Genomic DNA, 69,582 nt, shown 5'->3' with positions numbered 1-69,582 from the left:
ATCTTTATTAATGAAAAAAACATTATTTTAGTTTCTACAAAATTAATGTTTGAAACAAAATTATATGAGGAGCCTATTGCTAAAAGCAGAAGTTATTTAGCCAAGCAAAAGTTTTTTCTTCATGATTGGACAAAAAAAAAGAAATTGTCACATAATGTTTTAACTAGACTAGTCACACAAGCCGCGCGATACCGTGGATTAATTTTTTTTTATAAAAAATACAAAAAAAAACTAAAATCTAAAAGTGTTGGGTCTTTCTGTAAGGCTATATCCAAGAATCTTGGGTTTGGTTATAATATCTGACCCAAAAGTAATATTTATAATAATAATATTAAACTTGCATGACCTAGTAGATCTAGGTCTAGCTTTAATATTAGACCCAATAGGCTTGGATGTGGATATGGTTGCAAGGTCATGTTATAAAAGTATGATAATTAAATAAATTAATTAAAAAGAAAAAAACTAATGAAAAAAAGAAAAAAAATCTGAATTAATTAGGTTAACCCGTCAAACCTTGGATTCGTGTCGTGAAAGTTTGATAACTAAATAGAAAAAAAAATTAACGGGTTAACCCAGAATTAACCAGGTTAACCCGTTAAACCAGGGATTCGCGTCATGAGGAAAAAGAAAAAAATTTAATTAAAAATAATAAAAAAAACAAACAAAAGACATAAGCCTGTTACTAATGAGGAAAAAAAATCTGAATCAACTGAGTTAACCCGTCAAATCAGGTTAACCCATCAAACCTGGGATTCACGTCATGAAAGTTTGATAACTAAATAGAAAAAAAAATGATGGGTCAAACGAAAAAAAAATTAACAAACTAAACTAAACGAAAAAAATGATTAAAAAGGAAAAAAAAACAAAAAAAAATCAGGTTAGCTCGTTAAACCAGGTTAACCCGTCAAACCCGAGATTCATGTCATAAAAGTATGATAACTAAATAATTATTTTTTTCACATTAACAAACTAAATTAAACAAAAAAAACATTCATTAAAAGAAATAGAAAAAAAGTGAACATTAACAATTTAAACTAAACGGAAAAAATTAATTAAAAAAAAACAAACAAAAGACATAAGCATATTACCAATAAGGAAAAAGAAAAAAAATCTGAATCAACTGAGTTAAACTCGTCAAATCAGGTTAACCCGTCAAACCTGGGATTCGCGTCATGAAAGTTTAATAACTAAATAGAAAAAAATCAATGGGTCAAACGAAAAAAATTGATTAAAAAGAAAAACACAAAAAAAAATTTAGGTTAACTCGTCAAACCCGAGATCCATGTAATAAAAATATAATAACTAAATAAAAAAAATCACATTAACAAACTAACTAAATTAAAAAAAAAATCATTAAAGGAAAAAAAACACAAAGAAAAAAGCAAAAAAAAAACCCATAGGCGAAAAAAAAAAAGGAAAACAAAAACGAAAAAAGAAAAAGAAAAAGTCAAGTGTTTCATTGTGCACTGTGTGCACAATGATACATTATATGTAAAAAACAGAAGAAACAAAAGTAAAAAAAAAAAAACATGCTGCTACAGTGAAAAACCCACGCGTTTTAGAGCATTCTATAATAAGTGGCTTGTATCAAGCTACATAAAACTTCTTGGTAGATGGTGAATCAATCTTAAAATCTTTTTATCTGACTTCTTGTTTAGCTTAGGTTTAAATTAAACTATGTAAAAATTGTTCTAACGTGACTCAGTCAACTTGGCATTTTCAAAAGCAATTTGAATGATCGAAAAAAAACTTGGTTTTGTTTTTAAAAAAATTCAAGATGATATATTTTTTAAAATATTAATACAACGACACATTGGATCGAGTCGAGTTTCGCAACTTAATCCACCATATTCATAATTTGAGTTATGGATTCCACCAAGCTTAATATTTTTTTAATTATTTTTATTTAATTATATAACAACAAAAAGTCGCTCATAAAATCGAAACATGACTTCATGCTAGGATGTTTGGTTAAGATTCCAACAACTTCTTAGGAAGCAAGCTAAAACAATGAAACTAATTCTCATCTTGACACAAAAAATGACAAATTACATTGCTAAAAAGTGATCGTTTGTCAACTCTCTCTTTCATTGTAATCTAGCAACTCTCTCTCCTCCCTTAATCTCATAAACTAAAATGCGAGCAAAATAATGTTTTTAACCAAATTGTTTAATTTACAAACTAAAATGACTAAAAAGAAATTTGACAAAATCCCAAAGGCAAAGGGTGATGACACAATATCTTTTTTTAAAAAGGCATAATATTTCTTTGTTTCAGTTTTGGTACTCTCCTTTTCAATTTTTCTCAAACAATTAAACTCAACTTTTTTTTATAAAATTAAGCATTAACTCAATGATGGAATATTTTATTTGAGATTGAGACAATTTGATAAGAAATATATCAAAATGAACTATAAATCATGAATTACAATCAACAAAGCAATGAGAGAATCAAATTGAAAACAAAAAAGTTTAATGACTAAAGGCAAAAAAAAGGACTATAATTGACACCATATTTTTCTTAAAAACAAAAGGTTTGCCATTATTTATTTGTTTTAATTTCAGTCCCTCCTTTTCAATTTCTTTCAACCAATAAATTCAATTTGTTTTTTGTTAAATCGAATACCAACTAGATACTAGGATGTTTTTCTAAGACTGTGATAACCATAGAAAAGATAAATTAAAACAAATTATTAATCTCAAGTCCCAATAAACACAATATGAAAGGACGAGATTAAAAAAGAATTTTAAATGAATGAAGTGAAAGAAGGACAAAAAAAATTAAAACATTTTGCCTTATAAATCACAATAAAAACATTGATGGCTTTCAAAAAAAAATTTTAATGATGTTGGATTTTTTCCTTTAACCGAAAGATTTCTCATCATGGTTCTCATACCTAATCTAATGATTGACATAAAAAAAAGATTTGAGTCATTGCAACATCGAGTCAAACCATAAATCATCAAGTCAAGTATTTTTATTCAAATAAAATCTTATTTTTCATAAAAAAAAAATTATTGTGCTGACAGGGACAGGTTTAATCGGGTCAACCGGGTTTCACCTAGTCAATGTCTTTTATAATTCAATTTAAAACTAGATCCAAGCTAATATTTGAGTCTTATGTTTTTTGGATCAATTCACCAACGGTTAGGTTTAACAATTTTGATTCTCATACTAAAAGAAATGTTATTGCCCTTTGTTATATTTGTAGCTGTTACTTTTGTTGTAGTCAAGACTTTAAGGATTGTATAATTAAAATGAATAGATTAGACTTCAATCAAAACTAATAAAATATTGTTGCAACACAAAAATCAACAAATATACTTGTATCATTTTCTAGCATTATCTTTCTTACAAGTAATAATAAAAAAAAAGAAGCATATGTGCGCTATTATTTATGAGCTTAAGTTTTTATTATTTATTATTTTAAAATAAACTAGTTTAATATGAATGTGCTACGTTACATGCAAGATTTACAATTAATTTTTAATGTAAAAAAGAAATGCCGGTATTATGGATGTGTTTTCTAATATCATAAAAAATATTATGTGACAAATGAAATAATGATGCATGCACTTAATATAATACTTTTTTTAAAATAAAAAATCATGAAAAGAGTTGTGAAAGCCAATAAAGACTAAAGTTGAAAGTTGACATCCTTACTAAGATGCAAAAGAAAGTTGTACTTATGAATATTTTGTAAGGTGGGCTACAAAGAATCCACTAATTAACTTAAAAACTAAAACGTGTAGAGTGAACATTGTGCAACCAATACTATTCATCTTCTTTAAAAAATTGTGGATGTCACTATTAATTTTTTGACAATTTTTTTATTACTCAAAATTTTAGTTTTGGTGATTTGATCTTAATTTAAGGCCAATTGTTTTTTTATTTCTTAGTCAATGGTGGAATTAGAAGAATATGGATTGAAATGAAAAAGATGTCAAACATGGGTGGCGTGCCAGAAATTTCAGAAAATATACACTTTGGTCATCAAACTTTAAAAATAATGTAAATTATATGATTTCAGCTACCCAATTGTTTTTCAAATTTAATTTTGATACAAAAATTTATTTTTGTTATTTTTTAGTCCTTAGTTGACAAAGGAGAGAGAGGTTGGCGGATTCCAACCTTAGAGAGAGAAAAATATCATTGACATTGATTTAGGACACCAAAACGATTGATGTTTATGTTGAATGGTTCTATTTGATGAGAGGACTTCATATTAAGTATTTTTTTTTACCTTGAAAGTTTGTGAAAAACATATCTAAGCTTGGTTTGATTTTTTATTTCGAGTTAATTTTGGCTTTTGGGATGGTTTTTTGAGGCAATTGATAAGTTTATCGTGGTTCCTGTCATAACCTAATTTTTAACCTTTTTATTTTAATTATTTTGCTTACTAAAAAAATTAAAAAAAAATGAATGATGAAAAAACAAGTAAAAATAAAATAAATGAAAAATGAATTAAAATTTGGGTTAAGAACAACATGATTGGAAGTTTAAAGATTTAATTAAACTCTTGACTAGTTTAATTAATTAAATCAAGGGCTTAATTGGAGAATTGATAAGTCTTGAGACTTAATTGAGTTTGGAATTAATTTAATTAATCAAATCAAGGGTTTAATTGGAGAATTGATAAGTTTTAGACTTGATTGGACTTGGATGTAGTTAAATTAATGAAATCAGGGACTCAATTAAAGAAATAACAAAGTTTGGGGTTAATTGGGGGCAAAATGACAACAGATTAAAGTCCAAGGATTAGTTTGTAAAAAGCGCCGAAATACAGGGGTCCAATTACAATTTATCAAGGGGCTTGATTACACGATTTCAGAACTTCAGTGACTAGATTGCAAATGGCCATTCCCATCACACAAATGGCGCCATTTCTAGAAATCAGCCATCGCCTTCTTCATCTCCTTCCACAAGAACGGTTTCTGCAGTAATGGCTTTGAAGCCGTTTCAATTCTAAAGATGCTTGGCATTCTCTGGCTATAAAGCCAGAGAAGATAAGAGAGAGCAGAAAGGGGGGGAAGACGAAAACAAAACCAGGGGAATCGAGAGAGAGAAGACTGGAGAGACAAAAAAAACAGTGAGGCGCATTAGCCAACCAACACAGGAGCGCCAACCTCGTCTCCGGTTGCGCCACCCCCTTCCCCCTCCGAATAGACATAATACAAAGACGAGAAGAGAGCCACGAGCAGACTTTCGTTCCTCTGTTTCTTCTCAAAGAAACAGAGGAGGCTAAAGAAAAAGAGCCACGAGGGACGGAAAAAAAAGCTCACGAACGGCAGGGAACAAGAAACATAGAGACGAAAAAAATAGTGGAGAGGAAAAAGAAAACAGAGGGAGAACTGAAAAAAAAACCAGGAGACAGAGACGAACGGCAGAAAACGAAGACAGAGGACAAACCAGAATAGCAAACTGTTTTCCTTGTTTCTTCTCGGAGAACAGGGACGAAGGAAAATAAACAGGGGAATAGATAGGGAGTAGACAGAGAGAGACCAGAGAACAAAGCAGAGGGAGGAACAAAAGGGAACAAACAAGGAGCGACACAAAGAGGAGAATCAGCCCCAAATTTGTCTTCATCCCTTCATCTCAAAACCGAAGGTGACATAACGCAAACAGAGGAGGGTCTGATAAACAAGGGAAACGAAACAAAAAGGAAAGACAAGCAGAAGGAGCAAGAGGAAACTTGAAAGCAGGAGCGTCGCCCTCATCAATCTCGCGTAAAGTTTTTGCAAAAGAACCAAATAAGTCTTTTACTCTTTTTCCCTGCTTTTCGTTTTAATTCACTGTCTGCCGTTTACTTTGAATTTATCTGCTCATGCACGCGTGATTTGGTTCACGCGTGCGTCATTCGTATTTTATTTTATTTAGCTAGAAAAAATAAAAAAAATATATGCATGCGTAAAAATAAATTTATTTTATTTGTTTATTCACTGACGCCAAAGTCAGGAATAAAAATATTGATCCAAATTTATTTTATAGCTACGTAATATTTACCAACGCCAGAGTTGGAATTATTCGTAGTTGAATATTCACTGGCGCCAGAGTCAGGAATATTGTAAGTGAACCATCAGAGCATAAACCAATAAATATTTAGCAATTTAAGACAAAATCAACAATGCAGTCTACCTCAGGCAGAACGTTTAAGGGGTGATAATATCTTCCTTTTTACATAACCAATCCCGTACAATAGAATCTCTGTTGACCAGTTAAGGTTCCTAGTGACCATAATACTAGGTGGCGACTCCTTAAACAAGACATTTTCCCCTAAAAGAACAAGATGCTAGAAATCTGTTCTTTTTCCACAATCTATAATATTTTTAGGGCCGCCGCGATGTCGGGTGCGACAGGATGGCGACTCTTAAAAAATGTGAAAAAGTGACATCCAAGATAAAGTGAGTATGCCATAGAAAAGCAATAAAAAAGAAGAAGCGGCAAATCAAAGAAGAGGGGCAAAATAAAATATGAATGACGTCAAGAGTCAAACTGTTGAGAGTGATCCTCAGTCTTTGAAACCCTGAAACACTTTTTGAGCCTTATGAATCCTTTTCTTTCATAGCCAAACCACAACCTACGTTACATGCCTGTAGAAGTCCTTTCTAATCAAGCAAGCAAGCAACCTGGAATAATAAACAATGCTCTTAAAATGCAAAGAATACCTTTTCATAAGATTCATGACATCAAGAATAAACTACTCATTATTATTCATGCTGATAAAAATGAATGTTAAAAAAGAGACAAGTTGTTTTTCTCAAACAAAACCTCGAGTTTTTTCTCGAGCCCTTCACTTTGAAAACCTATAAAGGTCACCTCATGATATATTTTCACTGAAGACCTCATTACCCAAACACGAGCAAATAATCTCTCTTCCAAGAAAGAAAATAACCAAGGAGTTGGAAGATTTCAAAAGCAAATTGTTTTAGGCTCACATCGAAACAATTTTTGTTTTCAAAATGCAAGATCAAGATTTGAAGCTTTATTCTCGACCCATATCCTTCACCAAACTAAAAAGGAGAGAAATGAGAGAAAAGCCTCTTAAAACCATTATTTGTCTAAGTAGCTGACAGAGCACATTTGGGGGCAATGACCAATACAAGGGGGCAACATTGTGTTTAGAAGAAAAAATTCTAGAAAAAAAGATGGTAATTTCCTTCAACCAGACAAGGGGGCATTTTGGTTTACAAAAGACAGCTTGATCCTTTCAACAAGTGACACCGAATGTTTCTAGCAGCGAAACAGGGAGTAATGAGTGGTCCTCTCAAATTATTTGACGAGTCAAAAAATCTTTAGCAAGCAAGTGGGTCACGATGGGCACCACAAAGGTTGAGTTGTGTAAACGAATCTGGAAATATACTTACATGGGCCAACTCGAGTGGGCTAGAAGCCAAACGACAAAGATGACCCAAATCAGAGGTAGCAAGTCCTTATCAATCAAGCAACAAGAAGACTAAGAAGAAATGAGGGCCTATATTTCAAATCAGGTAAAGATGAATACATATCATCTAAACTTTGAGATGTTGGACACTGAGTTTTGCAAATTTCATAAGAGAAAATTCTGGCGGAATCCATCAAGTGGAAGGCCGACTTGAAATGACTAAAGATTGAAATTGCTTTTGAAAAATTTTCAACCTGGGCAAGCTGCCCATGAGAATTAGGCCACCTGAAAAATCTCTGTGTTTTTCCACCTTCTTTGAGTGCACCTTCAAGCCTTCGATCATCATTTTTAGGGCGCTTTCGAGCCCTTATCTCCTTTCAAGTGAGCCTTTCAGCCCTTGACCATCCAAGGTAATACGTTTCCTAACCCTACCTCTCTTTTGAGTGCGCCTTCGAGCCCTCACCTCTTTTGAATGCGCCTTTGAGCCCTCGCTTCCTGTCGAGCGCGACTTTGAGCCCTCACTTCATTTCAAGCGTGCCTTTGAGCCCTCGCTTCCTTTCGAAAGCGCCTTCGAGCCCTCGACCATGCTTTTGAGTGCGCTTTCGAGCCCTCATTTTCCTTTCTCTTTTTACTTGGGTAGGTCACCCATCACTATGAGACCCTTTCTTTTTTTATTATTATTTGGGTAGGTCACCCATTACAATGAGACCCTTTTCTTTGTATTTGTAAAAAAAAATAAAAAAAACAATTTCCTCGTCTTATTCTTCATAAGGCAGGTCGTCTGGAACAATTAGACCACTTACGAAACCCTTTTTGCGTTTTACTCTTCCTATCGGGCAGGTCGTCTGGAACAATTAGACCATTCGCGAAACCCTTTTCGCGTTTCTTCTTCCTATCGGGCAGGTCGCTTGGAACAATTAGACCACTAGCGAAACCCTTTTCGCGTTTTATTCTTTATCGGGCAGGTCGCCTGGAACAATTAGACCACTCGCGAAACCCTTTTCGCATTTTATTCTTTATCGGGCAGGTCGCCTGGAACAATCAGACCACTCGCGAAACCCTTTTCGCGTTTTAATCTTCCTATTGGGCAGGTCGCCTGGAACAATTAGACCACTTGCGAAACCCTTTTCGTGTTTTATTCTTCATCGGGCAGGTCGCCTGGAACAATTAGACCACTCGCGAAATTCTTCGCGTTCTTTTATCATTGGACAGATTGCCCAAAACAATTTGATCAATTTAAAAAAAAACAACAAAAAAATGAAACAAAAAAAAAGTGGGTCGTTTCTTGATTTCTACATCTCTCTGTAAAGGTCGTGTGTTAATCTACTGTATTTTAAGTTTTCAAGACTAAAAAAAAACCAAAAGTTCTTTATTTTTTATAAAGGGTTTTGGGAAAAAAATGGGTTGAAACACAAGTTTTGAGGACAAACAACTTAAGCCCTGATTTTATTGTAACCACAGTGGTCATGATGTGGGCAAATCAGACGACATGTTGTCTGATATTTTTTTCAAAAAAATTTAAGGTGTGTAACTTGTCTTCCATCCCAGCTGCAACTAGAAAAATATAAGGACCTAGTCGCATGGGCCTGCTACGTGAGGCCCACGTGTGGGCTTTGACGAAATGGGCCAGACGGGCTGCTCTGACTTGTCAGGTCCAACAATGTCTGGCCGTTGCTTTTTCTTTTTTTCTCCTATTTTTTTTTAAATTAATGTGTTTTTTCTATATGGTTTCTTTCTCTATTTTTTTTATATTTAGATTAATACCTCTTCTCTCTTTCACTTTGTTTAGAGAGTCTCTTTTAAATGATTTTTTTTTATTATGTATTTAGTATTAAAGAGATTTTCTTATTCATCTATATTTTTTTTATCTTTTATGTAGATGAACTTTATTTTTCAAAATAAAAAAAATTATTTTCAGATAATATTTCTAATATATACAACCTTACTTAATGTTTTTTCTCTCTTTTATTTTATTCAATCAATTTAATTTATGTCTCTAATTCTATTATCGTTTGCTTGAATGGAAAAAATTATTTTAATATACAAATTTACCAAACACAATTAGGTAAATGTCCCGGTTTTTGAGAATAAATATTTTGATCTACATTTGTTTCTTAATTTTTCCATTAGTTATCATTTATGGCTTTTTTTTCATTTATTAACACACATAGTACTCGATTTATTTAATTACATGTATGCATAAATTTTTTATTTTCACTTAAAAAATTTTTAACTATAAAAATGTGTTAAAAAAACCCGTGTATATAATTTTTTTATTTGAAAAAAAATATCTAATTAGCGGCAAAGCCCGGGTCAAGTATCTAGTTAACACTAAAATATGTGTAATAAACAATGGAATGAAGTAAAGATCATTTTCGAATAAAACTTTTATCTATTTCTGCGACAACTAAAATAAATATTTAAAAGAGTTCTAAGGATTAAAATTCTATAGAAAAAAAACATTTATCTAGTCAAAATCCTCATTTACTTTTATGTACTTTTGTTTTGGCAAAACATGATTTTTTTATTAACAACATGATATTTAGATCCCAAAACCCAAAGTCCAAACTTATTTTAACAAAAAAACCCTAAAAACATTATAAGAATCATAATAGCCTCAAAACAATATTTAATCAGTTTGAAATCCAAAAAACAAATAAAAAGACTTAACAAACCCCAATGTATATTTTTTAACATGAGTAAAGGACAAAGCTATCTTTATTGAACTTTCCGAAGACAAACCCATCAACACTAAGATCAACTTTTTTAAGGCTAAAATGTAGAGGATCAAAATCTATCTCTCTTCTCCTTCAACATTTAGGGACAAAATGTGAGAGAAATGAAGTTTTAAGATCAAAATATAAAATTCTAAAATTATAGGGACTAAAATGTGAAAAACAAATCAGGATGCAATTGAGCTTTTACTAAATGTCAAAGACTAAATTTATTTTTTCTCAGTAGTCAGGGAAATAACATGAGAAGAATACAATCTTATAACCAAAACATGAATTACATGGACCTCTTGATTACGTGATCAAGCAACCCCCAACAGAGTAGATAATAACCCAGAAAGCTAAAAATCAGGCTTGATAGAATCCTGACCAAGAGGTAACCACGTACCTCAGAACCAAAGGTATATAGAACCCTAACTAAATGGTGACCCTATACCTAAGAATAAAATGTATTGAAAAAAGACTTAGATTGAGAGATCACCTTGTATCTAAGAATTATAAGTATGCGAATAACATCATGAAATCTATTAATCTTCAGTAAGTCAAATATTTATCCATTTAAAGACAAATTATTTTGCAATAAAGAAACAAAAGAAAAACTCATGTTTATTTTTCAACTTGCTGCTAAAATTTACAGCAAAAAAAAACATATTATAGTCTCCTTTAACTAACCATAATGAGCTTAAAGTAGTAATCAACTAACATAAGTTCAATAATGAAATAAACCCCTAAATAATATCTAATGGGTCAGAACAAACAAAAATTAAAAGAAATTATTCAACATTAAATAAATAAATAAAATAAGATAATATAAACAAAGTCTTCATGCTAAAATTCCTCCATGTAGCCCGAATCTCCAATTTCTGCACATTCTTAGCAGATTTCAGTTTTGACTTCAAACATGTTGTTCTCTCTTGTCTAGATAAATTACTTGGCCTACCATATATGGTTGGAAAACTTGAGATTTCTTGTTTCTAGACCAATTTGAATCATAGCAAACCTTCACTTGTAGCTCTAGATACATTCCAAACAATACACAAAGATCTAACATGGATGAATTGACAAGATTCATCTAGTGACTTTGACCTTCTTGGTAATATGAACTCGAACTCCATTTGACTTGCAAAATCTACCAAAATACTCCATATGTCTAGTATCTTCCTATAAAATTTTAAGCTTGATCCAGTGTATGGTTTGAAAGATATGCTCAATCTCGCAAAACTGGTTAGCAAACATTTTAAGGCCAAATTCAAACCTGACTTGGTTCGTATCATGCTTATATTTTTTTAAAATATTTAACCTTAAATATGTATAATTAAAAACATATTTTAAGATCAACAAATCAGTACGAAGTCGAAGAATAACATCATCATCAAAACCAAAAAGAACCTTGTTAGCAAAAAAGGTTCCCTTGGTATACAAGCTCTTACTTTAAGTCATATTTTCCTTCTTCAATTTCAATTGCTCCTTACATATTTTCTCAAGTGTCAAAGATATAAGAGTTATAGGTTTTCCATTCATCGCAAAGGAATACTTATTTGTCACTCCATCATGCATAGCTCTTATATTATACCGTCATGGTCAACCAAGTAACAAATAACTAGCTTGTATAGGGTAAATCCTTGATCATAAATAATTGTAGTCGTTCGCAATAATGGCCTGGAACAAACTTTTCATCACAATAATAGCATAACCCTTTCTTTTGACATTCTTGTGCCTTTTGATTGGTGATTTGGTGGAAGGTTGCTGGTTGAGTATTGGAACTTTGGTTTATACATTGGGTTAGTAAAGGCCTAGCACACCAGTTATTAGGTTGGATAAGGCCTTTGTTGTCACAAAAACTAGTTCGGAATAAAGTTGCTAGTTTGGTCTCCTTTATAGCTGGTTGTGTTCCTCGATTAGTTAAGCCATTTCTATTGTATCTGTCAAGGTTTTAGGTTGTTTAATTTTTATGTCTATGTGAATGTCATGTCAGAGTCTTGCAATAAAACAACCACTTAGGAACTTTTCGAGCAAGTCGTCAACTCGGTGGGAAAGCCTTTCAAAAGCTTCTTTATAAAGTGCATAATTATGGTTTATTTAAGGTGAGTCAGAGCTTTTTAAAGGTCCTTATAGTCGGTTGGACCAAATTAAAGTTCTACATCCTTGGTGAACTCATCCCATGTGAGTGGTCTATGGAATTTCGTCAACCACTTATGCCATTACAGGGCGATGCCTTCTAAATGGAAGAAGGCCAGCTGGATTTGTTATTCTGGTGCAATATTTTTGAATTCAAAGTATTGTTCTGCCTTGTAAATCCATCTAGTTGAGTCTTCTCCGTTAAATTTTGGGAAGGAAAACTTGAGGTGTCGATAAGAATGGTCATTCATAGTGTTAGAACGAGAAGTATGTGGGTGTGCAGATTCATCACGTGCAAATGGGTTGGTTTTGAAAGGGCTATTATTTTGGCTACGAGAGGCTTGAAGAGCTTGAAGCTCGGTTAACACCACTTGTAAGGCTATGTTCACCGAGTCGAAACTGATCTCATATCGTGCCAAGATTTCATTAACATTGTTATGGAATTCTGCATTCATTTTGCCGCGAGTGTCCATGGTCGTTACTTGGCTTTGATGTCACTGATATGAAGAATTTAGAATAAGAAAGAAATAAGAGAATGGATGGGTTGTTTAAGAAATATATGTTAGCTTTTGTTGAACTCCTTTAGGCTATGAGCGTGTTTGGCAGTGTGGTTGCGGGTGTTTTTCAAATAACTTTTCGTGCCAAATGCATGTTAACGATGTTTTTTTATTTTTTAAAAATCATTTTTGATATCAGCACATCAAAACGATCCAAAACGTACAAACCATATTAAATTTAAGCAAAAAAAAAATTTCAAATTTTTTGGGAACGCAGCCGCAGCCGCGTTCCCAAACAGGCTCTATATATAGCTATACAACTAGTAGGGAACTAACAACAATGATAAAGAATAACAAATGCTGAAAAACAGGACAAAGAATAGCATCCACGTAACAAACTTAACAAACAATGCCTAAACAAACAAATTACACCAAATCTTCCATTTTGCCACTACACTTCGTGGTCTCGTGCCACTACACTTTGTGCTTTGGTGGCATGGTTTAGTGTATGTGAAGTGAAACATATCATCTTGGCTCCTAAAACAGAACAAACTTTACCTTCTAGAATTGATTACTTAGGAAAGAAAGCTAAAGCTTTGAGCAAATTATAATGATAAGATCAACAATCGTTAGTCCTAGAAAGTGGCTAGTTTGGTTTAGTTTCTTTTAGAATTTAATTTTTTAAGGCGTTTTGTATTTTCACCAGTTTGGGAGAGTATGGAGTTCAGGATTTTAATAAAGGCTTGAAATAAGAGAGATTGTGTAATGGTGTTTAAAAAAAATGGAAAAATATTATCCTTTGTGGTGGAAACTATATAATCTTACCTAGGCTCCTACAAACTTTTTTTTCGTTGCAGCTCCCTTTTAGCACCTAGAAATATTCTTGGTTAGAATAGAGACTGATGCTTATAGCTAGAGTAGGGTTATTGCATACAGATGGAGCCGGGCTGTTATTTACGGTCGTTTCTGTAATAACCCATTTTTTGGTTATTCCTCAAATTCATCTTCTTTCTGTCAAAATAAAAAATAAAATAAAATAAAACGAACTAATATTTTTGCAAAAGCTACAATTTTAGACAAAATTGAGAGCTTAATTGTACCTTATTTTACCAAAAAATAGAGGAATAATGCAAAATCAAGGTGAAGTTACATAATTATTGGACTAATTTACATAAAAATTAAACCTAAAGACATAATAAAATTTTAATTGGCTAATTTGATTCAATCATGGGTCAAATTAAAGTTTTATTATGTTTAAGAATTAATTTGAGTCCAATTGAAGGATTTAATTAGGTGTAAGGACTTAATTGTACTCTAAATGAGTCAAATTATTTTTTTAAGGGTTTAATTGGTGAAACATTAAGTTTGAGAGGCTAATTTAGGCTTAATTGAGAGGATTGAAATTTTAAGAGACCAAATTTCATTTTTACAAAATCAATTGATTAAAATCAGGGGTAAAATTGCAAGAAAATCAAAGCTTTGGGGTCAATTAAGGGCTAAATTGTAAAAATTCATAGCCAATGATCATTTTGCAAAAAACACTAACCTCTAGGGACCCAGTCGGTTGAAATTAGGGGTGAAATTGAAGAAATTTAAAAGTTTAATGGTCAATTGGGGGCTAACTTGAAGAAATCTGAGATCAAAGACCAAAACAAAAAAGGAGTTGAAATTCAGGGCTTAAATTGAACTTTATCAAGGGTACAACTACATAAAATTAAAGTTTGAAGCCAACTAAGAGTGTAACTAAGAATAAATCACAAATCAAATGGCTAAAATGAAATTTACCAAACTGGCATCGTTTTGGACTTGATGGTTCGTCTTCTCCTCCAGAAAAGCTGCTAGAGTGACCAACTTCCCAAGGCATTTAACGCTTCGTTTCTTCACCAAATTGGATAAAACTTATAGAAAAATAGTTGCATGGCATCTGACTACACCTTAGTATGGTTAGTTCTAGCAGACTGACACCACAGAGACAGTGACAGTGCTCTAATGTGTCCAACTTGACTAGCCCCTCTTTTACAACAAACTTTGTAGCCTATAATGTCTACTTTCAACCGATAATTGGGATCTTTCCCGGTCAAACCAAGGACCAAGATTTGACACTAGTGGAGACCAAATGTCTCTTTTCCAACTCTATAAATAGATGTGTATTTCATGGTCTGATTGCTCCCTGTTTTTTTTTTCTCTACCATTATCATTCTCTCCCTCCCTCCCTCCCTCCATGCCCTCGCTATGATGACCTCAACGCTAGTCTCTCCACCTACAACTTCGCCAAGAGCCACCCACTTGACCTCCAACCAGCCACCTCATGTTGGAAGCAGTCACCACATGTTTCCCCTCTCCTATGTAGTTTTTCATTTCCTCCCCCCACAGCGGACACCAGCCACCATTTCCTCCATCGAAGCCTCCTAAGCCACTAATCGAACATCCTTACCATTGTCATGGCCTTCAAGCTAGGTAACCTTCTCCCCTTTTCTTCTCCTTCTTCTTCCTCCCCCTATATGGTCGATGTCTGCTTGCAGAACGTGAATTTGTACTGCATGCAGGGGGGAATAATTAACCCCCCTGAGGCTGGGCTGGGCTGGACTTGTTGCAGCCCAGCCCAACAAAAACAAAGAAAAGAAGAGTTCAAACCTATTGGGTTGCTAGTTGGCCTAACTTGGCTAGATTCAGCTCAGTTGACTAGGTTGGGTCCAGCCATTATATTTAATAATAATATGATATAATATTATTATAAAAAAATTCCAAAAAAAAATTCAAAAGTCTTTTAAAAAAATTTGTTATTTTCTCGCATGTTTTTTCTACCAATTTTATATAATATTGGTTTATATTTTTACATTGTAAGATACAGATCTAGTATTAAAATATTCAATTTTCTCCGAAACATTTCTTAAAAAAATTAAAAATTAAAAAAAATCTCAAAACTTTTAAATTAATTTCTTCTTTTCAAAAATAAAAAAATATTTTATTTTCATGCATATGGCTAGATCCTAAAAAATTTTCAAGCATATTTTCAAAAGCAAAAGCAAAAAAATTGCATCTTTCTCATGTCTTAAAAAGGCAAAAAGAAATGGATATTGTAATAAGATTATGATTATTCATTAGGATTTGGTCAAAACATCAAAAACTATTTACCAATCATTTTGTTCATTTTTATATTAGGGTTCAGATGTAGACTTTAATATTTGAGGGTTAAAACTACACAATAGAGTACACCTTCAGGTACTAAAGACACAAATTGAAAATAAACGCGAAACTAAAATTTGGACTTTAAAATGATTAGGACTTCAGCTAATAAGGTAGAGACTTTCTCATGAAAGGAGATTTATCTTAGATCTTAGAAAAAGATTAACAAATAGGAACTTGACTTGGAAAAACAATCAAACAAGAATGCAACTTACCTTAGGTAGGGTGCATCGGGGGTGATGCATTTTCCCTTGTACAACCAATTCCTTACTAAGACTCTCGCAGACCATAGGTTTTCTAGTAACTGTAATACTAGGTGGTGACTCCTAAACCTTTATCATAATTTTATAATTAAACTCAAACTCTTTCCTTTCTCAACAAGACACACCTCATCAGGAGGCGTCATCATATATAAAAACGTGTTAGTCCCAACGTTGCCCCCCGCAATAGTTTTAATGGAAAAAAATAAAGAAGTAAGACTGCTAAGACTTGGAACTTCTGCCACTAAAAAAACTGTACTGATTTGTTATGAGGATGAACTAAACTACTCCAAACTACTTCTCTTGACTTGGATTGGGTTTTTTGTTACTTTCGACTGGAACAAGGAAGATAAGGCTACTTAGTTGCTATGAGGCTATCGGCATGGAGAAGACTACTATTATTCCTGACCATACACAGATTGTGTCACTGCTTGTAGCTTAAACAAGATTGTTTCTATAAAGAAAAGGTAGTTTGTGTTGGTGTGGTGTTAGGTTCAACTCTCTATTTTTTTTTTCTTCCCCTCAGGCCCCCATCCTTTTAAACTAACTGGGTTGTTATTTATAAGAGAGTAAGAGATGGGTCAGCTTTTTTCTTGGTTTAAGTCCTCATTTTCCCAACCGATTGATTAATCCTGACCTTTCATGACAAACCAAAAAAACCTTATACTCTTGAACCAGACTGTCAAATGTTGATTGAGTTAGGGGTTTTGGACCAGCATTGCAACGGCTTCTAGGGTGACCACTCGACAAGAACCATTCTGGAGGCATAATACAATGTCAGGTCAACCAGATAAGCATGCCTTTTATCTTACCTAAGATGTGAGAGGTGCATTAAATGGTTTTGTAAAAAGGTCTCTTTCTAGCTCATTCATAGGGAAAATAAAGAAAAAAATGAACAATGGTGCCAAACAACACCATTTGTTCCTTTTAATTCATTCTTTTCTTTGTTTTCAATGTAATCTCTAATCTTTTGATTTTGTAAAATTCGAAATGATTTCTTTCAATTAATTCCCTGATTATGTCAATTTTGACCCTCAATTTTTGATGTTTTTTTATGATATGGTCCTTGGTCTTGGATATTTTTAATTTCATCATTAATTTCCCCTTCAAACTTTTGATTCTTTTCAATTAAGCACCTGATTGCACCAATTAGGCTATCCAGAGTTTCAATTAGGTCCCTGATCATTTATTTATTTTAAATTGACCCGAATTAGGCCTTCAAACTTAATGTTTCTTTAATTGAATACTTGATTGAGTCAACAAAACCCATTAGAAGTTTAATTCTTTCAATTTTGGTCAAATTAACTTTCAAACTTAAATTTTTCTTCAATTAAGTCCTTAATTAAGTCAGGTAAACTCATTAAAAGTTTAATGAAATCCTTAAATTTAATTAATTCTTTAAATTTTGATCAAGTTTGGATTTCAACCTCAATTTTCTTTCCATTAGGTCTTTTTTTCTTTAGCCCATCTTGTCAAAATATCTCTAATCTAAGTATATTTTTTGGCATTTTGATATGTTGCACCTCAAATACTTACCTTCTTGTGTCCTGAAATTTATTTTTTTGGATTTTAAATTTTTGATTTTTTTTCTGGATTTTTGAATAAGAAGGAAAATATATATTTCTTATAAAATAATTTTTGGGAACCCAAAATTAGGTTATGACACTAGCTAAGATAAGTTGCATTGCTACTTAACTTTTATTCTTAATGGGTTTGTCATGCCTAATATATTAGTGGTCTATCTACATTTGTAAGAATAGATGTATTGTAAAACCCTTAGTATAAGGTTGATGGTTGGGCTTTAACCTATCCATTCTAAAGTCCTGATCATTTTTTTCATCCTTAGTTGTTATCAATATGATAACCGGTGAAGGTTTATTCACTTTAATAATAATTAGTAACACATCTAAAATCAGTTACTCTTGATCGAGACCTATAACTATTGGTGGTCTTTTCAAGTAACTAAGATGGGCCTACATAGAGCTCAATTGGCCCAACCCTAAACCTAGATAGGTTGTCGATAAACATTTATTTACGCAACCACGATCAATGGGCAACGATTGAGGAATGTTCATTTATCCTATAGTACTAGATTCACTTGTATTTAGTTGAATGGGAATTTATACAACAGTCCTAAACATCCAAATAGCTATTATATATTCATCTGCTTGAAAAGAAATTTAGTGATATTGAATGTCCTTTTTAGACTACAAGTTTGATAATGACCTTTATGGGTTTATTTATTCTTGGGTGTGTTGTTATATTAACAATCATATTTATTATTCAATTTTAGAGTGTTGCCCACCAATACTTACACAAACCAATTAGTAAAGACTCATCTATGTATAACCATTGTTAGTGAACAATTTCTTGTTACACTTAATCGATACATAAGAGTAACAACCTTTCAGGGTTTATTTATATTAGGAATCGCTAATGAGCATTTGACTTATGTATCTTAAAAGAAGAACTTGATTTTTAAAAATCAAATATAGAATGAAGTTACTGCTCTCAATCAACATCCAAAGTAATGACTTGTTATAAGATCATTTACCTTGAATATTGAAGGTGAATAACATATCAAAATTGAAAAATTCTATTGGAGATTAAGTAAACACAATTTAGGAAAGGAAGTATTTTTAAAAACATTGAAATGTTGGCATTTTCTAAGCAAGGTCTTTTAATATAGGCCGAAACCCTTGATGGATTTTGTAACCAAAGTACAAAACCCATATGATATAAACATACATGCATGAATGGAGAAAAAACTTTCATATGTTATTTGAACTAAATGGCAATGCGAATGTGCTTCTTTTACCAAAAAAAAAAAAACACTATATCATTTAAGATGACAATGAAATGGCAATGAACACATAAAATAACAATATGCAAATGTCAAGCTCCCCTGCTCCCTCTCATCACTATCCCTCCTCTAGTGGTCATACCGATGGCTCCGCTGGTAGGTCTAGGGCCATCCCTTCTTCTCTGGGCAAAGCTACACTAAGTCGGGTTGGTCCAATGGGTTTTTCTCCAAGTACATCGCATTCCCCTTCTCTTGTTCACTTCCCTGACTTAGCATCCTCTGCTGCATGTCATATTCAGGGTAGTGACATTAGTGAACCAGTTGATAAATGGAAGTTTTGCTTGGTCGGCTATGTGGCCAGGAAATTTCCTGGGTATTTTGCATTGTTATCATTTATTAACCGCACTTGGTAGCATAAAGCAAATCTCTTAATGCATGATTCGGGTTGGTTGATCTTCGAATTCTCTTCCGAATCAGAAATGCTAGATGTTTTTGGGGCAGGTCCATATGTTGTATTTGGTAGGCCTTTTATTCTGCAAATCATACTTGAATTTTTTAATTTTCAATTTACTGAGCTTACTACTATGCCCATATGGGTGCGCTTCCCTAATCTACCATTATGCTGCTGGAATCATATCTGCTTATCCAAAATTACAAGCATGATTGGTAAACCGATTCACTGTGATGGCCCCACTGCTCAAATGTCCCGGGTTTCTTATGCTCGGGTCCTCATTGAAATAGACCTCCTTTCTGATTTACCATCCACTGTCCAAGTGATATTACCCAATGGTAACACTTTGGTGCATCAACTGGTATATGAATCTCTGCCTCATTTCTGTAAGCAGTGCAAGTTTATTGGTCACTCCACTCTCACTTGCAACAAAGGCTACCTCCCTCGAAATAGAAAGTGGTCCCATGGCACTTCAACTTGTTCAGCCAGCTCTAGTCCCTCTGCAAAGACTGCTGCTATTGAGAAGTAGGATCAATATTGTACAGGGCCTTCTGTTCATCCTCAAGAGGACCCTATGTTCTCAGAAGCTGCTGCAACTGGTCTTATAAGTGCCCAACCTCCTGGTCGTAAGCGACCCAAGGCTGCTGATCTAGAACCCTCTAATGCTAACAAGATGGGCACTATACCTTCTAAGAGGCAGTATCTCACTCAAAGTAAAGCAGCTGTCATCCCTCGTATGGGCCCGCAATCCACAACCTCTGTTGTAGTCTTTCAGTCGCTACATAGCTCTGATGACTCTGCCTCCACCCTATGACTCTGCCTCCACCCTTTGATGTTCTTTTGCTGGTTATATGTTGCTTGCTTCTATGTTCCTGCTTTTCAGGATTGTAGGGATTTTCTTATCTCTTATGCAGATTTATCTCTGTTTGGTTCTACTCTTAGCGGTTGCTAGGTATTTCCCCTGCTTGGTTTGAGGATCGTGTGCTAGGCTAACTGCTAGTTGGTTTGCCTGGATTGGATGCCTCTTGACGGTTGAGGCCTCTTGGTAGACATATTGCCTGCTCTGCCGTTTTGCTGAGGGTGCCTGTCCCCCTTGCTATTTGGATGGTTCGGCTGGTATGCTAGATTGACTTATGTTATTTGTCCAAGGGAGCATGTTCTCTTGTTATGTTTTCAATGTGCTTGTTTGAGGAGGTTGTTCCTCTGCATATGACTTTTATGTTGTATTTATGTTCTGTAAGCTCCTCTTGCTTTGGTTCTCTAGGGAGAATGTTCCCTCCTGATTCCTGCACATTGCTATTAGCTTGTGTAGTGTTGGTTCTATTCTCTTGTTGGGAGCCTGTTCCTACTTGCTTGTTTGTACAACTGTTTTTGGCTTGCTAATTTACCAGCTTGTCTAACTTTTTGATCTATATATTTTTTACATTTGATTAAAAAAAAAAATATGCAACTTGAAGGATTCAACTGAAATGCGTAAAGACAAAAAAAAACAGATTTGAAAACATATTGAATACATTTCCAATGCATATTTATCCGTTAAACATATCATGTTAGAAAACTAATCATATAAGAAATTCAAGTTTTCACACACAAACATAATCAATCAAGTGTACACGCACAAACACAATCAATCCAAAAATCTTCATCACAACACACATAAAAATACACAATAAACCAAAATAATTATTTAAAAGATGTTGTGGGTTCAAAATGGACCTCCCAGATTAGCTAGAGTTAGGTTGAGTGGCTAGAATAGTGCTGGAAATATTGGCAATGGCAACTAGAATTACATCATGTCATTCAAATTAATAACAGAGAGAGGTGGTGCTTTGACTACCCTACAAACTGCATCACCTCCTATGCTTTCTATTAGTGGTAGTGGTGTCGATCATCGATGTTCAACGATAAAGATTTGATCATTTAAATTTCAACCTTTTTTTATCCCTCTACTATACTTATTTCTGGATAGTTTTGGTTGCAACGTGTCTTTGGGTTTAATAGTAGAGATGGGAGGCACGTCGACAACCCTACAGGTTGCGCCACCACTTGGTGTTGACAATGTAGGTAAGTAACGAATGAAAAGAGATCAGATGATTTGAAGTTCTGGTGTTCTACTATCTTTTTATATCCTTCACTGTTGTTTTGTTTTTATTTTTTCTCTCTCAGTTTCTCATTTATTTATGGCCGCTATAGGTTGTCCTGTTGTTAGGGATGCCATAAAAAAGCTTGTGGTGGGCAGTGAAAGGTATGGGTGGTTAGCTCGAGTTGGTGAGGAAGAGAAATAAGAGAGATATAAGTTAGGTTTTTGTGAGAGAGAAAATGAAGAATTTCCCTTCCTTTTCTTCTCTCTAATTTGTTTTTATGGAGGATAGGGGTTTTTTAGCTTGGAATTTTCTTCTTTTCATGATTAGGGTTCTCCTTTTTCCCCCTTCCTCTCATAATATTCACCCTTCTAATTATAGTCTAACTTTTTTTGTAATTTTCTATTCAATTACTTGACCCCCAAGTAACTCAATTTCACTTTTGTCTTTCATTTCTATTGTTTTGCATTTTAACCTTTTATCCATTTTGCTTTTTATTTTGATTTTTGATTTTCTCATTTTTTTGATATTTTGATTTTTCAAAAATAATGTTAACATCAATTCGATAAGAAATCAAGAATTATGAAATGTATGCATTAATGGATGAAATACATCGAAAGCATATTTTTGGATTTTTTTCCTTTTCAATTTTTTTTATTGAGGTTTAAAATTATAAAATAGGCACAAAGGCATCGGAAAAATATTTTTTTGAATTATGATTTTTTGAAAAAGACATCAAAAAGAAAAACATAGTTGAAAATTATAAAATAGATGTGAGAATGGCTGAAATATATCGAAAACACAATTTTTTGAATTTGCTTATTTTTTGAATTTTTAAAAATATTTTGAAAAGATGAGTCAAATTTAGGTTATAACACACTTAAACAAAAGACATGATCATACCATAGAAAATAGAAAAACTCATGTATAAACTAAACAAACATATAATCATTGATTTAAAAGAATAGTTCATAAGGATAACATGCATTAAACTAAAAAGATTCATATAAAACATGAATATATACAACTATATATAAGTTAAAAATTTTAATATAACAATAAAACTAGTTTTCACAAGGAATTAAACAAAACAAAAACTCAAATAAATAAACCTCACTATTGTTGACCATAAAATATTATGATTTATTAAACTAATGAGCAAGGATTGTTTAGTTTATCATTATGAAGGCATGCTAAATAAAAGTTGTCCAATAAAATACTAGAGTTCATACATGTTTAAAAATTTAAGCATGCAATAAAATAATTAATGGCAAATATGTTTTAAACACAAATATTATAAAAGCATTCTAGCATGAAAACTAAGCATGTATCCAAACTTACAATTGATATCAAATCAAAGACCTACCCTGGATACTAATCAAACAATATATCTTTGTTTAGATTAAAACAAGAAAGAATACTTACTTGTTAAGGGACTTTAAAATGATGAAGTTTTTATTATTATCAAAGATAAATTCTTTGTTCTTAAGGATTTATTGCTTCCCACTTAGTACAATTAGGATGTTTGCAATAAGTTTCCCAAAAGTCTAACACTACCACTTTATTTAGATGCGCTACGAAATAAGGTCTATGAACCAAAGACTAGAGTATCTCTCAACAAAATGAACCTAAGCTCTAGATTTTAGAGGAAAGTCAAAGCTTAAAACTTAAGGAGAAAACACTAAAATTGAGACAAGGAAGAGTGTGTAAAATCTGAAAAAAAAAAAAAACATTGTTGAAAACTCTTCCTTCACCTCTCTTTTTTATAGTGGATGTTAGAAGATAAAAAAAAATAAAGAATCAGTTCTAGTAATAACCACAACTAATTCATTACATATCAACTTTGATAACTCACCATAAAACAACAATTAAATTTGAATATTTTGGTCATAAATTTGATGTTTTTTAGTTGAAAAATTATTTAGGTTTATAGAAAATGTTTCTAGAAGAAATTAATCAACTTATTTTTTTTTATTGATTGGACTTAACAAAACATGGGCTAGACTGGATAAGACATTGGGCTGGAAGATAATTCTTGATGCAACAAACCCAAACCTAAATTTTATTTGGCAAAAAATAAATTTTTATAACCCAAAAAATTATTTTACAATAAACTCAAATTCATGCCTAAGTCTAGAGTCGAGTCGGATTGGCCACGTGTACGTGTGTGTTCCAAGGCCAAATATATTTAACATAACCCACATGTGGGTTTAAGCCCAAACCCTATTTTTCTTAGGACCACTCCCCTCTAAAAACTTGGGTGCTCTTTGAACCCGACTTTAACTTCTTAACTTTCTAATATATAAACACCAAGAAAATTTTGTTTCTTTTCTATGTGGAATATAGTTCTTTTAAAGGGTTTTTATAAACACCAAAAACATGTCAACCAAGTTCTCTTTGAAATCATTTTCTTATTCACCCATAATTTGTTTAATCATGTTAATATTTTATGTCAAAGAGCTTAAGTTAGGAATTAAATTCCAACAAGGTTTTAACCTTAAAAAATGAGTGAATTCTATTTTTAATTTGGCCTAAAAAATACCCATTAATTATATTCTGGAGCAAATTTTTCAACAAAAAAAGAGAGTGAAAAAAAAAAGAAAAAAATGAAGCCGAGAAGATAATAATAATGTCACCAGGAATTGTGGAGATTTGACAAAATGAAGTTTTTTAGGGCTGTCAAGAGGACCTATAAAAAAAATAAAGGGAACAAAACAAAACAAAAAAAAGTTGAAATAAAAAAAGACAGGATATACACCGAGATATGTTTGATTTGGAAGAGGTAGTCTAGTCTAGTTAAACTAGAACACTATTTGGTTTTTGAGTTATAAATAGAGCTAAACACCTCGGTTTTAAGATGTTATTTGTCTTGTTAGAAAGTTAAGACATTGGTCTAAAACTTTTATTAAGATTCTAAAACCCATTTCTGTCATTTTGAAGTTCAAATCATAACATAAATAGAGAAGTTTGAATCTATCCAGAGTTCACTACAACCTAGATCTTGTTTTAGTTTTTAACCAACATTTGAAGTTATAGAATTCTAAATAAATCAAGCTAAAATGATTTAGGAATTAAAAATGATATTTAAAATTTTTATGAAAGGCCAAACTTCAAATTATATCGATTTGAAGCTCTAAATTCAGAAATAACAACATTTCTTTCGTAGTAGTAGCAACAATCTTCATCAAGCAATAAGCCTATGCCTTTTTTGGAATAAATGTTATGATTTATGCCTAATCTTTCATTTGTCATTGTTTCATTTTATGCTTGATTTTTGATATATATACACCACGATAAATAATATGAATCTTGGTGAAACATAATGTATTATTTTTCCTTTGTGTTTGTGTTAAGGTTTTTTTCTTTTATATTTTTGGTTTAAACTTTTTAAATAGTTAGGTTAATGGGTCTTTTAATTTTAAAGATCCATATAGATCTAATACATCGTTTTAAGATACATTGACAAGTTTTAGTAATGTTTTAGGCCCCATTTGTTTTTTGAAAAGTAGTTTTTTTTGGAAAGTAAATTTTAAAAAGTGAATTATTTTCTAATGTTTAGTAGTGTAATGAAAAATAAGCTGGAAAATAATTTTCAATGTTTAGTTATGTCATGGAAAATAAGCTGGAAAATAACTTATTAATGTTTTATTTTTCCCAAGTTTATTAAAATAATAAGGAACAAATCTTACAAATTAAAAAGTTGAATAAGAATGAAATTGAAAAAAAATATAATTTCATAAATTATCCCAAATAAAATAAATAATAATCACAATAATAAAGATCAAATCTAAAAAATAAAAAATAAAAATAAAAGATGATGAAATCTAAATAATAATAATTACCATTTCAAAAATTATTTCAAATAAAATAAATAACAATCAAAAGAATAAGGATCAAATTTGATAGATAAAAAATTTTAATAAAAAAATGATAAGGGAAAAACAAATAACAATTATAAAAATAGAAATCAAAGTTAATATAAAAATTAAATTTTAAGATATGAAATTGAAAAATAAATATTCAAAACAAAATATATATAGCAATTAAAAGCTTAAGAACCAAATTTAATATAATTAGTAAATAACATGACGTTTATAAATTTTTCACAACTTTCAGAAAGTGTTTTCCGCCTAAATTTTTCAGGAAAACACTTTTCTGAAAACCAAGTCATATTTTTCTTTGACTAGAAAATATTTTCCGTTAACCAACTTTTCTAAAGACAAACAAACACAGAAAAGTTTAGAAAATAATTTCTCAAAAAGTAAATTTCAAGAAACAAACAAAGACTTGATTAAACTTGTTTTTAATAATTAGATCAATAAATCTTCTAGTTTTAAAAATTAACCCGACCCTAACAGATGCTATAAAGATACATCAACGAACTATCAAAAATTTTTTATTAACATCACCCTCGCATGTTAATTTTTTACATTAAAACATGTTTTAAAAAACATAAGTTTTAATAAAGTTTTCATAAAATCAATAATGTTTGGTTAAACCTGGTTTTAATAACTAGGGTCTAACAAGTTTCTTAGTTTTAAAAACTAATATAAACTAGCAAAACGTTTTTTTAATAAAACCAAAAAACATAGATATAAAAAAAAAAGAAAAAAGAAAAAAAATGATTGAATCGCAAGACTCTCGTTCATTGACTTATTAGAAACCTTGGAAAAAATATGGTAAAAGCAATGTCTATCTTTATAACTAACCTCTTATTCAAAAACCTGAAATACTATAAGTAGTGTATATTTTAGGATTTTTAATTTTTTTGAAAAACAAAATGGTGATTCAATTTCTATATTTCCCTTTAATTTGAGAGAGAGATTTCATGCAAAAGACTAAGAACACAACAACATCCAAATTTCAAACCAACTTGCGCCTCTAAGGAGTGAAGTGGTTTCAAAATATGCCTTCATCCAAACAAAAAAACAACTCAGAAGAAGGGGACGATACCCCTCTTAAACGATGGTACACAGTACGAAGAGGGAAGAATCCCATAATTTTCAACAGAAACAAGAATGGACAGAGAAATAGTTTCACAAAACAAAATCCCAATCAACATTTAATTATCAACACAGTTAAAATAAAACCAATCACTCGGAGAGAGTAAGCTCATTGATCATAACAAATCATTATGCTTTGCAGACAATTCCTCATTCACATAACCAGACATCATCTTTGGCCAACAAATGTCAGAATAAAGAGCAAGCTTGGAAAGAAACCACTACTAGTAAATTAGAACATTCAGTTCTACAATTCAGTTACAAGTTCAAGCCCCAAAACAACCAGACCACTGGTACTAAACCCTCTTACCTACGGCTTCAACCAATTGCACCTTTTTTTCTTCAAGAATTTTTTTTTAAAAAGAAGAAGTTACCACTCATACTTGTCTACCAGCAGCCTCAGCAATAAAGGGCAAATAAGGAGTCTTACCCAAAACAGAACTTGCCAACCCATAAACAAAACAGAAGCAACTAAACAGAAACAGAGCATTATGACCCCAAACCATCAACTTAAACCCTAACCCGGCCCGGCCCGGACTAAGGATCCGGGTCAAAAGCAAAGGCACCACCAATAGAACATCTAACGTCACAGCTTGCATAGCATTGAACCTCACGTACTGGCTAAAACTTGGGTTTCTCACCACACCCAAGTAGAGAGCAAAAAAAGCCACAAAACTTGCATATGGGATTGATCTGTAGAGGCTTAAGAGAGGGATTAGGGGGTCAACTAGGAGAGCAAGAGATGGGTATTTAGTGAAAAGAAACCGTCCGTACTGGAGAGAATTAAAGAAAGGGAGGGTGTAAGAAACGGCCGAGACTAACCGATCGGTGGCGGGCGTGGGATTGTATGACATGCGGGTGACGGTGGATTTTTGTGACAGACGGGTTTTAGGGGGGAATTTGAGAAAGGGAGTTAAGGGAGGGTTGAAGGAAGAAAAGGGGTGGGATTTTGATAGGGTTTTTGGTGTGGGAATGGGAGTTAGGCGCAGGAGAGAGATGGAAGCCATTTTCAGAGAGGGAGGGTGTGTGCAGCTTGAGGTGAAGAAGGCGCAATAAAAATACAACGGAGGAGAGTGTAAAATAAAAATGGGTATTATTATATATGAATCAGGGTGTAACCTTTCTTGGTATTGTTAACGGTACCGTGGTTGCACCTCAGATTTTATATATATATATATATATATATATATATATATATATATATATAAAGTGTTTTAAAATATTTTATAGGGTATATTATTTTCTCAGTTTTTCATTTCAAAAATTCTCTTAGCATTAGCCATAGTGAGGCAGGGCCCGGAATCAGTGGGGTTCTCGACTGGATCCGGCTGCACGTCACTCAGGCTCTAATGTTCCAAATTTTACTATTTAAATTTATTTTCAATCTCAAATATCTAAATCAAATGAGAAAAAGCATACATTAAATAGTTTTCATTAAAGAACACATACCGTTTTTCCATTTGTATTTTATTTCAACAGTCTAGAATGAAACATTAGACGTCTTTCTTGTTGGTAGAAAAAGCATTGCGTATCAAATATAAGTCCCCAGCAAAGCATCTTCCACATTTGGAAACACCCCTCCAATACATGATAAGCAGAAAAAACGCACAACGCTGTCTGACATCGTTAAAAAGGCCATCATCTAGAGATGATAAATAGGGTTGAACCAGTAAACAAGAGTAGTTTCACGCTCAGCTTCGAGAGCTTGCTCCTGTTGTTTTCTCAATTGTATAAATCCATACTACAGGCGCCAAGGAAGGAAAACGAGTCTTTGGCAGCACAGCGCAGCACAGCGCAGCACAGCACGCAGAGAGTCAATAATCTAACGAACTTTGGACACCACTGACTAATACTGTGAGAACCCCGAAGGATGAACCATTTCGTTGGACATAAACTACACAGAGGACAACTGCAAACAATAACAGAGTTCGGACATGAGGCCACACACATCCTTAACGGTGGTACAGGTAAAGAGTAGAATCTAAAAAGAAGGTGGCCTTTTACCCGCTTGCAAGTAGCTAAATTTGTAACTACTGTTTTTTAAAAACATTTCAATAGACATTATAATGTGCAAGCAAAAGAATTGGCACTCTACCCACTACTAAAATGAAATTTACGCGGAACAATGACAAATTGAATGTAGCTGTAGATTTCAATAAGATTAACTTCTGTTCATCGAGGTGCTAACAAAATCTACCAGTAACCACATTTCTTGCTTCAACTTTTCAGAAAAAGTAAAGAAACAATCATCTTGGATTTTGAAGCACTATAGAAAGAGGGAAAAAAAGAGGTGATGAACCCCAAAAGCACCTATATTTGTGTAGTAATCTTGGGATTTTTCAAAACCAAGAGAGAACACATGCTCAGAAGATCCAAAATGTCAGGCAAATTTGAAAAACAAAATCGAATTCAGCTGCATCTCACAGCCACTGGACGGACACTTTTTACTAACATTTATCTAGAATGTACGTGTCCTGATTTTCACTCTGGTGGGAAGAAAAAAAAAACTACGTTAGTAAGCAAATATAGAAAGTAAACAGGAACCAGCTTCATGCTGGGCAACCCAATCCAACTTTCCCAAACCCAAAAATAAAGCTTCTGTGAATTTGTTGTCATGGAAAAAGAATTACAATTTGTCAAAGCAGCATCCTCAACACCACCAGTAGCATAAAGCCATTAGAGCTGAATCTAAACTAAGTTAAGGGTAAGGAAATTTCTGTAGATAAAACCCTAGCTATGGCTGAGCCACGCATGACGTGAGCGAGTGGGGAGGCAAGGATAGTAATATGAGAAGAATGAAATGGGCACACAGCTCTGAAATTCATGTTGCACAGGCATGACTATAAACATAAAGAACTTAGAAAACAGTTCAACTCCGGTGTCCATGATATTAGCAGAAAACTGTCAAACTCCACTGAAAGTATCAGAAAGACAGAAACTTGTACTTGAGATTCAAAACCACAAGTTTACTGACCTAGGCAACAAACACAAATTTCCATACCCAACTGCTCAGCAACAAGATCCTAATATCGGTCATAGCGCCTGAAAAAGTGAGAATTAGGAAGCCATCAGTAACATGCTCGCGGTATAAACAGTTAGAACAAAAGAACCAAAAACAATCAAATAATCCACATTGCAGTGACCAAATACGCTAACATGTTAACTGAATAGTCTAGGGGAAGCATTATGTCTGGGGTGCTACGGCAAATGTAACAGCAATCAAATTCTTAACAGTTGAAATCTAATTTTGTAAACACAGGACTGTCTGAGTGGATTGGTTTGTATGCGAAGGAAACAGCTTTAGTGATGATAGATATAAGAGCTAAAGCCTAGTAACTTGAATTAATAACAGTTGAAATCTATTTTTGTAAAATAAAATTTTGCAGCGGTAAGCCCAGAGCATTGACATTTCTCAACTCCCCTCCCAGAAAATTCTCTGTTAATTGGAGAGGCGAAGAGAAGAAAGAATCGGAGTAAGGGATAAAGAGGCCCAGGGAGAAAAGGAAATGAGGAATTGATTGGATCTCACTTACAAAGTAGGTTTTCAAGTTCAAATGATTACAGGGATTTATTTCCCCCTCAAGCAATATGGGAGGTACCATCTTAAGAATTGCTCCCTTTAGAAATATACTAATTGAAATCATGTGGAAATCTTCCAGTCATAATATGCTAGGAATCATTTCTATTTCCAAAGTGGAGTGTGTAGATGCATAACAAAAACTTCTCACAAAAATAATAACTACTTGAACTCAAATGATTTTTGTTAGATTTAAAAGAACAAACATGTTTATCCAACTCTAATAAAAAATAAAATCAGTTAAAAGAGATAAGCAGTCATGATTAAAAAACAAATGAAACCAGAAACAGACAGTCAGATACAGGGGTGAATAACTACCTATGGCGATCATAATCCCTTGTATGTTCCCTAGATCGAGAACGTGATCTGCGAAGACTTCTTGAATCATAACTGTGGGAGCGCTCACGTTCACGTTCACGATCATATCCACGATCCCGGTCATTATACCTGTCATGATCTCTGCTCCTTCGATCATAATCCCTCCCCCGGTCACGGCTATCTCCCTGATCTTGATCCCTGCTTGATTCTCTGTCACGGTCTCTACTCCGTTCTTTTGATCTACAAGATAGAAATATCAGTAATTTGAAGGTCAAGGAAGGAAAGACAGAAGAAAATTGCAATAAGAAACTTGATCTATCAAATAATAGCTTAAATGAGAATACCTTCTATCATCGTACCAGTCAGCCTTGCGGTGCTTGTTTTCCTAGAAAATTAATTGTGAAGAATTGAAAATCATTCTTTAATAAAATGAAATATCACTTCACTTGATATACAGATGATTAAGCCCAAAAGAAAACTGCCACTGGTTTAATGAGTGGAACAGCTATATCCAACTGCAAATGTTTGAACAGTTGAGCATTGTTTCACTATAAATTTAGCACTCCAAAACAAACAAGCAGTCCAACACCATCCAAAGGCCCAAACAGGAAAACTTGTTAATGATAAGGAATATGTAGACTGAAATACATGCACAAATGCAACAAGTACGAGGGTAACACACATCAATGAAAATCTTCAGTAAAATAAACAGCAAGTGAAGGTTATTTTACTTTTTCCTACCTCTTTCCCCCTTTTTTTCTCAATTTTTCAGTAAGTTGCAACTACAACAGCCAGATCACAACAATACCTTACACCATCACCGTTAACCCAAGTTCAAGAATACAGCTTTGACAAAATAGACACCAATAATATTTCTCAAACTAAATTGCGGAAAAAGAAGAAGAAAGAAGTCTGGTTTATTAAATCATCTTCTATTCTGCTTTCTTTGACAAACCAAATCAGAACTTTTTGTAATACTTTGATCAAGATCCACATATTCTCTTCCAAAAAAGATCAGCAAAAATCAGATGTTTTGCAATCATGAAACAAAATTTTTTAACTTTTGACAAGATAAATACTAGGATACATCCAACATCTAATGATCTTTTAGCATACATAATGCCAATCTACACATACAGATTAGACACAATGTATTTGAATATTTGACACCAATACACCAGGTGTCTTTTGCAAAGAGTTACTGCCTTTCCAAGTTCAGCAGCCATACCAGGTTAGGAAAGGAAAAGGAAAGAAAAATAAACAGTAACAGGTTATTCTTCTTTGAGGTCAGAAAAACTCAGATCAAATAAGAACTGAGAATCTCTACAGTATAATGTGAAATATTATACCAGCACCTGAGCCAACATGTTCACAACACCGACTTAAAGACATCCCAAAGATGAGGTAAAACAACAATGATTATCCCACATAGCACAGCACGCCAATTCTAGCCATTGCTTTTAATGCGTAAACTGCAGCAGAATTTTGAACATATGAGTTTCATCAATAGAGAATTGGGGACCATAAGCAATTGAGATGGTTTTGGTATGTTCAACACACAGATTTCCAGTTTTTGCACAATTAACCTGAAAAAACAAGCTGTGAAAGAAAATGGATCAATTGACAAATAGTCCAAGCAAGCAATTTTTTCATTTTGCCATACCTGAAGCTCTGTGAGTTTCTCACGAATTTGCATATAGCCTAAATGAAGCTTCCCTCCAAAATGATCTGCAAGTCGTCGGTCACTGAAAAGAGCAGAAAGACATTTTCAAAAGGATGTCAACAATGAAAGGGAAGTGCACGCATAATAAGTTGCCCCATGATATTCTAACAATATCATGATCTACAAATATATAAAACAGAAAATGACGCACATTCTTTAGCTGCAAAAGTTATCCTCGTAAAACTGGGCCCAAAAGCCTGCTGGTAACAAGGAGGTATATAGTTGGGTCAAAAGCTGAACCACTTGAAACCCAAATACTATTTGTTTCCCTCGTGAAAAGAAAAGAAAGGGAAAGGATTGCACTTGTTTGGAGAGAGAATATAAAAATTATACCTATCATAAATGCTCAGAAAAGCTCCACAAATGTCACAAACACGTAGCTTCTGATCAGTCTGAGACAAAAAATAATAGGAGTCAGATTTGGTGAATTAGTGGATAGCATAGAGAACCCAAATTATTAAGCATGGACCAGCTTCTCCGATGTTGCCACTACAATAATTTTTTTCCTTTTTTTTTGCTCTTTTTTTTTTTTTTGAGGGGGGCGGGGGGAGCAGGCTGCATGCTTAAGTAAAGCACATTTCAACTGAAAAATTGTAAAATTTCTATTGAAAGGATTAACGACATTGACTACTGACAAAGATCCCATTGGAACATGCATGTTCCCGACTGGAATTGATGGTTATGTAAGTATGTTCACATTACATGAAAAAACTTTTGAGAAGAGCACACAAGCCTAAGCAGTCAAGTTGTTATTTGATGCAGCAGGTCTCAAAATGCATAGCTCTAGCTTTTCTTTCAATACTATGATAGTAAAAAATGGCATGATTCAATTGTAGACTGGTGACCTTTGTCATTTTCATTTTCGATTTTTTTCCTTTGGAATTGAAAATAACAAAAAGAGAGAGAAGTCAGATAAATTAAAACTAGTAGAAATACTCACAATGCGCACATCGGCAGCAGAATACTTGGAGGAATCCACAGTAGGCTCCTGCCTGGCAGGAAGCTGAAAAGAAGAGAATAGAAGTATTATGTGGTAGAAATACACCATAGAACTAAAATAAATCAAGTTATATAGAAAGGAGTAAAGCACCAGGGTCAACATTAACGTAAGCCAAAATTTAAAAATTAAGAACCTTTTTAAGTGCTTCGGCCTCTTCCAATGCTTTTTGAGCCTCATCTACCATCCCTTGCTCACCTGAAGAATGTATAAGATTTTGAGAACTGCACAAGACATACTGGAAATAAAAGGGTAAAATGCAGGGTAAAATATAAAACATTTTCGTCACCCAAATCTCTAAACTGCACACAGGAGACCGTGCATGCAACACAAAAACATAAATCCTAAAGCCCACTAGATTTTCAAGCATAGTGTCTCATACAACCAAATGAGGCTCAAAAGAGCATTATGCTAACATTCTCCATTCAACTATACATCTCCAAAAATATGAAACTTAACAAAGCCCAACTCAACCAAACCCAGTAGCACATTAATGAAATTGATCGATGTATTCTTTTCCAATGCATTGTTCTCTTTATCTGTTGACAAGCACAAACATGGTTTGGCATCATATTGACAATTCAAGGAACCTAGTAAGAGTGCTATATTTACCAACAAGTTATAAATACATGAGAATGTTAAATAAATAAAATGAGAAGAGCTAGTCACTGAATACTATTTCTTCTTGGATCTTTCTATATTTAGACCTTTTGTTCTTTAGGAAAGTAAGGGAGATAACATGGAGAAATAACTATTATAGCTTTGAAAAACACAACCACAATGGGAAACAAGCACTGAACATAAGTATATTGTGTTAATTTGAAACATATAATGGAACCTCAAAGACAAACAAGTACAAGCAACTATTGTCTTACCAAGATCCTCCGCTTTCTTCAGCTTCTCATTTATCATCTCCTGGGTGCGAGGATCAGGAGTAGGCAGCGGCATGGGTGCTGATGGTGGGGGATTTGGCATAGGTTGAGGTAAGGAAGACCTGTCTTTATTGAAGGCCTCCAAAAGTTGCGCAGACTGACACAAGATTGCCACATGCATAGAAGTCATAATGAGATTCAAGATTGCAGAAATATTTTCTTTTGGGAAAAAATCATACAAGCCTATGCAAAAGATAACAGTGGCCTCAAAAATCTAAGGAGATACTCTATACCTGCTTCTCTGCTCTTTCACTTCTGAGTTTTTCCACTTCTTCCAAAGCTTGAATCTTAAAATCTGTTGTGCCTTCAAGATCTGCAGATTTATGGCAAGATTTTATGTCAGTACAAAACCAACACAACCAATTCACACCCAAATACACTTAATTTTTCAAGAAATAACAAAGGTAAAATCCATGCGCACACTATCCACATTAGTTTGTATACATGCTACAACAAAGACAGCTTACATTCCAAATCAAACAAAAAGGAAACAGTTAGGACAACTGTATAACACTCAACAAGCTATCCCAATAACTTTGACAAACTTAAAACTATTTCATACTCCTTCAATATGTACAACAACAATGTTCTAAATAATTGCTAATTGGTAGAATTTTCATCAACATTGGAGACATGAATAAACACTCCAATATTCTCATGATATCTAGTAAATATAATCCACTAAAGATAAATACTCAGAAGTGATTATCGTCTACAAAGGACTATACTTCATTCTAGCAAGTTAATTCAGCACATAAACTAGCTCACAACAGGAACCTTCAAGATAATTAGCATTCTGATGTAAACCGAAAGTGCCAAGTTTTCCTGGAAAATGTTACTGCATTCTAACATTAACAGAAGGACAAGAATCGAACATATTTCATAGAATCATTAACAAAGGATTCTTAAAATACAAGAATTTAAAGAACTAGCTCTCATAAATCTCACCATATTTGTCAGCTTCTTTCAGCTTCTCCTTAATCTGCTTCGACAGCTCAATAACCTCAGGAGTCTGCAATTTAAAAAATCAAATTATTTAAAAAACAAACTAACATAAAAGGTAAATGAATAAAAAGAGTGGTCATGCTGCTGCCCGTCACCTGGGTAACCTCAGTGACTGAAATGGCAATAGCTGCCTTGGCGTCCTCATCTTCAAGACGCTTAAGTGCTCTACCGATTTTCTTATCGCATTCGACAATAAGCTTATCAATAACATTCTCTAACTCCACATCATAGCTATCAACACCTTTCGCCCTCGCTTCTTCATAACTAGTGTGATAAGAACTTCTACTTATATAAATTCAACATTTGTAAATAACTAAATAAAATACAAATAAATGTGAAGCATACTCTTTTCTCAGCTGCAAGGAATGGACTTTCGGGCATGGTCCCATATCCATTTTCTAAAATCCAAAAACAAAAAAAACGCAGACATTATGTTAGGGTTTTTAGAAATTGATAAAGAAATATTAGATATGTATTAAATAGATGTAAATAATAATAAAAACAATACCGTTAGTTGGAAGAGCTCGTGAGGGCAAAGGCCAACCAAGTACAAGCGACAAACATCACGATCGTAGTACTTGCGATTGACCTCTCTTACGTCGCCGTTTCGATTCGCTCCCATGAGCACATCCAGCTGCTTCCTCATCGCATCCATCTTCTATTTCTCCAATCTCGACTGAGAGAGACAGACACTGCTGCTGTTTGCTTTCTTGCTTTCTCTCTGTCTCTGTATGCTTGTTTTGTTGAGATCGAGTGAGAGACGAGTCTCTCTAGCACCAGGGTTTGATTGAGAGATTTTCTTCTTCTTCTTAAATTACAGTAGTTGGGTTTTTGGTAGATAGATTTCTCGAAAATATATACGAGGTTTTTGTTATTAAATTAATTATTATTATTATGAAATTAAAAGAATTAGTATTCTCGAGTGTAGTATTCTCGAGTGTTTCAGAATAGCTGATTAAATTTAAATTAAATTTTTTATATATTTTAAATTATTTTAATATATTAAGATTAAAAATAAATTTTAAAAATAATATTCCAATATATTTTCAAGTAAAAAATATTTTAAAAAGCAAACGCTACTATAATATCAAATAAGTTCATAATTTATAAGGCTTGTATTACGCCACGAGCCGGATTAAATTTTTTTAACATAAAAAACATGTAGATGATAATAGTATTTTTAAAAAATCAAGAAAAACTAAGAACTTAAATCATTGATTCAAATTGGTTAATTTAATAATATAATTATAAGAAAGTCAATAACAATAAAAAATCGACAAGAACTAATCCAGAAAAATAAATGTTTGTCAATATTACAAAAATACATCTTTTAAATATTCTTAAAATATCTTAATGATCTTATTTGATAACAAAGTAAAAATTAAATGAAAACGGGATAACCTCATAGAAAAATTTAAAATAGGATGAAATTGAAAAACAATTCCAATTTTATAAATTATATCAATTAAAACAAATAGTAATTAAAAGAATATGGATGAAATTTGAAGGAAAAACAAATTAAAGGCTGTTTTGAAAAATTATAGGTGTAAACATGGAAATTGCGAGGGAGAGAGAAAATATTAGGCAAAAAAGGTTGTCGACGTTAATCTGGTGGTCCATTGACCACACGTGCTATCTTGGATAGAGAGGCCATAAGATTATTTGAATGCCCTGGAAGCAACTATTTAGTCGTTAGGCTACCCCTCACACACTATTTGAATGACGCAGCCTTAACCACGCATTGACACATGCAGTGTGCATGTAAATCATCTTTTTTTTTAATAATATCTATATTTATTTAATTACTAACACACTACTCAATCAACTTGTTTATTGCCAAAAAAAACCATGAAGAAAAGACGCAAAAGACCTTAGATACCAGTTCAAAATATTTTACTGTTCTTTAAGAATCCAAAATACAAAAAATCCCTAAAGCTAGGTTTTTTTTTTTCCTTTTAAGGGTTATTAAGTTATTTTACTATGCTGATAAACTATGGAAAGACATTTCCCCATTCAATTTGAAAATCATTTTTAAGCCATAAAAAAAATATAGTTCCGGTCTTTATAGAATGCTTAATGGTTTTTCTTTGAAGAACAAAATAATTATTTCATTATTCCAATCCACAATGACTTTAGTCTGGTATACATTGAAAAATTTAGCACTTATAGGTTTTTGTTAATGAATTTTAATATGGAGTTTTTATTTTGTTTTTGTCATCCAGCCTTTTTTTTCAATTGAATCCTTATATGTTTTTTTTTTTGTGTTTTGTAAGTTCATAATTTTTCTTTTATAAAATATTTCTTATAACTAAAGCTTTTGATAAGTTCAAAACTTGATTTGAGCCTAATTAAATGAGATATAATTTGAATTTATAGCATAACGATGTTTAGAAGAAAAGGGACCAAATTGAGAACCAAAAAATAAAAACAATGGGCTTATCTCAAATGTATGCATAAAAGTATGTTTTAGTCTATATATTATCTCTTGACTCAATTTCTAGTCCCTTTAGTTTTAGGATTTTAAGTTTTGGTCCAAAATTTTATTTTATTCACAGTTTAATTCCTAAATTTGAGAAAAGAGAGAAAAGTCGAGGGAAAATGAGAGAGAAAAGAGAAAGTGGTCAGTTGACAACTTTCCAACCAAAAAAGAGTCAATCTTGGTGTTAATAAGTTATATTTAACAAAAAAAGTGCCATTGAAATGTTTTTTTGTCCATCATCTTGCAAAAAAAAAAATAGATCGAAGCTCAAGAATTTGTTTTTTTTATTCGGGTTATTTTTGTGTTTTTTGATAGATTAAATGGTGGCTTAAGGTAAGAAAAGGGTTGATCAAGATTTTTTTATGATGTTTCCAAATAATAAAAAAAAGTTGAAAATAGATTTTTGGGGCAAATAAAATGGTACCTGATTTTTTAGCCACCTTAGATGCCTAAAATTTTTACTAAGAGTGACGAGTTGCTTGCTTTGTTTTTTTTAAGGGCGGACACGCGTTGTCCATCCTGTTAAAAAAATAGAGAAGAAAGTCAGGTGTCTATTCTTGACTTGTAGGCCTATGCACATTCAACCTTCTTTTAATGGGTCAATTATGTTAGCTCTCCGAGGCCTAAGCTCATTTTAAACAACCCTTTATTATTATTTTCTTAAATTCTAATTAAAATTAATTATAAAAAAACAATTGAAATTATATTTAGAATATTATTTCATTATATAACACTCAATTTTACCTTTTGTTTCAGATGGGGTTATCATAGTTTTTTTATACTATTAGCAAGCTCTTTTTTTTTACCACCTTTCATTATTTTTTTTTCTTAAAGTTTAGTCCAAATTCATTATAATCATATAAAATAAATTATGTTTTTCTTGAGACTATTAACAATAGCAGTATAAAATTTCTTAAATCACCAGAAGGTATTGACAGGATATAAATTAAACAATAACTACTGTAAGTTTAATAAAAAAAAATTAGTTATTGAATTTTAATGAAAAACTTACCATGTTATTCTTAATTGCAGGTAAATACTATTTAGTTGATGCTAGATACCTCAATGGGCATGGGTATTTAGATCTATATAAAGAGGAGATGTATCACTTACAAGATTTTAGGTGTCGTGGACAACCAAGATGTTAGAAAAAAATGTTTAATCGTGTATACTTTCACTACATAATATAATAGAATGTTCTTTTGGAGTATGAAAATAGAGGTGAAAAATTTTACAAAACATGTTCGTTTATCCATACAAAACAGAAGTTTATATTGCAATTGCATGAATGACACTACATAACTATATTAGAAAGAGATTGCAAGATGACGTGGCTTTTACAAAATATGATTGTAATTCCAATTTTATTCTCGATGATTTTTTACCACATGTTGTTGCTCACTCAGATAGTCAAGGATTGCAAAGGCCTTCATGTATGGATTTTGTACATAATGGAATTGCAAATAGTTTGATAGGATCATAAAAAGAAAACCTTCTAAAGAGATTATTCATTTAATTATATAATAATAATAATTAAATATATAATATTTAAATTGAGAATCTCCAATATTAATGTCCTTTTAAGTAATTTCATTTCCAAACCTCAATACAAAAAGCATAGTAACCAAACACATAAAACTGTTTTTTTGTTCAACTCCAATTTCAACTATAACTAAACACTTAATTTTTAAAACGAACATCAACTAAAAGTGATTTTTATAACATTAATTTTTTCAAATTATAATTATAAAAGCTACCATAATACTAAACACACCAAAATTTGTCATGCTAGTTGTTGATCTCATTTTTCAATGTCACTTTGATTTTCATAGAGATTTCTTTTGACTTTGTCACTCTAGTTGTCAATCTCTTTTTTTTTTCAAGGCATTTTGACATTCATGTAGATTTTATTAGGCATGTCATCTTGACTTTGTCATTCTAGTTATTGACCTCTTTTTTTTTCTATCTCTATTCTTTTCATATGCTTATTTTCTTTTTTAGTATGGAAATAGAGGTGAAGAATTTTACAAAATATGCTCATTTATCCATACAAAATGCAAGTTCATATTGTAGTTGCATCAATGGCACTACATAACTATATTAGAAGGAGATTGTAAGATGATGTGGCTTTTGCAAAATATGATCGTAATTCCAATTTGTCCCCGATGAGTTTTTACCAGATGTTGTTACTTACTCAGATAGTCAAGGATCACAACGGCCTTCATGTATGGATTTTGTATGTAATGAAATTGCAAATAGTTTGATAGGACAATAAAAAGAAAACCTTCTAAAAAGACTATTCATTTAATTATGTAATAATAATTAAATCTATAATATTTAAATTGAAAATCTCCAATATTAATATGTCCTTTTAAGTAATTTCATTTCCAAACCTCAATACAAGAAGCATATTAACCAAATACATAAAACTGTTTTTTTGTTCAACTCCAATTTCAACCATAGTTTTAACTAAACACTTAATTTATAAAATGAACATCAACTAAAAGTGATTTTTATAAAATTAATTTTTTCAAACCATAATTATAAAAATTATCATAATACCAAACACACCAAAATTGTCATGCTAGATCTCATTTTTCAATGTCACTTTGATTTTCATAGAGATTTGTTTTGACTTTGTCACTCTAGTTGTCAATCTCTTTTTTTTTTTCAGGGCATTTTGACATTTATGTAGATTTTTTTAGGCATGTCATCTTAATTTTGTCATTCTAGTTATTGATCTCTTTTTATTTTTTTTATCTCTATTCTTTTAACATGCTCATTTTTATAATCTATTAAATTTCCCCCCTTTTTTTTATTCAAATCTTTGTTAGGGATGCTTTGTAAACCTTGTCTTTATTTATGAACAACTTAATTTATGATTTTTCAAAACTTGGCAACTAGAATAAAGGGTGATTCTAACATGGATTTTTATAAAAGAAATTAATAAAACTCAAAATAAAATAATAAGAGATACAATTTTTATTTATGAAGAATATATTAAAGACTTTGTTTAGCTTAGATCAATAAGTCATGATCTTATTTTGATCAAACCTTTTTTAAATTAGAAATCTTGAGATTAGCTGACAAGGATGAATTGGTTGAAGACTTGATCACATGTTGTTAATTATTATTTAGTGTATCAAATCATTTAATTTTCATGTGAATTTTTTTCTTGCTTCACATATTACTCAAAGCAAAAATCTAGTTTCAAGAGTTTATGAGAAGTGGATAAGGGTTTTTTACAACTCAAAGGACTTAAAGAACTCTTCTCTTTATAGCCCAAATCATAACCTTTGATCATCCAGCTTTCCTTGCTAGTTGTCACTTTACTTGCTTTCAGCCAATGATAGGGTTTGTTGTAATGGTATGCTTCATTCACGATGGTTCGTAAAGGTTTTTATGTGTTTTTCTATGTTATCGAGGTCAACGAATTTATAACTAAGTGATAAAAATAGAGATCATATTTTTGACATGTAAGGAGGAACAGAGAGAGAGGGCTCTGTTTTTTCATGAAAGAGGAAATAAAAAGGTAGTGTTTGTTTGTGTGGCTATACTTTTGAATTTTTTAAAAAATATTAAATTATTTTTTTGGTGCTTTTGAATCGTTTTGATGTGCTGATATAAAAATAAAAATATTATTTTAAAGTATTTTCAAGTAAAAAATACTTTAAAAAAATAACATTTATAACATTTCTAAATACACGCTAAAACTAGAGAGAGAGGTAGTAAAAAGAGAAAAAAAAGAAAAATGATGTTTTCCCTTTTATTCCCTATGACATCATTTTTCTTCGTTTTCTTTTTTTGTTTTGTTTTTTGTTTAGTCCTTCCTTTTGTCAGCTCCTCCTATCTTGATCACTGGTCTTTTTTTTTTTTTTTTTGTTATTTCAGTCCATTTTCTTTATTGATTCTTTATTTTAGCCCTCATAAATTCCATGGGGTTTTGGAACTTAAATCCATTTTGGGAAATTGCATTTTTTTTAGTTTTTATATATATTGTCAGGGAAAATTTAGAATAACAAGGGTAAAAAAAGAGTGACGACATCACTCAATCTAGAAATAAAATGAATTAATAATAATAATAAAAAAGTTTGCTATAAACAATTAATAATGCCCTGTCAATGATGACACTTTTTCTTCTTTGCATTACACTCAAGAAATAATTTGATATGATCTAATATAAAAAAAATGAAATTGAATTATATAAGATATCAACATATAGAAATTAAATACTCAAATAATAAATAAATACAATAATTAAGTCTTGCAACAAACAATCAAGAGACTACAATTACATGGAGAATTCTTTTCTTTTTTTTTCATTGATTTTGGATGAAAGCGAAATTATCATTGATAAACAAAGCTGGCAAGCAAATGGCTTAAAAGAAGAATAATAGAAGTGCTAGGAATCAAAAGCAAGGTAATAAGTCCTCCTGCCTATTTAAACCTTGTTTGGATATAATATCCGCTGTGGAATTTCCTTCTCTATGTATATAGTGAAAAGAAATAGGACCCACCTTACTGAGCAAGAGATATATGACATACAAAAGGCTTGACTTCAAGAGCTTTCTTAAGAGCAAGAACCTCCACTTCATTTGGCTCTATTATAACTGTGTTAGTCGAGAAAATGTTGATAAATTGATCATTATCTCTAAACACCCCTACAATCCAAGACATATTTTTTTTAGAATAGCTTCTAAATCATGTATTGTTAAATCATAATTATAAACACTTGAGAATTCGAATAAACTTTTGGCATTAGTGAGGTATTGTCATCAAGGAAAAAAACTTGAAAAAAAAACATCTTCAAGTGGTGTAATTGATGTGGATTCATCAAGGGTATTGTATTTTTCACTTGGATTAGTAATAGAGTACAATACTCAAGTATAGTTGGTACTTGAGAAATGGATGTAGACTTGTTGAACCACGTTAAAATCGAGTTTGCAATCTCTCTTCCCTTATCTCTTTACTTTAAGTACTTTAATTATGTTGTTGGTTATTGTGTTATATGTGATTAATGTGTTTATTTGCATTATTTGATATAATTGGTGGAACACCTAATTTACTCTCCTTTAGGTGTTATTGTTGCCTTAATCTTAAAACAACAATTGGTATCAGAGCTTAGTTCTTACATATATATAAGTTTGGTTAGACTTGACTATAATGACAACCACTAGCTATAATGTTCAAAATAAAGGAGCATCTAACTCTAGGCCACCTTTCTTTTATGGAAATGAGTATGTCTGATTATATATCTACAATATATTGATTATGATTTATGGTTATCTATTGAAAATAGACCTTACAAGCCTACTAAGATTGAAAATGATATAATAATTCCTAATCCTAGAAGTGAGTTTAATATAATATCATCTTGTAAAAGTACTAGGGATATATGACACGTTTTAGAAGTAACTTATGAAGATACAAATCAAACTAAAGAATTCAAAATTGATATGCTTGTACATCAATATGAATTATTCAAAATACTTCAAATGAATCCATAACTAGTATATCTACTAGAATGACAATTATCAATAATAGTTTGGATGATCTTGGTAAGACTTATACTAATGTCGATATTGTGAGCAAAATTCTTAGGTCTTTACCAAAGTCTTGGAAATCAAAGGTGACAGCAATCTAGAAAGCTAAGGATCTCACTAAACTTTCATTAGAAGAGCTTATTAATTCACTAATGACTCATGAAATCACCATGGAAAGTAAGAACTAGAAGAGAAGCCAAAGAAAAATTTGGCATTCAAAACCGTACACCATGTTGGTTATTGTGTTATATATGCTTAGTGTGTTTATTTATATTATTTAACATAATTAGTGGAACACATAATTCATCCCCTATGTGTCTTTGTTGTCTTAATCCTAGAACAACAATAGGCCTTTTCAAGATTATATTGATTAAAATAGGCACAAAAGCACACCACTCATACTCAATGAGCCTATGTGAGATTTTACTGATCCAACCCAAATTCTTTTATCAGACAGAGCAACGATATCCCAAAACAATAATACATGAACACATGATTATGGAAAACTTAAATTTAGATAACAAATGGATTGTTGTTATTGTTTTTAGAATATATATCTTTTTTTATATAAAAAGACATCTTAAAAACATTTTTTAAACACTATAACATGGTGTATTAAATAATTTCATTATCAACTAATCAACACTCTAGGATAATGCCTAATGATGGTTCATTTATCCTAGACTAGTCTATAAATAATAAAATTATTAATACACCACAATATTGCAAAAAAGAGGATGTTTCAAAGATAATTGGAATACAATATAGTGATGTACTAAGCAATTTTATTATCCACCAATTAAAATTCTAAGACATTGACTAGTGATGATTCATTTATTCTAAGTTGATCTATGATTAATAAAATTATTAATACATTGTAGTATTGCAAGATAAAATATATTTTAAAGATAGTTTGAATACAATAAAGTAATATATTAATTGATTTATTTACTCACCAATCAAACTTTCAGGACAACAAAAAGTGACAATTTATTTATTCTAGGTTGGTTAGTGAATAACAACACCATTAATACATTATATTATTTCAAAATGAAGGACATTTTAAAAATAGTTTGAATACAATAAAATAATGTATTAACGATTTCATTACTCAGTAGTAAACACACTAGGACAACGACCAATAACAATTTATTTATCTTAGGCATGTCAATGAAAAATAAAACCATCAATGAACCATAATATTCCAAAAATAGAAAAAAACATTTTTGAATATTTTAAATACAATAACATAATGTGTTAGGTAATTTCATTATCCACAAATCAAATCTCTAGGACAACAACCAATGATGATTCATTTATCCTAAGTGGGTTTATGAATAATACAATTATTAGTATAAAATTACATATTAAAACCATCAACACACAATACAAGTAAAAAACAACATGACAAATAATTCAAAAACACCACGTAACATAATAATTCAAAAACACATCAACACACATCAAATTTCACATTGAGACCAAACTAATACGCCTTGGATAAACCTATTGCAACTCAATCCTCCTAACCATATCACAGGGTATTGATTCTGACCTTATTCCCCTACAAACTTAAATTTCTTAACGGCATCAAATCTATAAGGTTGCCACGTAACAATGTGGACCCAACACTTCAAATATCACAAATATTCGCAATAAAACACAATCAATTAAAAATCATCCATAATAAGCACCTTTTGTCACAAAAATTGAACAAAGTGCTAAAAATTATTCAAAAATTCATTGAGGTTCAAAATCAACATTTTAAATTCGTTGGGATCACTCAAAAGTTATTAGAATAGTGGGTGGACAGTAGTGATTCTAGACAATGTTGGTCTATGGGACCAAACACCACCACTATCATAACATGTGGGACCATTGACCTTTGTTTTTTATCGCACTCTTTTGGTAGATCAAGAGCATCTTTACCCCCTGTTTCTTTTTATATTGGTAGTGAGACTAGTTGACACTCGAGGGAGATTTGGCCACAATAAGTTTCATAACTCGTTTTTACCCATATTTATGTTTCAAAATTTTAAAAAATTCTTTTAAAAAATAGAAATAAAAAACCAAAATTAATTTTTTTAGTTTGATTGGACAAATCCTTTTGGAGTATTACTAGATAAAAATAAACTTTCAAATGGTGTTATTAAATTGAAATCAGTTGCAATTAAAGGAATTAAAATAACAAGGATTAAAATAGCTAATTGGGCATAATTTGGGAGGTTCAATTAATCCAATGGAAGGCTCAATTAAATGATTTTCAACTTTTATAATTGATTTGAACTTTAATTAAAAGAATTTTGCAATGTAAAGGTATTTTTTTCTGGTTTTGATTATAAAATTTTAAACTTCAAAACTACTAATTTTAAAAAGGCATTGGTTTAAAAGGACTAATTTGAGATTTGGCCTAATCACACACTATCGTTTTGATGACCATATATATCCCTGCAACACCTCCCTGTCTTTTTCTCTAAAAGATCAAAGTGTGATCAAACCCTACTAGATGTCCTATAATTCTACTAAACCCTTACTGTCATTTTTAATAATTTAAGCGTCGATTTGAGCTGATTTTATTATCATCCTCTTTTAACTTTAACATCATTTGCTAAAACTTATGAACCCTCAATAGTTTTGTGTCATTTTATGGTTTATTTGCATTCTTAATGATTTTATTGCTAATCACTGCAAGAGAGTAAGCTCTCTTATACACCACGTATTTGTCCTTTAGCCTCTTTGCAAGTGTTTAAGGGTTTAGATTTAGCGGTTTTAATCCAAAGGCCTTATTTGATTCATATTGGTGTTTGAGTCAATCTTTGTGTCTTTATATAAGAACCAAGGCCATATAAGAAAAAAAAAGGAGAGAGACACAGGAAAAAAAAAGAAAAAAAAGATAACAATTGGTTTTTTAAGAAAAACACTTGAGAGAGCATTTAGACTTTAAATATCAAGGCTTTTTTTGGTACTTTTTCTAGTTTTTTTTCCATGTAGTGAGATTACAGAGGAAACGATCTTTTATTACTTGTTCCAAACAAGTTATTGCTTCACTATTTAGGTATACCTTTTTTTGGTCATTTTGGCATGTTATGCTTTTAAACATGCATCTTGTGTTTGATTTTTTTTAAAATAGTTTTTTTTACTTGTTTGAGGTTATTTATGGTTCTGTGTGTATCCCTTATATCTCCTTCCATGTGTACTTGATGGTTTTAATCCATTGCATTGAGTTTGACATTTCTTTTGAATGTTTGTGGTGTCTCTATGTAGAAGACACTGCTATTGTTTTATGTCTGTTACTACAACAAAAGTGATTTCCTGTTAAGTGTTATTAAATCTCCTATGGATAATATTGATGGTGTGCTAAATGCTTGTGCTTAAAATTATAACAAATGCTCCCTTTATATATCTGTATTTGCCAAGTTTGGTTTGAGGCTAACGTGATTTGATGGACATTATTGAATGTTAGATGATGATTTGTTTTTCTCAAGTTGGAACCTTGGATATCCTAAATGGACAAATATTTGGTTTATAGTTTGATTGTTTCTTTTAATGTAGTATGAACACGTTTTGAGATGTGGTATTACTTTTCGACAATCTTCTTTCATAACGTTTACTATGATTTCATGAATCTTATTTTGTAGGTATTTATTTATTTATAAATACTATGATTTTATATCATGTTGGAATGCATTTATAGCTCTTCGTTTATTTATTTTTCTTTTTTTTTCTCGAGTTAATAGAGTCTAACCTAAACCAAAGTAGGTTTTCTAAAAGACCTATTTATCTCAAAACACTTATTGTTTTGAAGCCTGTCATGTTTTCTTTTCCTGTATTTTTAGTCGAGACCTTTAGAATAGTTCTTATCTTGTATTTGGTGTGTTCTTGGCCATCCATTTACTGTTACAATGTTACAGTTTTGTTCCAAATTGAATTTGTCTAAAATAGAAGAAGTTCCCAGGTTTTTTGCTCTTGGTTTTCAACCTAGAATTATCAAAACACCCCTGGCAAGAAATTCTTTGGAATTGTCATTAAACTCGACTTAGCAAGTCAAACTTGAAAACTCTCAACTCGACTCTTTGCTAGCCTGGGTTTCAAAAGGAGTTACCTCGACATGACCCAATCAACTTAACGAGTTCAAAGGCAACCTATACAATGATAAAAACATGGTTTGGAATGTTTTTTTAAGTTGACATTTAAAAAAAAATTAAGATAACAACATATTAGATCTGTCCAGATCACGAGCTTATCCGACCGAACTCGCAATCTAGGTTATGAACTTTATTAGATTTAATACTTTTTTTAAAACTACTTTTTACTTAATTATATGATTAAAAAATAGACTCATAAAATTGAGCACCAATCCCATGTATGGACATTTATTTGAGACCACTATAACCCTATAAAAAGTAATTGAAAACCAACTATGAAGGTCAATTCCTAATTAACTAAAGTTAATTCATCAAAAACATGTTTCATATGATGAACTCAATTGGGTTTAATAACTTTGTTTTTAGTGAAATTATTATTTTTATTTAATTATATGATAACAAAATAAAATGTTTGCAAAATTTAGCATTTATCACATACCGGGATATTTGCTTGAAATTATGATAACTTCATAAAAATAAATTAAAATAAATTATGATGATTAATTTAAAATTTATAATATATTTAAGGATGAAATTAAAAAAACAAATAAAAAAATCATAATGAAAAAAGAGAGGCTATGTTTCATATTGAAGCATCATTAACAGGTGATAATTAGTTTTTTAGGTAGTAATAATTATAAAAAATATAGATATATTAGTCGATGAATGGGGCATTTAATTTAAAAAATATCACTATGGTTTCAAAGTATTTAGCATCTCAGACTCGTTGTTTTAAAAGAGAATCACTTTCTTAACACTTTACTGCTACAATAGGACTTAACCACAGTGGCCAAAATTTGATCAAATCAGACAACATATATCTAATTTTTTTTTTCAAAAAACAAATTAGGGCGAATGACTTGTTGTTTGATTAAGGACCCAATCGCTCGGGCCTTCCATAGCAGGCTTGTACGTAGGCTCTAACAAAATGGGACAGGCAAGCTGGTTTGGCTTGCCAGGCCTAGCAACACTTGACATTTGTTTTTTTTTAAATTAAATTAATGATTATTTAAATTAGTACTTCTCTCTTTTATTTCATTTGAAGAACTTTTTTTAAATGATAATTATTTTTTAGTGATATATTTAAATTTGAAGAGTTTTTTTGATTCATCTATAATTTTTTTAAATCTTTTATATGGATGAACTTTATTTTTGAAAATAAAAAAAATATTTTACGATAATATTTCTGATATGTGCGGTCTTGCATGATGTTTTTATTCCTTGTATTTTACTTGATCAATTTAATTATGTCACTATTTCTATTATCGTTTGCTTAAATAAAAAAATTATTTTAATAAATAAATTTAGCAAACACCACCGGGTAAATATTCTGTCTTTTGATATAAAATATCTTCATCTATACTTGTCTTTTAATTTTTCAAGTTTTGTTTTGAAGTATCATTAATAAATTTTTATTTATTTATTCACACTTATAATAGTTGATTTATTGAATTATATGTATATGTAATTTTTTTATTTAAATTTATATTTTTAAAACTACAAAAATACATTGAAAAAATTTATATATATAATTTTTTAATAAAAATTAAAAATACTTGACCACAGTAGAGTAGACGATGAGCACCATAACTAGTTAAGTAATACTCTAAAATGTGTGGGGAAAGTACTGTAGCTTTCAACACATTGTTTTTTTTTATTTTTATTTTTTTTTGTTTTACATGTTTTTCTCTCTCTTTTGTTTCCCCAAGATTGTCTTCTTTTTTTCCCCACATTTTTTTCCTTTTTTTTGGGTTTTACATGTTTTTTTTTCCCGAGATTGTCTTCTTTATTTTTTTTATTGTTTTTTGTTTTTGTGTTTTTTTTTAAAATTATCTTTATCGATTTTTTTAATATTGAACTGTTTGAGAATTTAGTCCTGTAGTTTTTTTCTTTAAAACATTATGGATTGCTACAATGTTTTTCTACATAGTTTTTTTTCTTTCTTTTTATGATTTTTTTCTTCTTTTTTCTTCAAAATGGTCCTTGTCGATTTTTTTTATCATATTGAGCTGGTTGAAAATTTTGCTTCGTAGTTTTTTTCTTTAAAACATTGTGGATTGTTATAATGTTTCCCTATATCTTTTTGTTTTGCTATAGTATTTCCTCACATGTTTTTTTTTTCAATATCTTTGTTGAATTTTTTTTAATATTAAGCTGGTTGAGAATTTAACTTTAACTTTTCCACATGTTTTTTTTCCTATTTTTTTTTTCATTTTTTCCTCCAAAATTGTCCTTTTCTTTTTTTTCTCTTTTTTTTTCAGAATTATGTTTATCAATTTTATTTTTTTAATATTGAGCTGGATGAGAATTTAGCTTTTTAGTTTTTTTCTTTAAAACACTGTGGATTGCTACAGTGTTTCCCCACATGGTTTTTTTTATATTTTTTTGTTTTTTTTCCAGAATTGTCTTTGTCGATTTTATTTTTTTCATATTGAGCTGGTTGATAATTTAGCTTTGTAGTTTTTTCTTTAAAACACTATGGATTGCTACAGTGTTCCCCCACATGAATTTTTTTTGTTATGATTTTTTTTCAAAATTATCTTTATCGATTTAATTATTTTAAATATTGAGCTGGTTGAGAACTACAACTATAGATTTCCTCATGAAACACTATAGATTGCTACAGTGTTTCCTTATATTGTTTTTTTTTCCTTTCGTTTTTTTGTTATGATTTTTTTCAAAATTATCTCTATTGATTTTATTTTTTTAATATTAAGCTGGTTGAGAATTTAGTTTTGTAGTTTTTTTTTGAAAATATTGTGGATCAACAGTTTTCACCATATAATTTTTTTAATTGTTTTATGAATTTTTCCACAAACCCACGAAAACGTACAAGCATGCTACTAGCCCACGACATCGCAAACAGACATCTAGTCCTACGCTACAAGTCATTTGATGTTTTATTTTGTATTGAAATTATTTTTTAAAGTGTTTTTTTATTTTAAAATAATATTTTTTTATTTTTAAAAAATTATTTTTGATATTAGAGTATTAAAATAATTTTTTTTAAAAAAATTAATTTATTTTTGTAATACTTTTAAAACATAAAAATAAACAGTCATTCATGATCTTAAAGTATTAATTCATCCATGCTTTATAATGAGCATGAATTTCCATAATGGACTTCAAATACACGTTATTACAAACCAAATGAAAACTCATGCTCTCCATGTTTGTTTTTATTATTATTTTTTTTCAATCAGATTTTGAATAATGTTGAAAATACCACTCAATTTATTATCAGGAATTAGGAGAATAAGAAAGAGATGAAAGAAAGTAGCTTTCCTTGGCATATTGAGTTGAAGTCAAAATTATTGTTTTTTCTAATTTTGAAATCTCATAAAATACGAAATTTCCCCCTTAGCTTCAGTTTATGTGATCTTTGCGTTCATATTTGATAATGTTTCTGAAGTGAAACAATCTTTAAGCTTTTAATTAGAGCTTATGAGGCATTCCTTATTACAACTGCATTAGTTTGAGTTCGAAATAATTGTGCAAAGGAGACATTGTTTGTTATTTGATGGTGTTATAAGCTCTATATAAGCCCGACTGTTTTCCGACAACCAATTTAGAGACCTATTTACTACCTCTATTATTGAAAGTACACCAAATTTTGATTTTTATAAAGAACAGAGAAATCAGTCTATTGGTTGAGAATCGGTCATCCAATTTAAAGACGATTTAAAATCGGTCAACTGGTTAAGTTGACAGAATGATTTTCCTATTCAGATTAGAATTTTTTTGTATTAGTTTAACTCCTGGATTGTCTAGAACTTTATGCCTATTAAAAGGCTTATAATTTAGCATTATGAATAAGCACAAAAAGGAGAGAGAATTGATAAGAGAGCATAGATAAAAACACTTAATAAAAATATACTTTTTTAACAATCTTCTTGCTGTTCTTCAGTTTTTGACCTTGCATTGCTGTGTTGATTTTATACCACATATGTTTTACTTTCAACAAGTAATATCAGAGCTTAGGTTTGATTATTTGACATGACAAATCTAAACTTTCTACTTCAGTATCCTAGGTTGACAAAGGATAACTGTGAAACTTGATGTATTCAAATAAAAGCTTGGATAGAAACACTTAATAAGAGAGCATAGATAGAAACATTTAATAAAAATATATTTTTCTAACAATCTTCTTACTGTTCTTCAGTTTTTGACCTTGCATTGTGTGTTGATTTTATACCACACATGTTTTACTTTCAACAAGTAATATCAGAGCTTAGGTTTGATTATTTGACATGACAAATCTAAACTTTCTACTTCAATATCCTAGGTTGACAAAGGATAACTGTGAAACTTGATGTATTCAAATAAAAGCTTGGATAGATTCCTAAAATGTATTAGACAGTTGAAAAATACTTTGAAGAGCCTATAGATGAAGCAAGATTGCCTTTAGACCAAAAAAAGGCCGGGCAAAAGATATAAATGAAGGATCAACAAGCACTCATAATCATCCATCGATGTTTCGATGATGCCACTTTTAAAATAGTGGCCAACACAACCACTGCCAAGCATGTATGTGAAGTTACAAGAATCAAATCAAGAGTTAACAATGTGAGAAATGTACGTTTACAAAAGCTACGTGGTGACTTTGAAAAGTTACATATGTTTAAATCGGAGAATGTTTCAGAATACTTTACAAGAGTATTGTCATATATAATCAATTGAAGAGATATAAGGAGAAGGTGGAAGACACGTGTGGTAGAGAAAATCCTACGTTCGCTACAAAAGAAGTTCTATTATGTGGGGATCACGACAGAAGAATTATAAAATATAGGTGTTCTTGCAATATAAGGTCTTATAGGAAAATTACAAGCCCATAAAAAAAGAGTCAATGAGGTTCAAGAGGATGTATATGGATAAGTGTTTTTTCCAAAGCAAAATGGTTATCGATATTCTCAAGGGGATAGAGGATGTGGACAATACAAAGAAAGAGGAGCAAGAGGTAGATTTGAAAAAGAAGGTTGAAATAGCCTTAACAGGCTAACCGATCAACCATATGAAGCAAATTGGTCAACCGGTTACACTGATAGTAGCAATCCAAGATCCAGGTTTGATGATAGGTCCTAGTCAAAGCTGTTGATATTTTGCAATAGAATTCTTCTTTGGGCGAGAATTGACCACACATATTTGTTATTGAATAATTGAATGCCTTTCTTTGCATAATTCCAGAGTTTAAATACATGAATGACTAATAGACTCTTCTAAAAATACTAGCAGAACTATATGAAATCAGTACTCTAACAACTGATTCCTACTAAATAGTTGGCATTTATTCAAACCACAAAACAGACTTGATTCTTTTTTGCCGGATACTCTGGATACTACAGTGACTAGTTCCACTCTATTTAGATCTTCACAGCTCTATGAACCTGGAATTTTTTATAGGCACCTGATGAGAACTTCTTGGCTTATTAATACCTCCCTCATTTAAAGGAACCTTGTCCTCAAGGTTCAAGTTCGTAAATCTCTCTCCCAATTCACGAGCATTTTCCCAAGTAGCACTGTCATCTGGAAGTTATCTCCATTTGACAAGACTTTCTTCAACAAATCCTGACATTTTTTTTTTTTATCCAATGAGTGTCCAAGATGACTTTGGGTTCGATGAGGATATCTCCATTATCAGCAATAAGTGGTAACTCTACCGTAGTGAGGGGGTAGTCTCCTAGTTTCTTTTTAAGCAAGGACACATGGAAGACATGATGAATACATGATTTTTCAGGAAGCTTTAGCTTATACGCCACCTTGCCAATCCGTTGTTCAATCTGATAGAGATCATAAAAGCGACTAGCCAATTTTTTACATGTTCATTTGAAAACCAATTATTGACGATAGGAATAAAGTTTAAGGAAAACCCAATCTCCTTCCTGAAATTCAATATCACACCCTTTTGAGTTAGCTAATTGCTGCATGCGATTATTAGCAGCATGTAAGTTGACCTTGAGCAGACTCAATATTTCATCTCTAGTGACGAGTTCTTGATCTACTTCATTCACCGGTGACATTCCTATGTGGTAGTGTGGGATTGTTGATGGTAGACGTCCATATAGAGCCTGAAATAGGGTCATGCTAGTGGAAGCATGATAAGTTGTGTTATACCAAAACTCAGCCCATGGTAGGAGAGGATTCTATTTTCTGGGTTGCTAATGGACAAAGCAACAAAGATATTGTTTGACACACCTATTGACAACTTCAGATTGTCCATCCGTTTGTGGATGATAAGCAGAACTCATCTGTAATTTTATGCCTGATATTTTAAACAACTCACGCAAAAAATGACTGATAAATGTTGGATTTCTATAACTAATAATGAATCTTGGCATACCATGGAGTTTCACCACACCTTCAACAAATTTCTCAACCATCATTTTTTGCAATATAGGGATGGGCCAATGCCAAGAAATGTGTTGACTTACTAAGGCGATCAACAACAACTAAAATGATATTTTTTCTGCCAGATTGTGGAAGGCTCTCAATGAAACCATCGTGATGTCGTCCCACACTTGACATGGAATGGGTAACGGCTGTAACAATCCTGCTAGTGAGAGCGTGTCAGATTTAGCTTGTTGGCATACATCATAAGAATAGACATATTCTTTCACCATTCGAGCCATTGATGGCCAATAGAACCATTGAGCAAGCTATTTGTAAGTGCGAAGTACCCCTGAATGCCCCCTAAGATGTGAGTCATGGAATTCACGCAACAGTTGCTGAATGATGTCAGAATTTGGGGTTATCATTACTCTGTTCTTGTAATGAAGCAACCCATATCGCCACATATAAGGATTGTTCGGGTTCTCAGTTGCCACTTTACCAATTTTCTGCATGTAAGGATAAGAAAATAGCCTCTTCTTTGATATTATTCCATACCTGAGTTTGTGGGATATATAAGGTTGTAAGACATGGGCTACTTGTCATGCGTGAAAGTGCATCTGCAGCTGAATTCTTCTTATCCGGCTTGTACACTATCTCATACTCATACCCTAGTAGCTTTGATACCTATTTATGCTGTTCTAGTGTAGTGATATGCTGCTCCAATAGATATTTAAGGTTGCGTTGGTCTGTTTGGATTAAAAATTTACAGCCTAACAAGTATGGTCTCCACAGCTGGACGGCTATAATAATGGCCAACATTTCTCTTGCATATATTGACCATGTGCGTTTTGACAACCCCAAAACTCGACTCATGAAAGTTATAGGACGTCCCTGTTGAGATAGAATGACACCAATTCCATCCCCGAAAACATCAGACTCAATAATAAAAGACTCATCAAAATTAGGCATGACAAGTGTTGGTATGGAAGTCATTGCCTTTTTAAGGTTCGCAAAGGCTGCTTCTGCTTCATCATTCCAGCAGAATTGTCCTTTCCTTAATAAAGTTGTAAGTGGACGAGCAAGAACCCTATAATTGCGAACAAATTTCTTGTAGTAACCTGTAAGGCCTAAAAATCCACGCAACTCAGATATATTAGTAGGCCTTGACCAATTTAACATTGCTTATATTTTTGCTTGATCAACCTTCACTCCCTTAGGAGTAATAATATGACCCAAGTACTCTAATTCTTGCTGACCAAATGCACATTTCTTCAATTTAGCAAAAAATTGGTACTGCCATAAAATTTCAAAAGCCTTGCGAACATGTTCAAGATGCATGGTCCAATTGGGACTATAAATCAAGATGTCATCGAAAAATACTAACACAAATTTACGAAGGTAGGGGCGAAATATGGAATTCATAATGGCTTGAAAAGTGGAGGGAGCATTACAAAGACCAAATGACATGACTAAATATTCATAATGACCATTGTGGGTACGAAATGCAGTTTTATAAAATATCAGTTGGAGATACCCTAACCTGATGGTAACCAACGGTCAAATCTAATTTAGTAAAGAAAACTGTCCCATATAGTTCGTCTAACATGTCATCTATAGTAGGAATAAGAAATCGGTCTTTAATGGTCACAACATTAAGGGCTCTATAATCGGTGCAGAAATGCTATATGCTATCTTTTTTTTACTAACAAGACAGGAGATAAAAAGGAGCAAGTGCTTGATCTTATAAATCCCAATTTTAACATGTCTTGAACTTGTTTTTTAATTTCAGCTTTTTGAAAATAGGCATACCTATATGGTCTTATATTGACAGGCTCAGTTCCTTCTTTAAGAGTGATGGTATGGTCAATTTCTCTTATTGGGGGTAATTATTCTGGTGCTTGAAAAATATTTTTAAAATCCTTCAGCAGCTGCTGTATTTCTGACTCAACCCTATTTACTAGTAACTTAGCTTCAGTTTGCAAACAAATAGCAAACATTGATTTACCTTGGCGTAATTCCTTTGATACATCTTTTAGAGATGCAGATTGAATGTGCTGCGCATTTATTCCCTGTAGCTTCTGTATTTGATTATTCCATCTGAACTCCATGGTCTTTTTTTTTTTATTTCCAATCACAAGCCATGTCCCCAATTGCTCTAACCATTGAACTCCTAAAACTAAGTCCAAGCCGCATAAAGAGTCAGAAAGAATGGAATACCTTGAAGCAAGACCTGTATGTTTTCAAATCTGCCTTGACATTTTAATGGGTTTTCATTTGCTACCTTCACATTGAAAGGCTTGGTTGGTATCATTGAAAGTTGTAGTCAATTAGCAATTCGTTCAAAATTGTTTTTATAATTTTTTTTATTTTAAAATATATAGATATTTTTTAGATATTTTAATATAATGTTATTAAAAATAAATGGAAAAATTATCGTCGTGACGGAATTAAATCACTCGTAGTCAAGTACCTAAATGTATACACTCATTTCTCTCTGGAAAAGGAAGAAGAATTGAAGCCAAATAAGGATTACCAAGACCAGCTAGCTGCCATGGGACTAGTCGAGAGTGGTGTTTTTGTTCATAGCTATGATGGTAATATGGCTAAAGGCAGTTACAGGTCACAGAAAATATGAAGGAATTTTGTTGATTTGCCAGATGAGATTTCCACTGTCGAAAAGTCTATTTCTAGCTTCAATGAAAATGAATAGTAGTACAACAAATTCTTCTAGGTCTGCCAACGCACGTCTCTGTTTCAGTGTAAGACAGAGGTTTTTTTTATTTCAACAGCGAAAAACTCAATTTGCTCAAATGTTGATAATAAATCTTCAATTTTTCCCATTCCGCAATCAAATTTACAAGGAAAACTGTACTCGCAATATTGTTCAACAGGAAGATCAAAAACACAGGCAATTTTGTTCCTCCTTCCTTCTCCTTTTCCTCTTCCTCTTCTTCTAGGTTTTTTTTTTTTATTATTTATTTATTTATTTATTATGCAGAGCCTCTGCTGTATCTAATGCAATAAATTCATGTTTTTTTTTTCGGGAGTAATCATTTCTAGTTCAGTCCAGTTTTTTTATAAAAACAATTAAATAAAATTTTTGTAAAATAGAAAAAACCAAACCGAAACCGGTACCAACCAACCGGTTTTGATTCTGTTCAGTTCAGTTCGATTTTGGTTCGGTTTAATTTCAGTTTTGGTTTGGTTATTTGATATTAAAAATAAAAAAACTATATTGTTTTTTTGGACTTTTCGATGGGCTTGATTTTTTTCGGTTCGATTTTTTTTTTTCGATTCAGTTTATTTTTAACTAAATCGGTTTGTTTGGATTGATGTTTTTCGATTTCAAGCTTATGAAACCGAAACCAAAATAAACCGAATATTTTTTAAAATATTCTAATTAGTTTAATCAGTTTTTTTTCATGGTTTAATTTTTTTAATTATTTATTTTTTAATTTTCTCGATTTAATTAGTTTTTTGATTTTTTTCAGACCCCTACTTCCTTTTTAATTTATTAGTTGTTATTTATAGGGTAATAATAAGTATACTGCGATGGGTTAAACCTGATTAACAATTCTAAAATTCAATTAGTTCTATCATTCGTAATTATTTGATGATTTAACAAGTATAAAATAAATCACTCCATATCACAGCTTAAGTGATGTCTAGAAATGATTTATTGGGGGGGTTAATTGAATTAAACCTAGATCGTAGATAAGGTCCATAAAAAAAAATATATGATTATTATTTACACAAGAAAAATTAATCGGACCTTTGTTTGAGATGGAGTTTGTCGAAGAAAGAGATGGAGTTTGTCATCAACCGAATGTTGGAGTTTGAGAAAAGTCAATCGGACCTTAAAAAATTTACAAGTTCGATTGACTTTTCTCAAACTCCAACATTCGTTTGATGACTTCATCTTGAGGTCCGAATCCGATTATCAACAAACTCCATCTCTTTCTTTTCTGCTGGTATAAATAAGCTGGTAATATCAGCATCACAAGCATACTTTTTCGACTATTTTTTTCGGTTCTTTTAAATTATTTCCTAGTCTTCTCAAGCTTTATAGCTTACAGCTCAGGAAAACCATGGAGAATGGTGCTCGAGTTATCAAGGGTTTATTCTTTCAGTTCCAGAATCTGTGTCCCGACTCTGGCATAGAGCAGGACAACTAGAATCACAGCAGCTACCACCTCCCACCATGAACGAAGAAGAAGAGCAGGTCAAAATGTTCCATGCTAAGCAGGAAATGGAATGGCAAAAGACGCTTATAAGCATCTGCTTCTCACCAGGACTTGAAATAGCCCTTCATTTTCACCAAATTACTCATTCCAAACCCGATTCCTTGCATTTACTCTCTATTCTTGTTGCAGTTCTCTTTTCTTGCCTCTTTGTTTCACATTTTATCAACCCCACCAGGTTTCCGAGAACATCCAAAGTGTTGGGTAAAGTTGCAGTTTTCCTGGCAGCCACCGTGTTTTTCATCACCATTTCAATCCCATTCCCCCCTGCTGTCAAGTGGGCTGCTTGGATAATCTATGACATTTCATTGCTTGTTATTGCAATCTGCAATTTCTGCTACTAGACACGAGCTTTACATGGCATATATATATATATATATATATATATATATATATATATATATATATATATTTTCCTGTCAGTGTTTGTATTTGTTCTTCGTCACAAGGCTTCCATTTGCATGTTGGAAGGTGTTGAAATTCAGTGTAATCACGGTGTTATATATAATCACGTGGTAGCTGCTGTGATTCTAGTAAAACCTAAACCTCAAATGTTTCGCACCCGCATCCACACCAGCAAACAAGCCTCATGGAGCTTGGTCTTGCAATAGCAATAAGAAGGCGTTGGAAAATGTTGAGCTACCGTCCTCGTAGATGTTGGATTCTAGGTTTTACCAACGTGCCATAAACATGAAACGGAGCTTCGGTGAACAACCAAACCCCTTCAATCTCTTATAAGAAAGGATAACAGAAACCTTTTCAATGAACTTTTGAACACTTCCTATGATTTTCACAGCTTTAATGGCGCATCAATTATTTCACGAGGATAAAATACCGAACCATGATTTCTATTCCATTTCAGCACTTGCATCAATATGGCCTAATTACTGACTTCTTCTGTCCAAATCCACGCTGACTACCACTTGTACCAACCATCTTTATGGTTAATTGCCCCAAAAACCTAGTTCCATATTTTCCCAATCACAGGGAGCATTTCATTAGTAATTTCCAAGCACCTAGATGGGAAATGACCTCTATTTTTTTTTTATTAAAGATATCAGATAGACGTGAACAACTCGTGTCAACCAGTAGTTTGGTTCATTAGGACATTGCAAGTCCCTTCAACTGGATGAGCAAGCATTCAAGTCACAAATACTGAAACAATCCTCTTCAACCATAATTCAGGATGGATGAATCGACAGACATATCAAACATGTTTTCAAAGGAAAAATAGGTACCAAAATACGAGATTTTACTCATGCAGCTAATCCTTGTAGAAAAAGAAGGAAGTAAAGACGGCAGGTTCGCACTTCCCCTACTTTGCTTGAGGGTGTGAAGATATGAAGTCAATGGCAAGACTGACGGTACTGATCTTGTCTGCTTCATTATCTGGGATCTCAAACTGAAACTCTTCTTCAAGGGCCATCACAATCTCAACAGTGTCTAAACTATCTAACCCAAGATCATTCTGGAAATGGGCATCAGGTGTAACCTGAAAAGGCAAAAAATGAATATCAACCAAAATCAGATATGCATAGAGGACAGTTTAATGAATCTATGCAATCTTTCCCTTTTTTTAGATGAGATAAGACAAGCATTGAAAGCAAGTATCCAATGAGAAATTACAAGTGCCTACAGAGCACAGATTCATCAGAAAGAAATGTTGAAATACACCAAATACTATATGCTAAGAAAAGCATTACATTTTTCATTCAAATTCTCAAGGCTGTATTCCACCGTAGGGAAATGAGGTAAAATAATTGCTAAAAATGAATGAAACCTCTTCAGCAAACTAAACAAATTTCCACGCCAGGAACCCATCTATCCTGGCAACAAACTCACTGACCTAACAAACCATTGGAAATGGGGTGAAATAGCTGGGATAGGAAATCCAAACAACGAGCCCATGTTTGAGCAGAAACATATCTGCATAAAGTCTCCATAACAACTCAAATTCCTAAATTAGACATGCAACCTCCAAGCACTACTACAAACCAATTCAGCACATTCTAGGGCATCAAACATGCTATAAAGATTCATCACATCCATCCAACAAACAAAGTTCCAGTTGTAATGAATGAACATGAGATATTGCTATGCTATCAAAACCTTTAACATGCAAAATTGTCACTAGCAATGATGTAGAAAACAATGCAATCTAAATCTCAGAACAGAGATCATTTGGTGTAAGAATTCAATGTATAAGCTGGAAACCATTGATAAATCAGGAATTTTCAAGGGACCAACACTTCAATTCTGATACAATCATTAGGACTGAGAATGAGTGATTATGACCAACTGCACTACCAATCATATTACAGAGTCCTACAAGCGATTTGATGTAAAAAAGCAGAAAAGAGAGCTAGGATAGATCTACATCATGGTCCAAAAATCAAACGGAAAGATTGGAAACAGTGGCAAGTAATGATCCAACTCTGTACTCTGTTTTGGGCTAATAACCTTCATGCCATTATATTTTTCAGATAAACTTTCTCCTTGAGAGTAGACTGATTCAAAAACACTGTAACAGGACCTTTTATCACATAATTTTGAAGATTGAAGATCAGAAGACCCTACTACCTCAATGTTAAAAAACCAGGCCACAATGTCCGTCCAACGTACCAAACCTAAACATGCATTTAATCTAGAGTGCTAAAAATTCAATCGAAGGCAGCATTGGTTGCCCTGATCAACTCAATGATTACACATGAAAAATAGAATGAACATTTATAGAATACAAATTTATCTTTGTCTTCAACTTAGCAAGATTACTAATCATCAAACACCATTTAATTAAGCCTAAAAGTCTTCCATACAGATTTTACTCTCCAAAGTAAATCCAACAATATTTACTTTCACATCACATTGCCAACTTTGAGATAAACCATATAATCAAAACTTTCAAAAGCCCGGTGAGAAACACTACAAGAATTCAAAACGCCAGCAGCAGAGCAATGACTTAGAAGTCATAAAAAATGAGCATAACAAATTCAGCTTCTCAGAAGTCACAACACAAATAAATCAAACTTCCATTTTGTTTGTTTCCTAAAAGAAATTGGATTAACAGCATGAACAGTCACAAAATTACAACCACTTCTTCTTCTTCTTCTTCATTTCATTCAAGTTGCAATATGATTAAAATTTACCCAAAAAAGCTAAAACCCTACACCCAGAAGAACAAAAATGAAGCTTTCAATTTATTTGACCAACACATCATTAATTTGTAGGTTTATTTTAATCAACGGTATAACAGATTTAAATACACAGAAAAGAAAAGTAGTCAGCATTAAATCTGATTTTGTAAAAAAAGAAAAGAAGAGCTTATTAATTACCTTGGAAGGATCGACTTTCTGGAAGTTCTTGACAACATTGACAACTCGATCGGAGACCTCAGATTTGTCAAGAAAGGTGCCTCTAACTTCCTCGGAGAAACGGCGGCAGATGGTATTGAAGGAGAGACCGAAGAGGCCGTTGTTGTTAGGGTTTCTAGTAGTAGGTGAGGCCTTTACATTCACTCTCAGGTATTTCAGCAAAGCTCCTCCTCTCGCCGCCATTTTTACTTGCTTCTTCCTCTTTGTCTCTTCTTTTCACAACAAACTTCTTCACTTCTTCCTCTCTCACACAGACGCTTTGCCACTCTAATAAGACTGCGAAACATTTCCATCCACGGGGGTGTAAAAAGAAAAAACTGATTATCCGAGTGAAAAAAAAAAATCGAATTAAAAGGAAAAACTGATTAAATCCTGTTTGTTTGTTGGAAAAGTAATTTTTTTTAAAAAAATAAATTTGATAAAGTAAATTTTAGAAAAGTAAATTATTTTTTGATGTTTGGTAGTGTAATAGAAAATAAGTTGGAAAACACTTTCCAGTGTTTGGTTATGTCATGTAAAATGAGCTGGAAAATAACTTATTAATGTTTTATTTTTCTCAAGTTTATTAAAATAATAAGGAATAAATCTTATAAATTAAAAAGTTGAATGAGAATGAAATTGAAAAAAAAAATTTCATAAATTATCTCAAATAAAATAAATAATAATAGAAATAATAGAAATCAAATCTAAAAAATAAAAAAATAAAAGATGAAGAAATTAAAATAATAATAATTAACATTTTATAAATTATTTCAAATAAAATAAGTAACAATCAAAAGAATAGAGATCAAATTTGATAGATAAAAAAATTTAATAAAAACATGATAAAGAAAAAGCAAATAACAATTATAAAAATGAGAACCAAAGTTAATATAAAAATTAAATTTTAAGAGATGAAATTGAAAAATAAATATTCAAAACAAAATATATATAGCAATTAAAAGTTTGAGGACCAAATTTGATATAATCAGCAAATAATATGACATTTCTAAAATTTTCACAACTTCCGGAAAGTGTTTTCCGTCCAAATTTTCCAGGAAAACACTTTCCTGGAAACCAAGCCAAATTTTTCTTTGACTGGAAAGTGTTTTCTGTTGACCAACTTTTCTAATGGCAAACAAACACATGAAAGTTTGGAAAGTGGTTTCCCGGAAACCACTTTTCAAAAAACAAACATGGCCTAAATGAATTAAAAATCATTATATAGATTATAGACTTGGTTTGATTAGTTTCAAAAAATAAAATTATTAAACTACACCGGATCTTATAAAAAAAACCTAGTATCTTTTTTTTTAAATATAAATTTTAAATCCTTATCAATTAACTTAACCCTAAAATAATTCCTCTCATTTCACCAAACAGCCACCAACCACAATTAAAGAAACCAAAGCATCTCTCTCGTTTTTATTCTTCTATCTCTCTCGATTATAAGCAACTTCTCTTCATCTCACTTCATAGTAGCCAAACCAAACCCACCTCCCCTTCTCCCTTTGATTTCTCTTTCCTGTTCTTCCATCTCTCTCGATTGTAAGCAACTTCTCTCCATCTCACTTCATAACAGCCAAACCAAACCCACCTCCCCATCTCCCTCTAACTTCTCTTTCTCTTTCTCGTTCTCATTCTTCAATCTCTCTCGACTCTAAGCAACTTCTCTCCATCTCACTTCATAGTAGTCAAACTAAACCCACCTCCCCATCCCCCTTGACTTCTCTCAAAGTTAATCTTCAATTTTATATATTAATGTCTCTTAGCTTGGATTGTATTTGGATTGTATTAATTACTAATTAGTAGCTGGGGTTTAACTAATTACTCATTGTAATATTTTTGACATGACATGAAAAATGAAATATACACTTGGATTGTAAAAATGAATCGTAAAATCTTAAAATATATGATTCAAATAAAAATTCATACATAGTTCATGCACCTAAAAATATATGGTTTAAATAAATATAAATACATAGTTGCAAGCCAAATGATGTTTGAAACGGAAAATGCCTCAATTGATAATTTTTTGACAATACTTGCACTGAACTTTTCTTGAATTCTTATCAATATCTATATCATGTTGTCATCCCACATCAAGCCTATTACCAGATGAATTTTTCCTAGATGCCATGTGTTCAGTAATTCAAGAATCAATTTAAATCAGCTATGTAATCAATTCAAACGTGATTATTAGAACCAAATTGTAATCAATACAAACACAACTTTGGCAAAGCTATCCAAGATCACAAGAAAATTGAGAAAATGCAATCTCTTTCCAACATCCCAAGCATCGACTAAAAATAAGACAAAAACACCATCAATTACATAAAGGGAGCTGTAACCAAAAATCCCTTTCCAGCAAGAAAAATTCAACATAAACAATTAAACATTACCCTCATGGAGAACATGCTTTCCAAAGAAATATGCGTAGTAATATAGAGATGATACCAACTCGCTTCCAACAAAAAATATAATTAATCTTAGATATGATCGATCAGTTTTTTTTAGGTTTTTTTTTAAAGGGTCAACAAGGGAAAAGACTTATAAAGAAGTAGAATTACTGGAACGAACTCAACAACACCTTTGCACACTAGTATCCGTTGCAACCAAGGTTGTCAATTCCATTCCGTTCCGCCCGGAATAGCCGAAACATTCCATACCAATTCAAAAAACGAAACAAAACAGAACAAATTTCATCTCATTTTAAATCTCGGTCCGTTCCGGATTTTTCGGCTAAATTCCGCCCGAAACGTTTCAGTTCCATTCCACATGTTTCGTTCCGCTCTTGAAAAGCCATTGAATTAAATTGAACCTTATTCAATTTAATTAATTAAATCACCCAATTATAAAAAGCTCTTTTTTATTACTATTTTCTATAACAATGATATTAAAAATGACATTGAAAATTATTATTACTATTTTCATTAACAATGATATTAATTTTTTAAAATTAGATTTATCACTAATATATATGGTTTATATTCATGTTGTTTTTTTTCATGTTTATACTTTGTAGGAATTTGAGCAAAACAAGGGATGCTTTAGATTTCATTAGCCTTAATAATATTGACCTAACTTTATATTTAAAATATTTGTGTTAAAACATTTTACTTTTATAATATTTTGATATTTTGTTTAAGTTGAATTACTTTAAGTTAAAGATCTATTTAATCTTGACTATTTAGAAATATTTTAAATTTTGAAATTATATTTGTTTGGCATTGTGTTTGTATTGCATAATTTATAATTAATTTATCTTGAATTTGAATTATGTTTGTTGAATATATATATATATATATATGAACAGTACAACCCTGAAACGGCACGCCGAAACACTCCGAAACTGAAACATTCCGTTCCAATTGAAAAAACAAAACACCTACCGAAACGGAATTGACAGCCTTGGTTGCAACACCAATCAGATGTGTAATTAATAATACAAGGTAGGCAAAAATTTACTAGGGTTCATTTAAGATGCTATAGCAAAAATACAGGTTGAGCAACCCCATTAGGAAGAAAAAATATAAACATGGAACACCACAGAACATGTCCCAGCATATAAAAGCATGTGAGAGCTTTCCAAAGCAAACTTCAAAATCATCATACTAATCATTCCATCAAGCAAAACATTATAAAGGGAAAAATTGTTATTCAAAATCATGGGCAATCAGGACCATGAAAATCAGCATCTGTATAGAGGAATATCACATTTTCACTTTTAAACTCAGTAGACATTATAAATAGAACAACTTACGATGAAGAGGAAGTCGTTAATGATGGGGAAAAAAGGAGAGTGATGTTGATGAAGATTGAAGAGGAAGTTATTGATGAAGACTGAAGAGGAGAGCGATGTTGATGAAGAGTAAAGACTGATGAGGATGTCGTTGATGATGGAAAAAAAAAGAGAGCGTTGTTGATGAAGACTAAAGAGAAAGTCGTTGATGATGGGAAAAAAGGAGTGTTGCCACTATTGATGAAGAGGAAGTCATCGATCTCACGGTGGCTAATTAATGGCTAATATTAATATAGACTGTGAAGAGCTGGTGCTTGGAGGAAAACATATTCTGTAGTATATGTTTTTTGTTGAAATCATAAAAACAATTCTAAACTCGCGTTTTAATTCAATTTCACCCGATTTTATCAATTTTTGAGTTTTTAAAGTGATTTTACACGTTAAGCATATATTGACTCCTAAAATCATACAATTTTACGAGTCAACTTGCGATTTTAACAACCTTAGCCATGAGTATTGATTGTGATGCATGCCTTTTTAATTTATTCTACTTACTTCAGTTCTAGGGAATGAAACTTCGGTTCTAGGGAATGAATCATTATCTTTGAATGATTAGCTATAGGAATAGCAATTTTAAAAAAAAATAAGATTTATTAGTTTACTTTTGTCATGCACATAATTGTTTTTAAAGCATTGTTAAATTAGTGTATATATATATTGAAATTAATATATGATACAAGTAATAAAAGATCTTAAAAAGGAGCTTTATGACTAAAGTTTGTTAATTATATTGTACCTGGAAAGAATCATAAGGAAGCAACAAATCCATACTAAAATTAAGAAGATAATTGAGGACTTTGTTTGCCATCGATGCAGTTGAGTTATAACTAGATTTTGTATTATGTTGTATTCCTATTATAAAGCCTGTAGAATGGTGATCCTGATTGAGATCATCTCGTTTCCCCCTAAACTCGAGGATCCTCTTGTTAGAAAAAATAGAATTTCATACATGTTCACTTTCTAAATTACATTCCTATATTTATACATATATATAATTTTGTTTCTATTTGGTCCAAATAAAGATGGTTGGTTTCGTTTAATATATTAATATGTGTTTATTAAAACATGCAAATGTGTTTTTTTATGACTTTTCAAGTTGTTGGCTTGAATCTCTAAATGGAATTTGCATTTTCATGTGGAAAATATATTTTATGTTAATTATGTTTAACATAATAAACAATTAAGAGGAGACAATTGATTTTCCTTTCTATGCTTATATTAATGCTTAATTCTTTTGTGGGTTTCTGAATTTTCATGTTACCAACAATATAGCAACAATGTAGTAAAAGGTGCAACATCATAAATTATTATACATAGGTTTATATCTTTTGATATGGGGGAAGCTGTAAACCTGATATTTATGTTGGAATGTATTTGCTATATTTATCATCATCTATGTTCTAAGATAGGCACATCAACCTTTTTTCTAAGTTAAGAAGGTAAGAAAAACAGAAGGTAAGGGTAGAGTAGGAAAAAAAAATGAAGGCAAAACTTATTTGTTTGTGTTTGAAGGATCATTTGTTAAAAACCTCCTCAAAATGGAAGAATATCTAATAAGCAATCTAAAATTTGCATTAGTAAAATGACACATAACAAATAAAAGTAAAGATCAAAACATCTTTTAAGGCCATTATCCAAACAATCCAAAACATTGTAAGAAAAGCCTAAGCCCAATAAGAAAAGGCCTAATTAATTAGAAACAGGTCCAGCCAGTTTAATTAGAAAAAACAAAGCCGAACTGAGCCGATCCAATTTAGTTTCAACTAGTTTTTGGTTCGATTCAGGTTAAATTTTTCAAAATTACAACTCCTAGTTCGGTTAGTTTTTTGGACCAAAACTGAATCGAACCAGACCATGAACACCCCTTATTTACATTGATATCTTTCATATAATATCATTTTTGCCAAAAGATTTGTTTTTGGAATATTTACACTTTATATCCCTTGTTTAGTTTTTTTTTTTGCTTGAACTCTATTTTTTATATAAAAATTATAGTTTATATCATGTGTTAACTCAAATATTTAAGTTTAATAAATTATCCAAATTACCTCTATAGATATATATTTGGAATACTTACTGATATGACCAAAAAATTTATGTCTTCTTCCAAGTGTAGGAGTGTCGAAGTAATAAATAATTCGGCAAGACTGAGGTCAAACCACATAAAAGTTAACTGTATAAATTATAAATAATGATGATGATGATGATGATGGTTTAAAGAGGACTTTGAGATGTAAGATTAATGTGAAGATTAAACCATAATAAAAACAATTATCAAGGTTAGAGGATCCACTAATGGTATTTCAAACAAGTATAGTATAAACTCTTTTTATTACTCAACTGGAAACCACACATAAAGGAGGTTCCAATCGAATTATAAATTGTTAACATGATTACATTAGTTATCTTGTTCGAATAATGCTAATACTTGTAAATGTTATCAGGTATTCATGATTATAACTTATGTTAACAACAAATCAAGTTCCTTTCATAGCACAGGTGTCGGTTATACCATACGGTTGAGCTACAAAAGTGCCAAGTATTTGTTGTACTAAGGGTTATATAATATAAATCTAGATTAATCATTTAACAAGCAAAGTATTAAAAATGAACAAGATAACAAATACAAAACATGTTAGAAACAAACATTAAAGTCCATGTTGAGTTTATATTATACTACTTTTTACACTATTAGTGTAACCTTTTCACATTGACATAATAAACTTAACTAAACATAATGAAAGAGAGAAACATAAATAAACAAGATAAGAACATAAATAAGATATAAGTTAACTAAGTAAAAGAAAGGAAATGAAAAGCATAAGAGATTAATGAAAGCAAAATTTAAGCATTAAAAAAAAATATAAAAAAAAGCAAGAACATGATCTTGATCTGAAAACCAAAATACCTAAATGCATGGCAAATACCTCCTTTTATAGGCCAAAATTTGGAACTATTGATTTGATGACTAATTGTTGAGTGGGTGGCCACATCTTGACTTGGTAACAGTCCTTATTTTCTTATCTGAACAAAACATCATTGCTAAAATCATAATTTGAATAGATTGTCTCATGAAAGTTCTAGGAAATTGTCTCAGCTTTCCAACAAAAAAAGAATCGATGCATTTGGACTTCTAAAACTCGAGATATGGGCTGAACACTAAACAGTGTCTGGGCTGTAGGACAGCTTCAGGCTTCTCTTTTGATGCTAAGATTTGGATTTCCAAAAGCCAGAATTGAGTCTTGGACTCTCATGAATGTTTTAGGCCTATGTTTTAGCTTTCTATCCATATAAACCAAATTGAAATTCAAGATCTACAGCTCCAGATATGACCCAATGACTGAATAGTGTTCCAGTTTGGACTGAACCAACATTTTTTTTCTCAACTTAGCCCTCTTTTTATCTTCTCAATTTCAGTAGTTAAACTCATCAATCAATCTTTTCATTTATGTGATAGGTTTGCATTTAAGATAAATATTTACCATAAATTAAAGGTATCTTATAGTATTAGACATGATATTATAAAACATGCTCTAGTTAAGGAGTTATTGATACTTCCAGTGCAAAATGATGATATAAAACCTTGATAAAAATGCATTTTTAAGTAATAATCACTTACAAAAAAAATATCAATTTTTTTTAATTTCTCTATAATTTCTCTCTCTTCGTATGACTAATGCAATTTCTAAACCCAAATAAAAGCTAATCTATTGTTTTTAAAACTATGCTATATTGTTAGAGAGAGATGAAGAGGTTCAATAGAGCTATGTTGGTTCAGGATGGCTGAGGTTTAAATGGAGGTTTTAGGCTAGAGTGGCTGGTTAGGGTTTGATGGTTTAGTGATGTGTTTGCTAGTACTAGAGTGGTTAGTCGGAATTTATTGGTTCGATAAGTGTTTATAGCTAGTTCAAGGCTACGTTGTTGCTCAACTGAAGGCTCAATTGGTTTTGTTTGTTTGATTGTGAGGGATGTTTGAAAAATATTTGAATCAATTTGCTAGTTCATGGTCTCTATTTTTATAGGTTAGCGCAAAACCTGGTCGTTATAATTGGTGATGTGTTTGTTAGTCAATTCTCTTATTGGAATTGAAATCCTTAGAATTGGAATTGGAATTAGAATTGGAATCAGAATTTTGGACTTCAACAAGATATGGAAAGATGTTTGTTTTTACAAGTTATAGAGAATCTGTATTTAGCTCAGAAAGAGTACTCATTTGGTGGAAGATATAAGAACCAAATAATAGTCTCAAAGACTTTATTACAATAAGTTGAGGAGCATTTAAAAAATGAAGAACGACCTACAAATTGGGTTTGAACAAAAGTCAAAGAGGATAAATGTGGGTGTCTGTAGATATATATATATATATATATATATAGTAAAACAAGTGCAATGAGAGCCATTTATGCTTATTCTCAAAATTTTTGCTATTCTTAGAAGCATTTGGGGAGAATTCAAGAAACTATATTTTTTGTATTTTTTTTGTTTTGCCTCTATGTTTTGAAAAACTACATTGTATATCCTAAACTTTAATAGCTTTATAACACTTTACATCCAGTAAAAAAAGCAGTCAACAAAATGTTTGGAATTATTTATAGGTTTATCATTATATTTCATATAACAACTAAAAAACA

The 69,582-nt window shown here is 31.7% G+C and overlaps 3 protein-coding genes across 9 annotated transcripts; all 3 read right to left on the bottom strand.

Annotated features, from left to right (window-relative positions):
- Positions 1-26,719: 26,719 nt before the first annotated feature.
- Positions 26,720-27,626, bottom strand: LOC133669402 (protein TIC 20-II, chloroplastic). Its single transcript, XM_062089521.1, has one exon. It carries the CDS (start codon positions 27,517-27,519, stop codon positions 26,890-26,892), a length of 630 nt encoding a protein of 209 aa, XP_061945505.1. The 5' UTR covers positions 27,520-27,626; the 3' UTR covers positions 26,720-26,889.
- Positions 27,627-27,928: 302 nt separating this feature from the next.
- LOC133669806 (uncharacterized) lies at positions 27,929-35,909 on the bottom strand. 7 transcript variants are annotated; one of them, XM_062090107.1, is made up of 14 exons: positions 35,573-35,908; positions 35,410-35,462; positions 35,160-35,328; positions 35,008-35,071; positions 34,293-34,372; positions 34,003-34,156; positions 33,264-33,325; positions 33,071-33,133; positions 32,464-32,522; positions 32,071-32,152; positions 30,752-30,792; positions 30,408-30,647; positions 29,487-29,554; positions 27,929-28,421 (listed from the first exon to the last, which is right to left on the bottom strand). In XM_062090107.1, the coding sequence occupies exons 1-13, from the start codon at positions 35,717-35,719 to the stop codon at positions 29,536-29,538; spliced, it is 1,233 nt and encodes a 410-aa protein (XP_061946091.1). In that variant the 5' UTR covers positions 35,720-35,908; the 3' UTR covers positions 27,929-28,421; positions 29,487-29,535. The 7 variants fall into 7 exon arrangements, 2 of the variants coding, with proteins under 2 accessions (XP_061946091.1, XP_061946093.1); XR_009833974.1 differs by lacking the exons at positions 27,929-28,421; positions 29,487-29,554; positions 30,408-30,647 and adding an exon at positions 32,282-32,330 and having other exon boundaries at positions 35,573-35,909; XR_009833976.1 differs by lacking the exons at positions 27,929-28,421; positions 29,487-29,554; positions 30,408-30,647 and adding an exon at positions 32,282-32,327 and having other exon boundaries at positions 35,573-35,909.
- A 22,911-nt stretch (positions 35,910-58,820) lies between these two features.
- Positions 58,821-61,457, bottom strand: LOC133669247 (acyl carrier protein 2, mitochondrial-like). Its single transcript, XM_062089310.1, has 2 exons — positions 61,132-61,457; positions 58,821-59,291 (listed from the first exon to the last, which is right to left on the bottom strand). The coding sequence occupies exons 1-2, from the start codon at positions 61,351-61,353 to the stop codon at positions 59,115-59,117; spliced, it is 399 nt and encodes a 132-aa protein (XP_061945294.1). The 5' UTR covers positions 61,354-61,457; the 3' UTR covers positions 58,821-59,114.
- Positions 61,458-69,582: the final 8,125 nt, after the last annotated feature.

The sequence above is a fragment of the Populus nigra genome, chromosome 12, assembly GCF_951802175.1.
Source record: "Populus nigra chromosome 12, ddPopNigr1.1, whole genome shotgun sequence".
Lineage (NCBI taxonomy): Eukaryota > Viridiplantae > Streptophyta > Magnoliopsida > Malpighiales > Salicaceae > Populus > Populus nigra.
Note: the sequence above shows the minus strand (reverse complement) of the source record. Positions and strands in the feature narration are given on the sequence as shown.

Coding starts and splice junctions, on each gene's coding strand:
- LOC133669402 (XM_062089521.1), bottom strand. CDS start 27,519: ATGGCTTCCATCTCTCTCCTGCGCCTAACTCCCATTCCCACACCAAAA.
- LOC133669806 (XM_062090107.1), bottom strand. CDS start 35,719: ATGGATGCGATGAGGAAGCAGCTGGATGTGCTCATGGGAGCGAATCGA. Junction 35,072..35,159: donor CAGTCACTGAGGTTACCCAG/GTGACGGGCAGC, acceptor TTTAAATTGCAG/ACTCCTGAGGTTATTGAGCT. Junction 32,153..32,463: donor TTTCTGAGCATTTATGATAG/GTATAATTTTTA, acceptor TGCTCTTTTCAG/TGACCGACGACTTGCAGATC.
- LOC133669247 (XM_062089310.1), bottom strand. CDS start 61,353: ATGGCGGCGAGAGGAGGAGCTTTGCTGAAATACCTGAGAGTGAATGTA. Junction 59,292..61,131: donor AGAAAGTCGATCCTTCCAAG/GTAATTAATAAG, acceptor TTGCCTTTTCAG/GTTACACCTGATGCCCATTT.